Consider the following 72,089-nt stretch of genomic DNA (forward strand, 5'->3'; position numbering starts at 1 on the left):
ATCCAAAAGCAGTCAAACAAAAATTTATGTTATCAACACCAGTATCAATATTAATAACAATTCCAACATAGCAAGTGAAAGATTTTTCTGATTGCCATGCCCTTAATTCTTTTTTTCAATATGTGCACATCATCAACATTAAAATTACCCTTTAAACATGTGTGCACTAATAAAGATTATTTAAAAAAATAACAATAATTGAAGTTACACCCAAATGTATAATGGAAGTTTTAAAATTCATCAAAACTTTTTCTAACCAAATTAATCAACTTACTCAATCTGTCGTTGCAGCCCTAATGTTAAAGTCAGTGACATGATCCCAAACGTTTCAGTGGAGGTGTGTGTATATATATATACAGTGGGGCAAAAAAGTATTTAGTCAGCCACCGATTGTGCAAGTTCTCCCACTTAAAATGATGACAGAGGTCTGTAATTTTCATCATAGGTACACTTCAACTGTGAGAGACAGAATGTGAAAAAAAAATCCCAGGAATTGACATTGTAGGAATTTTAAAGAATTTATTTCTAAATTATGGTGGAAAATAAGTATTTGGTCAACCATTCAAAGCTCTCACTGATGGAAGGAGGTTTTGGCTCAAAATCTCACGATACATGGCCCCATTCATTCTTCCTCCAAACACGACAAGTTGAGTTTATACCAAAATGGATACATGAATGATACAGCAGAGGATTGGGAGAATGTCATGTGGTCAGATGAAACCAAAATAGAACTTTTTGGTATAAACTCAACTCGTCGTGTTTGGACGAAGACGAATACTGAGTTGCATCCCAAGAACACCATACCTACTGTGAAGCATGGGGGTGGAAACATCATGCTTTGGGGATGTTTTTCTGCTAAAGGGACAGGACAATTGATCCGTGTTAAGGAAAGAATGAATGGGGCCATGTATCGTGAGATTTTGAGCCAAAACCTCCTTCCATCAGTGAGAGCTTTGAATGGTTGCCTAAATACTCATTTTCCGCCATAATTTACAAATAAATTCTTTAAAATTCCTACAATGTGAATTCCTGGGATTTTTTTTCACATTCTGTCTCTCACAGTTGAAGTGTACCTATGATGAAAATTACAGACCTCTGTCATCATTTTAAGTGGGGGAACTTGCACAATCGGTGGCTGACTAAATTCTTTTTTGCCCCACTGTTTGTGTGTGTATATATATATATATATATATATATATATATATATATATATATATATATATATATATATATATATATATATCATTACCCCAAATTGATGGTTACTATATTTGGGGACAGTTCTTTGTTTTGAAGAATGTATAAGTCTGTGTTTATTTTTCTATCCATCTGTGCTTTATATGGTAGCAGTGCGGTAGAGGCAAATCTATGGAATAAGAAGAGTACGGTGCACTGAAATACACAGCAAACTATTTTTATAGGGACGTTTGCTTTGCATAGCAAATAGAATGTGTATGATTGTGGGTCATGGTGTTTATGTATTGTACTGAGGTAATACAGTGTGTTTTTATCCATGTTGGGCTTAATAGAATGATAATATTACGGTGCTCACTTGCATTGTAGACTCAACATTATGACAATGTTCACGCACTTGTTGCATTTACGGACTTCCAATTGTTTTTTTGTTGTTGTTTTTTTCCTGCATTCTGTCAAAGCACAAGCATGTGCTCTGTGAAGATATTCTCTAAACTTCTTCTAGCATGAATGCCACACACAGTCATTGCCAAAAAAAAAACATGATACATAACCGTACATTCTAAAAACTGGTGCTATTTCTAAACAGCTGTGGTGCTTTTTTTTTTTTTAATTATTCATTATTTTTTTCACTTTAGACACAATGTAGCGACACATGAACTGTGTGTGGGTGTATGTGGTCTGCTGTTTTTTCAGGGACACGACTAAAATTCAGAGGCAAATATTAAAATACTCTAAATGTTTATTTTCTTTGGAATATACTATTCTTGTTTATTTACATGTCAACACGGTGCTTTATAAGGTGGATGGCAAAATAGCAGGTGATGAAATGTTGGTATTTTCTCGATGCAAACGCCATTGACCTTTGCAGCTCCAAATGTCACCACAAGATGGCGACAGCCTCACGCAAAAGTCAAGCACAGCACTGTCGCTTTATCATTTTATTCAAATAGTCATCATTTCAAAATGAACACGAAATGACAAACTTATGGAATTGCAACAAAAAAAATAAAATATTGTTTTTCCTCTCAAGTTTGTGGCCCCACAGAAAAGGAAAAAAAAAAGTATATATTTTTCAAAGCTCTGTAAAGTTATAAAGTATTATTTTGTCTTTAAAAATGTAAATTTGTCATTTTCTTTACATAAGAGAACAAGATATGTTCTACTGATTTTGATGTGCCAAAACATTTTTTTATTCTTTTTACAATTTACTTATTAAGTTCTCATTTTCTCGCACAGCACCTACCACAACTGAGTTCAATACACTCCTCACATTTATGCAAATATTTACTGTAATTTGTATGTTTTGTTTCATGGGCTAAAACTGAAAAATGACACTTTGATCAAAATGCAAAGTAGTCAGTGTACAGCTTGTGTATATCTATTATTATGTAAAACTACACTATACATATTTTATGGCTGTCAAAGTTATTAATGCATACTACAAACCTCAAAAATGACAGCAATAATTATATATAAATAATTATTTATAAAGGCAAATTACTTACGCAATATATTTTAATATATTATATATTATATTATAATATATAATATATTATTATATTATTACAATATATTATAAATAAAGTACTATCTATCTATCTATTTCTTATTTATTTGGACATAGACATGCTCCTTTATCAGGAAGTGCAAAGATAAGTGAGGAGACTGCTTTGCTCGGCTTTAAATGTCACTTCAAAATACACTCCGTCAAGATTTAAGATAAAACTATTTTATGGTTTAACCAAATAAATTACGTGCATTCAAGTAGAACATTTAGAAAATATTCCAGTATGACATTCTTGCATGAAAATTGCATTTCTGTAATATTGAGGGTTTTTTTTTTTTTAAGTTAATTGAAATGACGCAGGTAAGCAACTGTGATTCATCAAAATTCAAAAGTCTGAATAATCTAAATTCAACAATTCAAAAAAGCACTAATTAACTGTGGTTAATCAAAGTTAATCAGAATTTAAAAGTTTGATTAATATAATTTTAACACATTGTCAAAAAGGCACAAGTGGTAGAAATGGATGGATTTTTAAAAATGTTTAAATGTAAAATTGAGCAAGGACATAATCATGGTGATTAATCCATCCATCCATCCATTTTCTACCGCTTATTCCCTTTCGGGGTCGCGGGGGGCGCTGGCGCCTATCTCAGCTACAATCGGGCGGAAGGCGGGGTACACCCTGGACAAGTCGCCACCTCATCACAGGGCCAACACAGATAGACAGACAACATTCACACTCACATTCACACACTAGGGCCAATTTAGTGTTGCCAATCAACCTATCCCCAGGTGCATGTCTTTGGAAGTGGGAGGAAGCCGGAGTACCCGGAGGGAACCCACGCATTCACGGGGAGAACATGCAAACTCCACACAGAAAGATCCCGAGCCTGGATTTGAACCCAGGACTGCAGGAACTTCGTATTGTGAGGCAGACGCACTAACCCCTCTGCCACCGTGAAGCCTTGGTGATTAATCACAATCAGTCAAAATTCCAAAATGTGATAATCTGATTTTCCTAAATTTGTTGTTTACAAAAAAGATTGTAGACCATTTCAATTATGCAGGCAAGTAATCAACTGTGATTTATCAAAATTCAAAAGTGTAAATAATATCTAACAAATGTTATGTTTGTAAAACAAATTTAAAGGTAGTTTAAATTATTTTACGCAAGTAAATAACAGTGATTAATCGCGAACAAGAAAAATTCAAAAGTGCATTGGAAAAAATGCATTTCTTAATAATAATAATAATGATAATAATAATAATAATAAAGACGTATTACAAAAAAAATCTGCAAATGGAACAACAGTAAAGTCAAAATTGTCTTGGTAAGATTGTTTGAAATAAGACATTACATTTTAGATTTAAAAACTTTAAAAAGTTATATTGAAAATAGCAATTACAACTTATTATTAGCTATAATCACTTGTGTTATGAAGTTTTGAATCTTATAACAAACTTGTGATGCTGAAAAGTAGTGCTTTTTTCCCCCTCTGCCTAGAAATAAGTTATTATGTCTCATTGACAAATTACTATTCCCAGGATATTTTGACTTGAAATTAAAAAAAGAAAATATTTGGTCAGATTGTGAGTTTTTCTGTTATGTCCAAATTTTAAAAAATGAATCGTTCGACAGCACTTAATTTACTTATAACTATTAGTTATTCGTATTTTCACTGAGTGGTTGATAGTATGGTAATATGGACTCGGGACGCAATGATTGTAGGAATATGATAGTCTTTTCTTTCGATTTTTAACCATTTACTGTATGTCAAGGTATTCGTGTGACCCTAAAATGTGTTACTTAAAATTGCTACAATGACGTTTAAATTCACGATATCGGATGTGTAGTCACTTGTAGACGCTAATGGTTGATTTTTATTTTGAAAGTACTGTTACACAAGCGTTACACTGACTACTTTACATAATACCCAAAGGTCATTTCTTCAGTATTGTCCCGTGAAAAGATACACTATAATGAAATATTTGCAGTAATGCTAGGGATGTGCATACTTTTGTGAAGTACTGTAACGTTACTACAACATTCTTGTCATGTTTCAACATTTCAGTGTGGCCCAAAGCCGCTGCTCATGTTCTCAATTCACAGAGCTCACATGCTGGATGAAATCTACTTTTTCATGTTGTTGAAAAAACATTTTTACAAGACCTCAAATTTGGAAGAAGTCCCTAATGTTGAGATTTTTACGTTTGATGAACATGATTTTTTTTTGTTCCATAACCAAATGCAATAAGTGGAAGAAGAACAACCATCGTTTGGTCTTCTTTTTTTTTTTTTCCTCCAATGTTTTGTCAGTTACAGTCATCAACAACTCAGTACCTCAAAATGTCACTCTAAGCAAACTACATCATTCAGTACTTCAAATATTATGTACTCATTGTTACTACTCCTGGAAAAGTTGTTACACTTTTTGGTCATGCTTTTTGTATGAATTTCTTTCAACATTGTATTTTTTTTTGTATTTCCAAATGTTTGTAGAACTGTCCGATCGTAATGCTGTATATTACATCAGTTTTGGTTTATTATTAATGTTTCCATTTTCTAAGACAGTATGTTATTAAAGGGGTCTTCAGAATGTGAAAGAGTGTACAGTATTTATTTACTCCATTTAATCAGCTGTTTTTGATGGCCTGCAGTGCATTCCAAAAATACACTTAATAGCTATGTATACTTTATTGATAGGAATTAGTATAACTCAAAAAGTAATAACTATGCCGTGTTTTGATTTGGAGGCAAAGAAAACTTTTTACTTCATTCTTCAACAACGTACAGTACTCTCTTCTTTCCCCTTAATGGTTCCTCTGTGCCCAAAGATAGTGTGACGCATAACATCAACCCGTTCAACCCCAGGTGCTAACATTGCACCGCATCCCCCTTTACAGTTCGAAAATATCTATAGCGGAAACATCCTTACAATTATTTTCAACTTCTATTAATCCTTAAGAATGACTGCACCATGAATTGTTCCTTCTCATCAAATAATGTCCTACAATTCACATTCAGAATCTTTTATAACGTGAACTATTTTCTCTACCAAGTTGTATTCCAATGTTCGAAAATCATTTTTCCAAAATCACATCTCTCCCTTAAAATGACCCTTTCTTTCTTTTTACAGGTCTAGTCTCTTTGATTTTGTTTTTTTTATTTCTCTGCCCGACCTCGTCCTCACACCACAGGGTGTGTTCAGAGAAGGTTTTGGTGGGGGGGCAGAGTCATACTTGCCAACCTTGAACCTTTTGAATTTGGGAAATGGGGGCGGGGGTTCTTGGTGGTAGCGGGGGATTATATATTGTAGTTCCCGGAAGAGTTAGTGCTGCAAGGGGTTCTGGGTATTTGTTATGTTGTGATTATGTTGTGTTACGGTGCAGATCTCCGGTCCGAAGGTAAAACCCAGTAACTCAATTTTGGTCAAAACTGAGCTGATAATAATTTTGGAGTTCCTAGGTGATATGCTTTACATTAGTGTATGCGACATTGTAATTTGTTCCGTAAGTAAGCTGTTACGCACATGGCAGGACCTAGCAACTACCACATAACCGCGTAGATACAACAGAAAAACCTAGTATCTCAAGGGACCAATCGGAGCTTCTTTGTCGGTCGCCTTATTGTCTTTAATGAGACATTTGCACGAATGGGGGCCGACGGTCAACCTGATTATGTGATATTATGGCATGAGGGGATATTTGGAAGATTGGCCCAGGAAATTGCAAGCACCTTCATTTAATGTATTGTTCTTGATTCTTCCCCTTGCATACTCTTTTGGGCAGATAACTGTGAAGGTCAAAATAAAAACTGGACGCTGTACACGGCTCTTGCCCAATGTGCAAACGCAGAATGGGGCCCACCCGAGATTGGGATAAAATATCTGGAGAAAGGGCACACGTTCATGAGAGCAGATTCAATCCACGGCTCAATCGGCAAGAAAATGAAAGCTCAAGAAAACATCTATACGTTTGATGACTTTGTAGATCTTTGTAAGACAGCATCAAGATAGATTGGAAAAAGCCGCATATAATATGCGACTGGGCCGGCACGCTGTTTGTATGGAGGAAAAGCGGACCTGACTAAGTTGTAAAGGACGTTAAAAGCAGTGGCTTTAAGGCATGCCCCCAATAAAGTTAAAGTTGGTGTGGCGAAATTATTCTCTGCATTTGACCCATCACCCTTGATCACCCCCTGGGAGGTGAGGGAATAATTTTTGGTGATTTAACCGCCAATTCCAACCCTTGATGCTGAGTGCCAAGCAGGGAAGTAATGAGTCCCATTGTTATAGTTTTTGTTATGACTCGGCCGGGGTTTAAACTCACAACCTACCGAACTCAGGGCGGACACTCTAACCACTAGGCCACTGAGTAGACAATATTGTTGTCCGGGAGAAATTTGGGAGAATGGTTGCCACGGGAGATTTGTGGGAGGGGCACTGAAATTCGGGAGTCTACCGGGAAAATCATGAGGGTTGGCAAGTATGGGCAGAGTTCCTGAGCCTCTGCATGGGGGATTGTCCCCCTGCTCTGGTGGGTTTTCATCCTGAGGCTGCGGCATAGGCACAAGGTGTTAACGATCTCTTCTCAAGGTCCCTTGCAGCCCATACACCAGATAGGAAAGTGGGCTGGGGTGCGCAGAAGCCACTGACCCTTGTGCCTCTGTGTCAGTATTAAAAACCTTGATCTATCGCATTTCTAAGCGTATTTCTGCACAAAAGGAAGCGGTGGAAGGCTAAGGCAAGCATGGATTGCTGCAATCAACCGAGATGTGACGTGCTATGAGGACTCTGTGTTTGTTCGAATCATTTCATATCAGGTAATTAAGAACATTTTGTAAGTAAAAATGAATCGAAAATAAATGACAGTCCTAGCTGATTTGCATTTATTTGATGTGCTTGGTACGAGAACTTTGATAGTAGTTGTAGTCATGACGTGGAGTTGGGTGTGGATTGTTTTTCCGTGGTGCAAAGCGATTGGACCGGACACGACGTGAAGGAAATTACATCTTTAATTATTATTCAAAAAAAGGAACAAACGAAAAGCGCTCACAGAGGAGGTATAGAAACTTGACTATGAAAACAAAAACTAGCACTATGGCATGATAACAAAAACTTACTTTGAACAAGATACAGGCTTGGATCATCAGCATAGAGCAGGGGTAGGGAACCTATGGCTCTAGAGCCAGATGTGGCTCTTTTGATGACTGCACCTGGCTCTCAGATAAATCTTAGCTGACATTGCTTAACACGATAAATAATGAATAATTCAGCTGGTAATCACGGTGTCAAAAATAATGTTCCAAATACAAACCATTCTCATGCATTTTCATCCATCTATCCATTTTCTACCGCACCTGTTCAAGAAGTCGGATTAATGGTAAGAAGTATTTCATTTATTTTTGGTTAGCCTCAGAATAACAATGTTATTAAAAAGAATAAGAGACATATTATACTCGAAAAATGTTGATCTTTCTTAAAATGCACGCATGTAGTTGTATTAAGTGTTAAAAAAAAAAATATATATATGGCTCTCACGGAAATACTTTTATAAATATTTGGCTTGTATGGCTCTCTCAGCCAAAAAGGTTCCCGACCCCTGGCATAGAGCAAGGGTGCGTAGAGGGTGATGTCGCCAGGCTGACTACCTGGAAACTGTGGCTTAAATAATACTGTGGTGATTGAACAGGTGCGTGAGTCAAAACCAATCAGGTGCGTGACATTACAGGTGAAACTAATTGGTAAACATGGAAACAAGACAAGGGAGTGAAAAAGCAGGAACTAAAAAGAGTCCAAAAACCAAACAGGACATAACTTAAACAAAACATGATCCCAGACATGACAGTTGTGTTGATTAAAAATAATACTCACTTCTTCATCCGGACTGTAGTCTCCACAAAAAACAAAAATGAAGCGACATGAGACCTCTTTCTGACCTCAGTGTTGCCCTGAGTTAGGGGTTTGATGTATTACCTTTATCTGAGATCCTGACTTCCTACATATGGAATATTGCTAGTTTGGAGGCCACCTTGTTGTCCATTTATTTAGGTTGGCCACTAAGCAACTATTGAGGATACAACTTAATGTTAACTGACAACACTTTAAAAACATGTGCCATCACATGGCAACTGTTAACAGAAAACTAAAAAGAAACGAAAACTATTATCAAAATAGTTAGAAAAAAAAAATAGTTTGCCTTTTTATTTCGTATTTACATTTTGTTGTGTTATACATACCAGTAAATAGCGGAGATTGCCAGAAGTGTCAATGCTGTTAGGTAAAATTGTGGAGTAAGCTCAATATTCATCACCCCTCCTTGTTTCACCGGTGAGTCTGGTTCCTGTGAACAGTTAGTTTTTTGACCAGCAGCCTGCTTTCTATTCCTCTGACAAAGAAGTGAAGGGAATTATATTTATATAGCGCTTTTTCTCTAGTGACTCAAAGCGCTTTACATAGTGAAACCCAATATCTAAGTTACATTTAAACCAGTGCGGGTGAGTAAAGTGTCTTGCCCAAGGACACAACGGCAGTGACTAGGATGGTGGAAACGGGGATCGAACCTGGAACCCTCAAGTTGCTGGCACGGCCAGTCTACCAATAGAGCTATACCGCCCCAAGGCTAAAATAGCTTTTATCATTATCAATCAATCAATCAATGTTTATTTATATAGCCTTAAATCACAAGTGTCTCAAAGGGCTGCACAAACCACGACGACATCCTGCATAAGGGCAAAGAAAAACTCACCCCAGTGGGACGTCGGTGACAGTGGCTATGATGACTATGAGAAACCTTGGAGAAGACCGCATATGTGGTCAGGTCCAGAACAGTCCGCATTAACAGACTATTGTCAGGTTCAAACATCGATGACATCTACAGTTTGTATATAAACAAGACAAGAAGCAAGGAAATAAAGAGAGACATAATTCAATTTTGCTCAATTTGAGGAGAAACATGTCGACTTGTAACCTCTTACAGTGTCACCCTCGCTCCGGCGAAAGATTGTACGCCTCCTCCTTTATTTGGACTTTTTCTGACCACATGGCAACAGCTGCTTCGAAGGGACGAGGATTGTAAAAAGTTCACAGAAAAGGTCGTAAAACAGTTCAAAGAAGCGGTGCCCGGAGAGGAGTACGGTCCTGCTTCCTCCCCGCTTTAGTAGTTCTTGGGTCAGGCAATACCTTTCTGTTGATTACAATACATGAAAGAAATAGAACACATTCATGTTGCTTCCCCCCTACACAGTGGAGTTTTACAAGCCTTCTTCTTGGTAGGTTTAAAGACAGCTTTTGGTCTTCTCACCGGGAACTCATTTCAACACAAAGTTTTTGTGATAATTTAGATAAAATTATTTTTAACAACTATATTTTTTAGCATGGGGTTCCTGGTGTGGACTCCGCTGAGGTCAGGTTGTGGTGGGGGGGAATATGTTAGATAACTACACAATCAGATGGACAGTGGCTATACGGTATTATACAAGTCTAAATTTAGTCTAGCTTTTCAACCCAATGTTGTGTCGAATACAAACATTGTTGGGTAAGACAGAATTTGGTTTAATTCTGAATCCAGTGAAACAGATTGGTAGATTCAGCTGATATAAAGACTTTCAGGTGTTTATATATGTTTATGTTTAAATATTTGGCAGACACTTTTATCCAAAGCGACATATATAAAAAATGCATATAAAACAATCACTGTAAACATGATAAATTAAGGGAAGAATGTAATACAAAATATCAATACAAAGTGTCAAGACAGAATAAACTCTCTGCTGCAGCAACAGAGATACAGTCCATCGGTCCCTAAGGTATAGATATCTAATGTATTCATACATTGTTTATATAGTTTATAAGCATGTATATATAACCTAATCATATTGATTCTTGAACTTAAAAATAGCTGACCTTTTTTTCCCCCTTCTCTGAGATTATATAATAAAACACGCCAAAACATGTTTCCTTTATCATAGCTACACGTATGACAAAAAAGCGCGTGAATATCAGTGCAATTTAGTGAGGTAAGATTGATTAAATGCGCTGACAGTTCATTGCTCCTGCCATATGAATTGCACTGAGTGGAGCGGATCACCACTCCAAGATGGCGGCCCCGCGTCTTGTGACGTCTATGTCTACAACGTAGCCAACTTCCGTATTGGTGACGTCAAGTAAAAACCGCCCACTCCTGGTGTTCAAGTACCCATTGATTAACACGTCTACGGATACATGTTAAATACTACAACTTATATGATTTATTCATGTGATGAACTACTAACATGTCAACAACAATAGAAAATGTCATGCTTCACTTTGATGGGTATCTCACGCTCTTTCGTAGTGAAGCCATATTTTTAGCGTGACGTCAGAAGAAACGTAGCCGTACATCGAACGTGTTCTCGCGAGGTTAGACGTTGCCTAGCAACCATTGCAAACCCTGGTCAAATTACAGCGGTCTAACATTATGGACTTTTTATGTAGTTTTTGATCCACTGCGGTAAGTTCCCCATAATTTAAAAACGGTGTACTTGATATTATGAAATGTAATATGAAGTCCTGTTGAATGTGAGGCGTTATTTGAAAATATACACGTTTTTAGTGCATACTTGAACGTGATATTCAGAAATTGCTGTGAAAACTTGTCAAAGAAGTTGCACCTTAGTATTAATGTTGATTATTTAAGGTTCTTGCTGTGTGATATATGATGGCCGTGTATTGACAGGGAAAGGGAAACGCAGGGGAAGACATGGCCGAGTCACTGGAAGAGTTCCAGGCGGTTCTCAGTGGGCTCACTGAGGACCAAGAGGACCCAAACATGGACAAGTTTCGTGAAGAGTATGAAAAGCTCCTCAATGTCCTGACCAAGTCCTACGGAAATGAGAAAAGGCTCATGACCAAGTGCAAGGAACTCAGTGCAGAGATTGCTTCAGCCTCCACCAAGTTTGAAGCTGCTGTGAAGATGACCCAGGATGATGAGACAACGATATCGTCTCTTAAAACGGTAAAGTAGTTATTTATTGTTGTTTGTTTGTATATTATATTTACTTTATACAGTCGGGAAAACGAGTACTGATTTTATCAGTCGACCATTGGCGGATCACACGCCCTGTTTTTCGTGAATAAGAGCATTATAAATGAATGACAAGGCAAATACCGTCTTTCCTTGAATTGCCGCAGGGCATATAGTATGCGCCTGCCTTAAATTACTGCCGGGTCAAACTCGCTTTGCAAAATAATTAGCGCATGCTTAGTATTACCGCCTGGTCAAACTCGTGACGTCACGAGTGACACTTCACCTGTCATCATTTTCAAAATGGAGGAGGCTGATTTCAATACCGGTAATTTGAAATCGCATAAAGGGAAGAACATTAAGAGCTATTCAGTAGGATTTAAGGTCCAAGCTTACATCACACTAAATTTTTTACTGCATGCCTTTGGTAAGTGCCGGATTGAGAAGAGGTTCTAAAATAATTAGCGCACGCTTACTTTTACCGCATGCCTTTGGTGAGCGCAGGAGTGAGAAGAGGTTTTAAAATAATTAGCGCCCCGGCGGTAATTCAAGGAAATACGGTACTTGCAAATTTCCCAAGCATTCCTCACTGTCCCCATTGGCACACTTTGTTAGTGCTGGGCTTGTATATAGTCGTACTGGGAATCCAATCTCAGCCGCTAAAGTGCCAGGAACATATGCAAGTATGTTAAATGTGTTATTTTGCATACACAGAAAAATATACAAAAAAGGGATTTTTTTAATGTTAAAAACATTCATAAAATTAAATTCAAGTTGGATGAAAAAAAAGACTATAAGAATAAGAATCAATAAAAATCAGAAATTATTTTAGTAACATGACTGAAAGTAACAGGAGTGAGTTAAATACTAGTAGTTAAATCCATCCATCCATTTTCTACCGCTTATTCCCTTTTGGGGTCGCGGAGGGCGCTGGTGCCCATCTCAGCTACAATCGGGCGGAGGGCGGCGTACACCCTGGACAAGTCGCCATCTCATCGCAGGGCCAACACAGATAGACAGACAACATTCACACTCACATTCACACACTAGGGCCAATTTAGTGTTGCCAATCAACCTATCCCCAGGTGTATGTCTTTGGAAGTGAGAGGAAGCCGGAGTACCCGAAAGAAACCCACGCATTCACGGGGAGGACATGCAAACTCCACACAGAAAGATTCCGAGCCCGGGATTGAACCCTGACTATTTCGTATTGTGAGGCAGACGCACTAACCCCTCTTCCACCGTGAAGCCCTACTTAGTTAAAGTTAAAGTACCAATGATTGTCACACACACACTAGGTGTGGTGAAATTTGTCCTCTACATTTGACCCATCCCCTTGATTATCCCCTGGGAGGTGAGGGGAGCAGTGGGCAGCAGCTGTGCCGCGGCCGGGAATCATTTTTGGTGATTTAACCCCCAATTCCAACCCTTGATGCTGAGTGCCAAGCAGGGATCTTGGATTTTTAAGCAGGGATACTTGTGAATATAGCCACGCTTTTAGAATAAAAGAAAAGATAATTCAGTAAACATGACTTGTGGAATTTTCCAGAGGAGTAATGTGTTCGGGTTAAAGCAGGGGTGTCAAACGTCCGGCCGGATCAGGCCAACGAACAGGTTTTATCCGGCCTGCGGGATGAGTTTGCTAAATATAAAAATTAACCTGAAATTTTTTAATGAAAGATACAGCTGTTCTAAATGTGTTTACTTAATGTCACAATAGCAATTCTTTGTATTTTTGTAGATGACATAAAACCATATGATGTTAGTACATCAGTCGAGTAAAATGATCAAACTAAATAAATAACATCCTGTAATTTGATTTTGAAATATTTTTTTTATCTTGATAGATTGAAAATGAACACCAAAGAGTTCACTGGTTAACATTATCACATAATTTATTCAGAAATTTTATATATAACCACAATTAAAGTTTGTGTAAGTCTAAAAATGAATTATGTAAGTAAGCGTAAAAAAACTAAACATGATTTGTACATTTGTACTTGTTCTATTTTCAAACAAAAACCTATCTGAAGTTGTCTTTATTCTTAAGTTATTGTGTCGTGATTTTACCAGCCTGGCCCACTTGAGAGTGGATTTTTCTCCATGTGGCCCCCGATCTAAAATGATTTTGACACCCCTGGGTTAAAGGATTCATTCAGGTTCATTTTAAGGGTAACTACTTATTTGAGCCCTTACCAAAATCCTTCCAGAGATGTTTGCAACCCTGCTGACCAACTACAAAAAAAAAAAAGTCACGTTTTGCAATGGGATCAAATACTTACTCAATGTACTGCATCAAATACGCATTCATGTATAACCTCTATTCTCATATGTCTATTTTCCTGACAAATGCTAAATCCTCAATCGGTTAACCTGAAATGTTCTTCCCTAACACTGCAGGAAGTGGAAAAAGCGTGGAAGATGGTGGATGCTGCTTATGTTAAGGAACAGGCCCAGATGGAGATGATCAAGAATCTACAAGAGGAGGTTACCAGCCTAACACAGCTAGCAGAACAACAAAGTATGGCCTCCGCCAACCAAGATCAAAGGTCAATCATTTTTCCATCCATCCATCCATTTTTAACTGCTCGTCCCTCTCGGTGTGATCATTGTGGGTGCTGGAGCCTATCCCAGCTGCACTCGGTACACCCTGGACAAGTCGCCACCTCGTCACAGGGCCAACACAGATAGACAGATAACGATCACACACACACACACACACACACACACACACACACACACACACACACACACACACACACACACACACACACACACACACACACACACACACACACACAATTGGGCCAATTTTAGATTCGTAGACATTTTTAGTAGGTCATATCCTCCAAAAATTAGCTGTTTTGTTTGTGCAAATTCAGTCGATTCCAGACAAATCATGTCCAATCCTCGCAACACATTTTAGTTAATCAGCGTTTTTTTTGCCAATCTAATTTGTCCCGCACCGGGGTTCAAACACACACATCAACTGTCCATTCAAAATGTTTACGTGTGCGTGCGCTATGAACAGCAATATGTAACAATACTTCAGCTTTTTATATTGCTCTAACAGCACAACTCTCATAGTCACTCAGACCTTCATATGTCTACAGCTCTAAGCCTTCTGGGTAATGTAGTAAATAAACATTTAGCAACAAACCCACATCCTCACTTCTTTGATATCATATTTCTTCAGCGTCTTGTATTTAGTCGTATTACTAAACAAGCACAAACGTACGTAGCACATACTTTTGGGAGAATTTTGCGAGTTTTGGACAAGGTGGGGCTGGTTGACATTGCTGGTCAGAAAAAGTATTTTAGAATTACCTAAAAACATTTAAATCACAAATATAGCACAAATAAATGGCAGTTGTATTTTAATATTGCAACGACATGGGAGACTAACTTCACACAGGTTTTTGACTTACCTTAAAAAAAATACCCTAGTAGATCTGACTAGTTCCAAGATCTCCATAAAAAGTGGGTATAAACTACGTGCAATGTGTTGGAACACAAACAAACATTTACTATTGACACACATATAACATACACGGAAGAATGTCTGCAACTTGTGTATGACAGAGCATCGAACAATAAGGCAGCCTTTGGTGGTGTATTTACCGTACAGTAACGTGCTGTTACTCCCCTATAGTGTTAAATTTGTTAACATAACGATTGAAACATCAATATTTGTTTTCGAAACTATGCACATGATAGACGTATTGAAATCCTGTGTCTTTTGGGGTTTAATTTACAAAAAACACTTCAAACATTGATAACAAATTCATAAAATCACCAGCTGATGCAATGTTATTGATTAAAAAAAATCAGCTGTAAACTGTTATTATGGTTGTACATGGCAAATCCAGAATGCAGAGAAGGCGATGTGTCATGTGACCTCTTGACAACAATAGCAATATGTGCCGCAACTTTGTGAAGATGATGCCACGAAATCAGACATTTTGAGCTGAGAAATCCTGGAGGTATCCGTAATTGTTTAAATAAATACATGAGAACCAAATTGTGCTTGCAGTGAATTGCTGAAAATGATTGAAGATTTAACAAATGAGCGCGATCGCCTGCTGACAACAGTCGAGAGTCTCAGGGAACAGTTGAGCATCGCCAGTACGAGCAAGCAGAAGGCAGAGAACCAAAGGGAGGCTGCCTTAAACAACATTTCCCAGGTGTGTGAGACATTATTGACATTAAACATTTTTCATTGTGATGACTGAATTCAGCGTCCGTTCCAAACTATTGCTCTTTCTCTGTGCAGCTTCAACATGAGATTCAGTTGCAGCAGAACGACATTTCCCGTGAGCAGAGGTTGAAGGAAAAACTGGAGAAGGAGTTGAATGAGCTCAGCATCAACATGGAAACCAAGATCAGAGAGATACTAATACTGAAAAAAGACGCCCAAACATTCAAAGAGGAACAGATGAGATCAATGCAACAACTGAAATCAATGAAGGTAGTAAATGAATCAATATGGTATTAGTTATTGATCCTATGATAGGATAAATGACTATTGTTTGACCAAACTCAATCAATCAATCAATGAAAGTTTATTTATATAGCCCTTAATCATAAGTGTCTCAAAGGGCTGCACAAGCCACAACGACATCCTTGGCTCAGATCCCACAGCAGGGCAAGAAAAAAACTCAACATTATGGGAACAACGAGAAACCTTGGAGGGGACCGCATATGTGGGGGACACCCCCTCTCCGGGCAACCAGTGCAATGGATGTTCAAGTGGAACTCCCAAGCACTGTTCCATAAATTTCCCTATTGTTGGGAATCAGCAATTTTGGAGCTGTTCTACATTACGTATCAAGGTCTGTGTTTACTCTAAGTCCCCCACTAAAACATGAACAGCTCATGCTTAAGGTACCAAAGGTTGTTGTTGTTGTTGGTAGTGCCTGATCAGTATTGCCTTACAGTCCACTCAAGTTGGGGTCTCAGAAGAGGAGAGAGATAGTCACAAGAGGGAAGATCCCATATTAAAGAGGCAAATTCCATTGGGTTCTCCTGGAGGTCCGCAGGAGGGAGAAGTATGGGGTGTGCTGGGCAGTCAAACATTTGTGTTCTCTCTTTAGCCTGCTAATGGAGCTGCTCCTGTGGAATGAGGTCTATAAGGGCCTGCAGGGTTTTGCCTTTTAAAGTAAGTGTTGCTTGGACCGCTGTTTCTTCTGGTCACCAGTTGCTAAATCGCGCTTCTATTCGCACCTGGATGTGGTGGCTTTTGAATACAACGAGACATTTAATACAACTTTGATAAAAAGGAAGAGTTTCGTGTGTACAAGCAAGTCATTTTTTTTCCAAAACCAAACAAAAAATACCAGAGGATCATTTCTGCAGTAAGGAGTCATGGTTCCATCAACCAATGACATGTTATAAGACCGTCACTGAGTAGAGTCCAGGTTGTTTAGCCAACCAACTGTGCATTCTGTCAAAGAGAGGAATTCAATTCATAAATCAAAATGTACTCATATAGCCCTGAATCACAAATGTCTCAAAGGGCTGCACAAGTCGCAATGACATCCTTGGCTCACATCCACATCAGAAAAGAAAAAACTGAACCCAATGGGGACAACAAGAAACCTTGGAATGGACCACGGATATGGGTCTGGAGCGCCATGCACGGAGGGTCTGACAGGGGTATTCATATATATATATATATTAAAATTCTGTATTATAATTATATTATCTGCGTGCATCACTAGATCAGCAACAAACTCAGAAAATTTACTGACAAAGTTCGAATAGGGTCCTGAGATAGTTAACAGCCAGATGTAGAGGTAGTGGGGTGACAGACCTCATAGTGAGCACCTCAAATGATTTATATTTATTACTTAAGTTAGGGCTAAGGTCAAGAGTTTCATTAGATATTAGAGTAAGCTCTCCACTTGTTTTAAGGGGACGGGCAATATGTGCACTCGTTTAATTAAGAGGACATGCCTCCTTAAGTGGCAAAAAATTAATCCGGTTTTCCCCAGAGAGAGGGTCAATTATCAACAGACGTTAGTACCTTTTCTTGACAAAAACAAGCCAGCCACTTGTTAAGCGAAACGAATCTGCTATACATTTCATCATTGCCTCTCGCAGTACTCAATGCTGAGACATCTTTCTAGCAAGATCACAAGTCGTAGCTTTATTCCTCTTTGTAATCTCTGACCGTCTCATTCTAGTGTCATTGGAGCCGACGTGTACAACTATGTTCGCGTAACTAGTGGTGCGATTAGCCTTTCGTAAGTGTTTACTAAGCCTATTGCGTGTCAGCTCCCTAAGATTTGCTTCAATGCTCGGGCCCCTTGAATACACTTAGTTGTGGCTGGTTTACTAAGCTGTATGTCCCGGGTGATGGAGTATCCTATGATTAAGGTGTAGTGTCCGGTAGACTGAGATGTAGGACTAGTTAAAGGGCTAAATCTATTATGTGTCTCATCCGGTTCACCGTGGCTTGTTAGCCGCTTAGAGCTGCTACAAACTGGGCTAGTCAGCTCGCTACAGACAACGCTAACACACATGTCTGCAGCGCATAAAGTTACGAAATTACTCATCCCTAACTTGCGGACACAGAGTTCACCGATCCCTCTAGAAAAACATCCCATATGGCAATCATTTACAGAATGGGCCATAGTCTGGTCTGGGTGACTACAGTCTAAATGAGGATTTATCTGGAACTCTTAGTCTTAAACTGTTAATTCCAGGCCAAGGTTCATGAGCTCCATAAACAAAGCCAGCTGATCCCTTCTTCTCAGTTAAATGTTGCTCTGGCCCAACTCCCTACGTAGAATGTAGAGGAATGCCAAATTCCAAATTTTTTCTCTCATGCGGTTGCAATCAAAGGCATCCCACTTCTGACGCAATTGTGACAAACTCAAGTTTAAGCAGCCGATGATAAGAGGAAGAAGTTTGATTGTTCAAGGAATTGCCACAGTCTGGACTGAGTGACTACAGTCATTGAGGATTGCTTTAGAAATTCCAGAAGTAAAGGTAGTGTACAGTTCTTGCATGAATGATGCAGATCCTGTTGTTGTGCACCATTGTCTCCTGATGAGTGGGAGATCTTTCTTTATGGCGGATGCCTTGCCACGCTGACTCCACATCAAAGCCCATTTTGTCCAGTGACGTGTACATCCAAAAGGATTTCCGGGACTCATGGATTTTAATGTTGGCGTTGTCTGGGATGCAAACAACTTTCTGGATTTGCGGTGAATTCCAGGTAGAGTAAGGTTGGAAGACACAAGGAGCAACTATAGATTCGTCGCATCAAGGAGTTCAGGATGGTGTCAACGTGTCTGGTGCGCCAACTTGCTGCTCACACTGGAGGGCAATGCTGCTGAGTATGTAAGGGCAAGGCTGGTTTTCCAGAAGGTGGAGGCAATTGAGCCCCTGTTGATACTTGCCAATTCTGCTGAAGGTTAACTCTAAAAAGAATCTTTCCAGCAGTTTTTTTCAGGTGTTCACTGTAAGTGAGGATTCCGGTCCACGGTGACCCCAATGTACTTTGAATGTTTTTCATTCCTGACTGGTTGGTTCTCCACAGAAAGTCAGCGATGACTGAGATGGAAGTCTACTATCCTACACTGGCATCAAGAAAATGAATTCTCACAATAACATAAGGCAATTAAATGGATACTATACTTGTATAGCACTTTTCTATCTTTCAAGGTGCTCAAAGCGCTTTGACATTATTTTTCACATTCACCCATTTATACTTACTTTCACAAACTGATGGCGGGAGCTACTATGCAAGGCACTAACAACGACCCATCAGGGTGAAATATCTTGCCCAAGGACACAGCGGACATGACTCGGATGGCGGAAGCTGAGATCGAAACTGGAACCCTCAAGTTGTGTGCACTGCCGCTCTACTGCCCAAGCCACGCTGTCCCATTAAATTATTTACAACTGAACAAACACAAGCATACTGGCAACATGCCAACATGCTAACCAGCGTATTATTACTTAAGCAATGAAATAATTATATCAGTTTGCTTCTTTCACAACAGAATGCCATTGAGAAAGTCACTAAAGAACTGGAACAGTTGCAACACAAAACCAACAAGTTGCAACGGGACCGGGATCAGCTCGTATCCGTTAGAGAACGCATCTTTTTGGAAAATCAGAAGAACTTAACCGAACTTAAGGTGAATGGCACACAACAAAATAATTGCACTGTATGCTCCTCACTCTTTTTTGATATTTTTACAACACAATAGTTTGACAACATTTGAAAGTCAAAATGTAAAATATAATTGGAAAAGATCCTGAAAATATCCCGAGGGTGAAAAAGAGCTATGGTCGACCGAATAATGAAGTTCTGTACCTAATAAGGTACCTTCAGGATTGGTCATAATGTAAATCATTCTAATCTGTTACAGCAATCCGGGTTTTATGCTGCCGATTCCAATACCAATCATCCATGAGTGAGATCGGCCGATACATGTATTACCTGTAATTTTTAAAATGTCTTTAAATTGGGTGCTATTAACAATGTAAAAATATCAACACAATATTTAAACTTGTTCCTTGTAGTATTTTATTACACACAGTTATTTGAGCAAACAAAGTCAATGGTACACAGTAACTGAACAAAATTAAAGACTACTATGCTTTTAAATAGTTTCTCCTCAAAGGGCTCCTGCGTATAGGGACTTATTCAAAATAATCATTTTGCATCTGGATTTTGATACTCACCTTGGTATCGACACTACTGATTTATAGATGGATCCAGCCTCTTACGTATACGCCTGGCTGATACACACCAACAGAGCACAACAGTTGTTATATTATCCTCACTCTAGACTCTTATTAATCTACTTGTTAATTTCCTGTTAATAGCTGCTTACTTTCGACTGTAACACGATTCCATCCACAATTACCAATCAGCATGTATTTCTTTTGTTGTTTCAAGCTAGCTTAGCGATTAGCATGCCTACGTCTTCTTGTACTTACACAATGTGTACCATGTTTAGCCTGGTCCTCAAGTGATAATGGTACCTAATAATGATATTTAAGATACACAGAAAAGCAGTTTAATTGTCGCAATGGAAGTGATGATCATTACCGTGTATAGACATACAAAATTAGCTGCCAGCCGTCTGTCAGCAGAGGGCCCAAAAATAAAACACATTATCAGCCAGAGGGGATATTGTGATAGGCTTTGAAACGCACTAATCGGCATTGGCAGATTACATACTTTTTCACGAAAATCAGCTGATTGATGGGTGTTGGAGATTGGACCGTATGATAACCGAAAGGTTAAACATATAATTTGGGCGAGAATTTTACAATCATACAAAAAGGAGTAAATAACACATTTTTAGATCAATTTAGCGTAACTGGATGTACATGATGACCTCTCAACTACACTAATATGTCATGGCACAGAGGTTGTCAATCCCTATATTAGGTGATGCAGGCGTTCATTATGTATAATATAGTATGTATTAAATAGTAAGATTGACATTAGGGATAACCAAAATTTGAGTTAAGCCCTTTCCTCTTTCCTCCCAACTGTCAGTTGAAAGAAGACGTGATCAATCAGATTCGCCAGGAGATTTCCAAAGAAAGACTAATGAAAGAGGCCATCCAGAAGAAGTTCCGCGTCATGGAGGATCAGAAATCGGATGTGGAAGTACAGAGAGAGATCTTGAAAGCTCGTATCGCTGGTGTGGAGAAAGGTATGCAAGCTTTCCTCATTAACACTAACCATTTCCTGCCATCATTTCAACCAGTTTCTGTAAATTATGCAAGGCTTGCAACTTTGTCATGGCACATTTTTGCCAATCAGTGTCATTTTTGCCAATTGGATTGATCTTCAACTGTCTAATTAAAAACGTATGTTTTTTTCTTGTGTAGATGAAGCAGGAATAACAACAAGTAATATTATATCAACTCAATATCGCTCAAACAACACAGTTGTCGTCCTTGATGTCGCTCAGATTTACTTCCGGTTCCTGTCTACAGCACTAAGCTTTCTGCGTAATGGAGTATAGAAACATTTAGCAACAGACCAATGTCCTCACTCCCTGGTTCAACTGTGTTTATATATTTATTTAACCTTTATTTATCCAGGGTAAGACAGTTAAGAACATATATTCATTTGCAATGCCAACCTCGCAAAGAGGCAGCATTTACATGTTAGAGATGATAGATAATGTCTCATCATCTCTAATTCATCAACAAAACTTTGCACAATAGATTGCTCTCAACAGTTCACAAATGATCTTAACATGCCAGGGTAATTGTGTTAAATGTTTGAGATTGACAAACACTTTTCAAGCGTAAAGCATACACACAGAATGTGGATGACAGTAGACAGTGAACAATAAGGAAATCTTTGGGAGTGTTTATTTCTGTGATTATAATTAATTGTTAATATTATTAGTTATAATCAATTAAAACAGTACTGTAAGTTGACTTTGACTCTTGAGCATGGGCTTTTACTGCCATCTAGTGTCAACTTTCAAGTCGAGTAAAACATATAGAGTATTTGTTTTCCTGTATTTGTTGAAATCCTGTGCTTTTTGAAGTTAAGGTACAAGGATCACTTAAAACATTAATAAAAAAGTAGACAATTCCTAGTTGAGTCAATATTATTAGGGGAAAAAAGCCTCAAAACATTGCAACTTTTGGCCAACTTTCGGAAAAGGTTACCAAGAGTTCAGGAATTTTAAGCCGCAACAATCACCAATGAATCCTGGATAGTTGATTCGTGCTAGTGTCTGCTGGCTTTTGTGCCTTGGGCACTAATGCACCCCAATAACATCACAGATGCTGGCTTTTGAACTTTGCGTCGATAACAGTCTGGATGGTTCGCTTCTCCTTTGGTCCGGATGACACGATGTCGAATATTTCCAAAAACAATTTGAAATGTGGACTCATCAGAACACAGAACACTTTTCCACTTATCATCGGTCCATCTTAGATGATCTCGGGCCCAGAGAAGCCTGCGGCGTTTTTAGATGTTGTTGATAAATGGCTTTCGCTTTGCATAGTAGAGCTTTAACTTGCACTTACAGATGTAGCGACGAACTGTATTTAGTGAGAGTGGTTTTCCGAAGTGTTCCTGAGCCCATGTGGTGATATCCTTTAGAGATTGATGTCGGTTTTTGATACAGTTCCGTCTGAGGGATCGTAGGTCACGGTCATTCAACGTTGGTTTCCGGCCATTGGTTTAATTTATGTTTATTTTTTTATCGGCGACACATATATTAAGGCTGTCAAAATTAACGAGGTAACTCATTTGATTAATCACAAAAAAGTATTGCATTAATCATTAACACATTTTGATTAATCATGTAATTTATTTTGCCTGTACAAGCATTTTAACCTTAACCTCTATATGATCAGTGATCAGATTTATACATACGTCAGTACAAAAATGAGTGAGGAAACTTTGATTGGTGTGTTCGCTGGCAATTTACTCCAGGCTGAAATAACTGTTTCTAATTTTTGTGCAAATAAATTACATGCATTCAAGTAAAACTGTTAAAAACGTTCCTGGATGACATTCTGACAATTAAATATCATTTATGAACAAATTTGGGGTCTTTCGTAAACAAATTTTAATCACGCAATCACCTGTGATTAATCCTGATTTTAAAGTCAAAGTACCACTGATAGTCACACACACACGAGGTGTGATGAAATTAACCTCTGAATTTGACCCATCTCCATGTGCCACCCCCTGGGAAGTGAGGGGAGCAGTGAGCAGCAGCAGTGGCCGCACTCGGGAATAATTTTGGTGATTTAACCCCCAATTCCAACCTCTTGATGCTGAGTGCCATACAGGGAGGTAATAGGTCCCATTTTTATAGTCTTTGGTATGACTCGGCCGGGGTTTGAACTCACAACCTACCGATCTCGCGAACACTAAGTTGGGAAATTGTGTTAGATGTAAATATAAACGGAATACAATGATTTGCAAATCCTTTTCAACCGATATTCAATTGAATGCACTACAAAGACAAGATATTTGATGTTCAAACTCATAAACTTTATTTTTTTTTGCAAATAATAATTAACTTAGAATTTCATAACTGCAACACGTGCCAACGTAGTTGGGAAAGGGCATGTTCACCACTGGGTTACATCACCTTTTCTTTTAACAATACTCAATAAACGTTTGGGAACTGAGGAAACTAATTGTTGAAGCTTTGAAAGTGGAATTCTTTCCCATTCTTGTTTTATGTAGAGCTTCAGTCGTTCAACAGTCCGGGGTCTTTGCTGTCGTATTTTACGCTTCATAATGCGCCACACATTTTCGATGCGAGACACGTCTGGACTGCAGGCGGGCCGGGAAAGTACCCGCACTCTTTTTTTACGAAGCCACGCTGTTGTAACACTTGCTGAATGTGGCTTGGCATTGTCTTGCTGAAATAAGCAGGGGCGTCCATGAAAAAGACGGCGCTTGGATGGCAGCATATGTTGTTCTAAAACCTGTATGTACCTTTCAGCATTAATGGTGCCTTCACAGATATGTAAGTTATCCATGCCTTGGGCACTAATGCACCCCCATACCATCACAGATGATGGCTTTTGAACTTTGCGCCGATAACAGTCTGGATGGTTCGCTTCTCCTTTGCTCCGGATGACACAATGTCGAATTTTTCCAAAAACAATTTGAAATGTGGACTTGTCAGACCACAGAACACTTTTCCACTTATCATCGGTCCATCTTAGATGATCTCGGCCCAGAGAAGCCGGCGGCGTTTCTAGATGTTGTTGATAAATGGCTTTCGCTTTGCATAGTAGAGCTTTGACTTGCACTTACAGATGTAGCGACGAACTGTATTTAGTGAGAGTGGTTTTCCGAAGTGTTCCTGAGCCCATGTGGTGATATCCTTTAGAGATTGATGTCGGTTTTTGATACAGTTCCGTCTGAGGGATCGTAGGTCACGGTCATTCAACGTTGGTTTCCGGCCATGCCGCTTACGTTGAGTGATTTCTCCAGATTCTCTGAACCTCTTGATGATATTATGGACCGCAGATGTTGAAATCCCTAAATTTCTTGCAATTGCACTTTGCGGAACGTCGTTCTTAAACTGTTTGACTATTTGCTCACGCAGTTGTGGACAATGGGGTGTACCTCGCCCCATCCTTTCTTGTGAAAGACTGAGCCTTTTTTGGGAAGCTGTTTTTATACCCAATCATGGCACCAACTGGTTCCCAATTAGCCTGCACACATGGGGGATGTTCCAAATAAGTGTTTGATGAGCATTCCTCCACTTTATCAGTATGTATTCCCACCTTTCCCAACTTCTTTGTCACGTGTTGCTGGCATCAAATTCTAAAGTTAATAATTATTTGCAAAAAAAAAAAAAAAGTTTATCAGTTTGAACATCAAATATGTTGTCTCTGTAGCATATTCAACTGAATATGGGTTGAAAATGATTTGTAAATCATTGTATTCCGTTTATATTTACATCTAACACAATTTCCCAACTCATGGAAACGGGGTTTGTATATATATATATATATATATATATATATATATATATATATATATATATATATATATATATGTAGGTGTGGGAAAAAAATCACAAGACTACTTCATCTCTACAGATCTGTTTCATGAGGGGTTCCCTCAATCATCAGGAGATTTTAATGGAAGCATTCACATACAATGGTTTATATAGAGCACAGAGTGGGTGGGTACAGGCAGGCGTAGGGTGTGGTGATTGGCTCATGTGTTACCTAGGAGGTGTTTCCGTCTGTGACGACATGTTGAAATGATTTCACTGCGCTTGTTGAGGGATGATAGATCTGGATGATATATAATAAACAGTTTCTCTTTTAAGCATAGGTTGCATCTTTTATTACCACTGTTGTAAGGTGAGCTGGATGCAAGAATTTGCCATGTTATTGAATATTCAACATTATTGTCTTTGAGGTTCCAAATGTGTTTGCTGAGTTCTGTAGAATTCTGCAAAGTCTGGTTTCTAAAGGAGGCGTTGTGATTATTCCATCTTGTTTTGAACGCTCCTTCGGTTAATCCTACGTACGTGTCGGATGTGTTAATGTCCTTGCGTATTACCTTTGCTTGGTAAACGACTGATGTCTGTAAGCACCTTCCGTTGAGAGGGCAATCAGGTTTCTTGCGACAGTTACATTCATTATTGGTTTCAGAGTCGTTTAGTCTGGGGGTAGGCAGTCCTTTTGCAATTGCTTTGTTGTGGTTTGAAATGATTTGTTGCATGTTATTCATACAGCTGTAGCTCAATTTAATGTTGTTCTTGTTGAATATTTTTCTTAGGGTGTTGCCTTTGGGGAAGTGTTTGTCGATCAGAGTGAGGAACTTGCGGCCGATGTTGGTTGAGACGTCTTTGCTGAATGGCGGATTGTACCAGATGATGTTGTTTCGTTTTCTGCTCTTTTTTGGTTGGTTTCCTGGAGTGGGTTCATAGGTGAGGGTGAAGTTGTATCCGCTTTCATCAAGTGCTTTCTGGTACGGGGGGGTTGCTTGGTCGAATTCAGCTTTGCTGGATGACAGCATCGATAGCCTTTTATTAATTCCGGTAGGTATTCTTTTGGTGGTGGTGGGTGGGTGGTTGCTGTCATGGTGCACGTATTGGAGTGTTGTGTTGGGTTTCGTGAATGGTTGGTAGCTGTTATTTCTCAGGTTGAAAGTGACGTCGAGGAAGTTGACGGTTTGCTTGTTGGCTTCGATCGTGATCCGTAGGCCGTTTTCTTTGAAGATTTGGCATATGCGCTTCTTGGTGTTCTCGCTGCTCCTTGGCGAGGCGCGGCACACTGCCAGTCCGTCATCACGGTAAATACCAAGGTTCAGGTTGAGGCTAGCAAGCTGGGAGAGGAGGAAACTCCCAACGAGTTCGCACGTTTCTGCTCCGTCAAAACTCCCCATAGTAACGTCAAATGTTGAATTGTTCTTTTTTTGCCATGGTGTACTGTTGTGGATGAGTATGGAGTTCTTTGCGTGGATGATGATGTTTCTTTCGTTGCCCGTGATTGAGTCGTAGTCCGAGGCGAAGTTTAGTGCTTGGGTCAGTAGGTCTTGCGTGATGGAAGGGTAAAATTCTTCGATGTCGAAGGAGATAAAGTTTGTCTTGGATGTTGTTAAACCATTTGATTACTGCTGCTGTATTTCTCCATTGGTTGAGTGGTGTTTTGTCCTTGATTTTTGCGTTGATTCTGTCCAGGATTATTTTGCTGATTTTTCCTATTTCGGATTTAGTTGGGTTTATTAGTCGGCATGTTGGGTTATTTGCGAAGTTGGGTTTGTGGTCCTTCAATGTGATGAAGGCTTCTTTGTTGGCTGTGGCGTCCACCCTGTCCTCAATGTCCAGTTCGGTTGCGATCCGCTTGTTTTCCAGGTGGATGTTCTGTAAAAATATTCAACAAGAACAACATTAAATTGAGCTACAGCTGTATGAATAACATGCAACAAATCATTTCAAACCACAACAAAGCAATTGCAAAAGGACTGCCTACCCCCAGACTAAACGACTCTGAAACCAATAATGAATGTAACTGTCGCAAGAAACCTGATTGCCCTCTCAACGGAAGGTGCTTACAGACATCAGTCGTTTACCAAGCAAAGGTAATACGCAAGGACATTAACACATCCGACACGTACGTAGGATTAACCGAAGGAGCGTTCAAAACAAGATGGAATAATCACAACGCCTCCTTTAGAAACCAGACTTTGCAGAATTCTACAGAACTCAGCAAACACATTTGGAACCTCAAAGACAATAATGTTGAATATTCAATAACATGGCAAATTCTTGCATCCAGCTCACCTTACAACAGTGGTAATAAAAGATGCAACCTATGCTTAAAAGAGAAACTGTTTATTATATATCATCCAGATCTATCATCCCTCAACAAGCGCAGTGAAATCATTTCAACATGTCGTCACAGACGGAAACACCTCCTAGGTAACACATGAGCCAATCACCACACCCTACGCCTGCCTGTACCCACCCACTCTGTGCTCTATATAAACCATTGTATGTGAATGCTTCCATTAAAATCTCCTGATGATTGAGGGAACCCCTCATGAAACAGATCTGTAGAGATGAAGTAGTCTTGTGATTTTTTTTTTCCCACACCTACATATTGCGCTCTACCACGGTATCGAGCACTATTCTCTGGATAATCCAATCAAGACATATATATATATATATATATATATATATATATATATATATATATATATATATATATATATATATATATATTATATGTATTTAAATATGTATATATGCAAATAAATGTGTATATATGTTTATATGTATTTTTGTATATATATATATATATATGTCATTAATGTACGTGTGTAAATTATATGTATATTAACACACACAAATATATAAATATATATATATATATATATATATATATATATATATACATGTTTATAATTGTATATATATTTTTTTTTTTACTTAATGTGCCGCAGAGTTTGAGGGTTCACGGAAGCAAGTTGAAGCTGACAAAAAAGTAATTAACGAGCTGACCAGAGAGCGAGACCTCTTGAGTAAGGTATCCTTATTGATCTCATCCTACTTACTTTTCAGCCACTTGAATCCTGTTGACATTTAATATTCAGGTCGCACACATCATATTAACTTATGTTGTTTTTGATCCCAACCCTAAGAATGTGGCTAAAGCTACAGAGGAGATAGAGGAAACTCAGATCTCGGTGATGGAGCTTGAGAATGACAAACGAGTGCTTCAACAAGAGATCTCCGGCAACCTCCTGGAGAGCCAGAAGCAGCGTAAGATCATCCAGGATCTGGAAAAGGAACGAGACCGCTACATTAACGAAGCCAACAACCTTTTGAAAAAGGCAAGTCATGTATAAAGACAGTTGATTCACATATTTGGAGGATTATGTGCTGTAGTTAAGGAAATAAGCAAAAGGAAGTAGTCATATTTTTAGTTAAACCCACCTGGATTGTGACAGAGTTTCCTCTACTAAGGTGCAAGAAAAAGCTGATGAAATAGAAACCAGCGAGATGGCAATACATAACTGGAAGAAGAGGGTCGCTGAAGAAGAGTGCAAGCTCAAAAGAAAAGAAGACATCCTGGAGTCCGTGATTTCTGAGAGGAACCACTACAGCAAAAACCTTGTTGAAGCGCAGGTATAAACGTAGTACGCAGTTTGGTTTTGTTTATTTGTTGAAATATTCAGAAGGAATAATGGTACATGTATTTTTTACTGTATCTTTGCTACAGAAGTTCCGATCAGGTACAAAAGTATACTGATTTTCCACATGTTGCACATCAAGGGGCCATAGTCTTACTTGTGCTTGTACGTTAAAACCTGCGCATAAGCACAGATTCTGGCTGCGCAGCATTCTTCCACTCTGGGTGGAGCAACCCTAAAATGTGGACTTTCCCTGTCAAATCTGAGCTTGCACACATGTTCCAATAAACTTAAAGGGGACCTTTAATGCTTTAAATAGACATTTAAAACACTTCATTGTAGTCTAGATCAGGGATTTTAACCTTTTTGACTTCAGGGCCTGACTTTTATAATGCATATTAAATAATTATCTCTCACTTACTTAAAGTTTACAACCTTGTCAAATGAAATGAAATTGTGTGTTAATCAAACAATTATCATTTACTTAACAGATACATCTTAGGCTTGGGTCAGGCTGAATAGAAAAAAAAGGTACTAACCAAATATACTACATAAGAAGTACATTTACATACACATATGTTGTCCCAAGGCTTCACGAGGCTTCACGGTGGCAGAGGGGTTAGTGCGTCTGCCTCACAATACGAAGGTCCTGCAGTCCTGGGTTCAAATCCAGCCTCGGGATCTTCCTGTGTGGAGTTTGCATGTTCTCCCCGCGAATGCGTGGGTTCCCTCCGGGTAATCCGGCTTCCTCCCACTTCCAAACACATGCACCTGGGGATAGGTTGATTGGCAACACTAAATTGGCCCTAGTGTGTGAATGTGAGTGTGAATGTAGTCTGTCTATCTGTGTTGGCCCTGCGATGACATGGCGACTTGTCCAGGGTGTACACCGCCTTCCGCCCGATTGTAGCTGAGATAGGCGCCAGCGCCCCCCGCGACCCCAAAAGGGAATAAGCGATAGGAAATGGATGGATGGATAGATGTTGTGCCAAAATAAACACAATTAATAATGAATATGTTTCTCAACTAAACTGTCAGTAAAATCAAATTTAAAGTGCAACTGAAAATACAGCGTCACCACATTAGTCAAAGTTTTTGTGCTTAAACTTCTTTATGACTCTAGCCCCAGACTTCTTCTGTTTGTTTGAGATTGTCATTACTGCCACAAGTGGTGGAAAAATGTATTACAGCTCGGTGCCGCTGCAGACCATACAGACCACCGCTGAGAAACAGATATTTTTTGGCGTCCCTCTAGGTTGAGAATATGTTTAATAATATGTATTTGTATATGTTTTGGTGTAAATCTTGCGTAAATTTGCTCCACAGTCTCTTTTAAAACCCGTTTTTTGTGTCTGTCTGAAAGATGGGGTTTTTTTTGCATTCTCAGATTGCAAATTAAACCACTCCCCACCCTCTCGAAAAGTATCATGAAATATATTTTGAAAGTGTACATTGTTAAAATATATATCTTTAAGTCATCGCCACAATTTTTTTTCCAGACACGGTCGAAAATAAATTGTAAGACATGGTCGAAAATAAATTATATAAATATTAGAGATTCACCCGGTCACATTATTGGTACACCTGCACACAATACAATTGATACAGACTCTGCATTATAAAAGCTGCTTTTAATCAGCATTTCTGTCACCGCATGTCACATGTCAGTATTACTATGTACATGCCACAATTATATGAAAACAATACTTCAGCCTATCTTTTTTGTGTGTTTTCATCACAGAAGCTGCTGTTGTCTAAATAATTACCTGCATCTCGCGATGACTTCACAATGCAGACAGACTAAAAAAAACGCATGAACAGAGACATCCAAAACTGCGTGCAAGCTCTGCTCTAAATGCATGAGCCTTGGACGCTTTGGCATTGTTTAACATGAGTATACAGCATTGTAAGATTAGTAAAAAAATACAAAAAAAGATCATAGATCCCCTTTAAGTACTTTTGTTCCTACGCGCTTGAACACGGACGTACAGAATGTTTTACAAAAAACACAACTTAGAAAACACACACACACACATTGAGTACGCATTTAAAAATGCTTACATACACAGCTTTGATACCCTGCGAGGAATGCGTCAGGATGGACATCAGGTGTAAGAAGCATGCGAAAAAACATTTATTTGATCAACTTTCTGATGAAAATAGAAACTAGTGTCTTTGAAAGTATTTATTTATTTCATCATTCCACACACATGTCTCTTAGGACAGCATCTCAAAGTTGAAGATCAAGATGAGGTCCATGGCCAACCAGATGACTCAGCTGAAAGATGAGATAACTGCAAAGGAGCTGGTCATTTACAAAGACCAACAGCATCACAAGCGCTTGGAACGGGATAACGAGGTTCTCAAGGTACTGCAGCTTCACCTGTTTCGTCACGTTGAGGCTAAGTAAGGTCCTTTAAGACATGATGTAGATTTGAAGAGGATCATTTTAATTGCATTTATGTTAATTGTCTATAATGTATGTTGAATGTTATGTCACACTATGAATGTAAATATTCCTCTCAGCCAATCAGAGAGGTCTGATGGTACCTATGTATTATTAAGTATGCTCCCAATGTGTCCTTTTGCAGGCTGACCTGAAGTTGATTAAGCAGCAACTGGAGGAGGAAATGCAACGTGTTGAGAATCTAAAAGTCGAAAAGGAAAAACTGGAGAAAATCATTGATGATAACCAAGTTGAACAAACACTAACTAAGAAACAATTAGAGCAGGTAAGGATGAGATACAACATGCAGGTCTAGTTTTAGGAAAATTATTTTGTTTATGGCTTATTTGTTTCGTTGAACAATGTTACAGTGTTTAGTGTGTAGAAACGTGCTATATAAATCTAATCCATTATTATTATTATTATTATTATTATTATTACTACTACAACATCAAGGAACATCACATTATCACACTTGCAACCCAAGTTCGAAAAAGTGTAGGAAGAAGTCTATTTATTCCTAACTATAGTTGCACACATGTGACATACGTAATAAGAGTCCTTGATAAAACAATATTGCAGTCTAAAACGGCACATGTGTCAATACAAACAACAATCAAATAGTAATAGGGGTATATTACATATAGATACACAATTTCAAAGACAGAAGAATATTAGAAAGTATGCAGTAACAAAAGTGTGTGCATCATACAACTTACTGCATCATGAGTCTTACCTAATGGATAATTGTGGCTATTAGGTGTCGCCACAAACAATTACCACTGCACTTCAACTTAAAGACAGCGTAAGTCAATTCTACTCTGTTAAAGGGGAACTGCACTTTTTGGGGGGAATTTTGTCGATAGTTCACAATCCTTTTGTGAGACAAGAAACACATACGTTTTTCTTTTTAAAGCATTCTAACTTGTAAATAATCTCTAGCAAGAGTCAGTTAACAATTTGCTACATTCTACCTATAAAGCTCTCTAAAAAAACATCCAAAAACTTCCATCAACGTTTTATATACAGATGTAAGTATGTATGTAATGTAGTAAGAGGCACATTCATAATAACATGTCATACTTAACATATTTTACTCATTTTAAACATAAGGTGGCCGATTAATTCCCAGACGCATCACAACGTTTGCTATTTCCTTCAACAACTAATAATGATGGCAGACTGAGACAGCCAACAACGACTAGTTTTGGACAACTGAAGATCCAGAATCATATATTTTTGAGCCTGAACATAAGGATGATGAGCTTCAAGTTTTAGAAGCTGAGTGATAGGCAGATCCAGCAAGTAGCAGTATTGCCAAGTCATAAAAAAATAAATACAAACTGCATAACATAATAAAATTATCACTTACTGTACATCGTCTGCTCTCAATGAGATGCTGACTGACAAGATGTTCATATCTTGCCGTTGCGTTGAAGAAATAATCATAATCCTCACACAGATAAAATAAAAGTCACAAACTTTTCATATCTTTCTCGCCATTTATGGGCCCATCTTTCTACTATACAAGTGAGAGTCGTGACTTATTTTGTAGAATAAAATTCTACCAACTCAGAGGTGACGCAGCAGCTCACCGGTTCAATATGTTAATAGCTGCATAAGCAAGTTACTGCTCTGTCATCACAGCGCCACTAAAAATAGTTTCTTGGCGTTACCGCTTATAATAGCAATATCGCTGATACTTGGTCAATACTCAGGTTACAACATATAAATGGAGTATTGGTGGCGGGTTTTGGATGTTTTATTTGGGGCTTCATGGGCGCAATCAGTTGCGTAGAAAGGGTTCACCATGGAGGAGGGGGGCAAACGCGCACGCACACACACACACGCACGCACGCACGCACGCACGCACACACGCACACACACACACACACACACACACACACACACACACACACACACACACACACACACACACACACACACACACACACAATTTCCCCAGACAGTGGCTGTTGTCTGCTGGTTGATATGCCAGATGTGCCAAAGCACTGGACTTGTGTGCATTTACAGGATTACTTTGACCGAGACCGCATGCTGATGGGTATGACTATGTTTGTGTGCTCTAACATTTTTGATAGCTTTTCTCCAATTTTTAAACTTAGAAGTGATAGAGGTGAGCTCTGATTTGACAAAAAATAGTGTGAGTTTTTCCTGGCTAATTGCTTTGAAATAAACCACAAACATCCTTCTGTCCTGCATCATAATGAAGCCAAGGAAAACCTTGTAACACTTTTCTTGAAAACTCCCAAGTATTGTTTGACAGAACTTGAGCGTCCATAAATTCTGGATGTGGCAAAGGTCACAATGACACACAAGGCCACTGAACTACACTTAGTAGAAAGAAAACAGTTTTCCACCTTTTTGTCAACTCTTGTAAAATATCCGCTTTAATCTATTTTACCAGTCAGTTTGCTGCTGTTTCTCCTTCACTTTGACTGTCTGCCTCAAGCTGTGATGTTACTGCATGGCATTCATGTACAATGGGGCAAAAAAGTATTTAGTCAGCAACCGATTGTGCAAGTTCTCCCACTTAAAATGATGACAGAGGTCTGTAATTTTCATCATAAATACACTTCAACTGTGAGAGACAGAATGTGAAAAAAAATCCAGGAATTCACATTGTAGGAATTTTAAATAATTTATTTATAAATTATGGTGGAAAATAAGTATTTGGTCAACCATTCAAAGCTCTCACTGATGGAAGGAGGTTTTGGCTCAAAATCTCACGATACATGGCCCCATTCATTCTTTCCTTAACACGGATCAATCGTCCTGTCCCCTTAGCAGAAAAACAGCCCCAAATCATGATTTATTTCACACCCATGCTTCACAGTAGGTAGGTGTTCTTGGGATGCAACTCAGTATTCTTCTTCCATGACAAGTTGAGTTTATACCAAAAAGTTCTATTTTGGTTTCATCTGACCACATGACATTTTCCCACGTGTTCTCTGGCAAACTTCAGACGGGCCTGGACATGCACTGGCTTAAGCAGGGGGACACGTCTGGCACTCCAGGATTTGATTCCCTGTCGGCATAGTGTGGTACTTTGGTCCCAGCTCTCTGCAGGTCATTCACCAGGTCCCCCCGTGTGGTTCTGGGATTTTTGCTCACCGTTCTCATGATAATTTTGACCCCACGGGATGAGATCTTGCGCGGAGCCCCAGATCAAGGGAGATTATCAGTGGTCTTCCATTTTCTCATAATTGGTCCCACAGTTGATTTTTTCACACCAAGCTGCTTGCCTATTGTAGATTCACTCTTCCCAGTCTGGTGCAGGTCTACAATTCTTTTCCTGGTGTCCTTTGACAGCTCTTTGGTCTTGGCCATAGTGGAGTTTGGAGTCTGACTGTTTGAGGCTGTGGACAGGTGTCTTTTATACAGATAAGGAATTCAAACAGGTTCCATTAATACAGGTAACGAGTGGAGGACAAAAGAGCTTCTTAAAGAAGAAGTTACAGGTCTGTGAGAGCCAGAGATCTTCCTTGTTTGAAGTGACCAAATACTTATTTTCCACCATAATTTAGAAATACATTTTTTAAAATTCCTACAATGGGAATTCCTGGATTTTTTTTTCACATTCTGTCTCTCACAGTTGAAGTGTACCTAGGATGAACATTACAGACATCAGTCATCATTTTAAGTGGGAGAACTTGCACAATCGGTGACTGACTAAATACTTTTTTGCCCCACTGTATTTACAACAGACAATATTTCATATGGCAAAATACTGTATCAGCATTTGACTTTAAAAATAACTAAGACCATAGTGTTGTAGACCTGATTAAATAATTATCATAATAAATTAAATATATCTTTAAAATCATCAGCTGTTCTCCTATCTTATTATAATCAATATTGTTATTTGGAAATCTTTCCTTACACCTTAAAGCCCCACCTGACACTCCCTTCTCAACCATGACTTTATTAGTTATTCTCATGGAAAATAAAAGTGTTTGTTTAAAAAGTAATACCAGGCTAATATATACTTAGACGTCGACTTAGACAAACTTTATTCATCCACAAGGGAAATTGTTCCACACTGTAGCTCAGTTATAAAGATGGAAAGGATAATGCACACAAGAGGGCAAAAACAAAAAGGTATAAAGTAGACAAAAAATGTACCTGAGTAGCAATATACTGTAAAATATAACACATATGTGATATGTACATATTATATATTCACTGTATATGATATATACTGATATATCTATAGGATATCATTCATGACCTCACCTGAGCTTTCTCAGTCCACCTTTCATTAATCTTCGACTGCCTAACGAGTCTATGTATATAATTCCACTGAAAGACATAATTGCACATCATATCGAATATAATGTCATAAATGTTGATAAATGGTTTAGTATAATTGTTGTCTTTGTTTTGTAGTGTAAGTGTTACCCTGACCTTACTCTAAAATAACAGGGTAAGTCCTGCTGTTGTATAATTCTTATTTTTTTCCATCCATCCATCCATTCTCTACCGCTTATTCTCTTTGGGGAGGCGGGGGGCGCTTGTGCCTATCTCAGCTACAATCGGGCGGAAGGCGGGGTACACCCTGGACAAGTCGCCACCTCATTGCAGTCCTATTTTTTTGGTGGTGGCATTTTGTTATCTAGGAGGGGATGACGAAATATTTTCGCTCGTGGTGACGTTACTTGGGAACACTGACACAGTTAGCAATTAAATAATGGACAAGGAACCATGCCAGAATTAGGATGACTTAACTCGAAAGACATGGTTTGTAAATAAGAATATTAATAAATGGCGAAACGTTTTAACGAGCAATATTCATAATAACATTCCGAGTGTCATGAATGTCATCCTCTCAGTCTGCACTCTGAGTCTCACTCTATTCCCCCTCCACACTCAAAGCTGGTAATTTAGGTCACATGATGCTGTGTTGCGCTTTCAAAATAAAATCACGTATAATTTTTTGGCTGGGGCATAGCAGCTGACTTAGAACTGGTGCGGACCAGGGGAATTCAACTGTTTAATTAAAACTCGGTTCCTACGCACCTGGGTGCAATAGATTACTCCCATTAGCTGCGTTGTTAGCCACCTCATACTTTCGCTATATTACAAATTAGAATGCATAAAAAAAGAAAGACATATGAGTTCAAACCCCGGCCGAGTCATACCAAAGACTATAAAAATGGTTGACCCATTACCTCCCTGCTTGGCATTCAGTATCAAGGGTTGGAATTAGGAGTTGAATCACCAAAAATGATTCCCGGGCTCGGCCACCGCTGCTGCTCACTGCTCCCCTCACCTCCCAGGGGGTGATCAAGGGTGATGGGTAAAATGTAGAGAATAATCTTGCCACACCTAGTTTGTGTGTGACAATCATTAGCAGGGGCGGTTTTAGGCATGCTTATATGAGGGGGCAGTCAGAAATGTGAAGGGGGCATCATGTGTACACATCATGCTACAGCACTCTTTTTTCTGTGCTTATAGTAACGATCCTTTCTTCATTGAAATGGGTCTTTAGCTATGTGTCCAACCCCAACCTGGAGTAGTGGATTGCACTTTGTCAGGCCTCTACCTTCAGACCTGTCCAACTTGGGTGTCCCACCTGAAGACTAATGTCCTGCTGGTATAGCTCTTACGGTCACTGAGGCACGCAAACCCCCTGACCACAATAAGGTGGCAATCCCTCAGGGGGGGAAACATTAACAGCGCTGCCATATTTCTGACAGGGGAAACAGAAGCAGCCGTCTTGCACCACAGAATACTCTAGCCATGGTCGTGTGCGGTACCAGGCAGGATTGAATGATCTTAATGTTGAACCAAATGCACGCTTTGGGTAGCCACCCAGTATTGGCTGAGATGGTGCGTTGCCATTTAAGTCACTGGGTAGCTGAGCAGGCTGCTATGGGGGAGCGCTTGTTGGGGGGACGGAGGGAGCTGGTGCAGGAGAAACAGTTCTTGCTGGTGCTAAAGGTACAGTATTGCTAGCTGCTGTCCCTGATGTACTAGCAGTAGCATCATTGCTACTACTACATGCAGGAGCAGGACTAGACTTTTTAAATGCTCTGAAAAATGGATGCATTACAGAGCATTAACTTTCTCTTTGTGAGCTGCTGGAAGCTGGAGCAGAAAATAAGTAAGCTTGAACAACAACAGAAAAAACCAGCTGTGATTACATGAAGAAAAACAACAACAGTACAGGACTACAGCCTGGGGGGGGGCTTTACGTAGGGGTCTTTCAGACACAGGTCACTTGTCTTCAGTATGTCACATGCAGTGGACGTGGGCACTCATCTGGGCACAAAACTCATTCACTCCAATGTATGTGTGTTGCCCACTTGCTTGTAAATTGATGAAAACGGCAGTGTTTTTGTTTTTAGGTGTCTTGGTCATATCCAATTAAACTTATAATTAGTTTATTACAAAATGTAGATTGAAACATTAAAGGTTGACTATGTAGAATTACAAGAAAAACAACAGAAAAATAATTCCAGCAGTCGATTGCCAGACCGTTGCTAAGTAAAACGGGCGGTTGCTAGGGACTCCGCTCTGAAGAGGACAGCAGAGGAGGACTGCTAAGCAGGATATATACCTTATGTTTCATTTTTACCGTCATTAACAGCATCATAAATGACTTGTAGCTTGTTACAGGAACAGTGGAGGTTCTCTGCCTTCCAAACCACTGTTGCTCAGAGCCTCCGCTGTCAGTGCTCTCGTCAAGTTGTAAAAAAAAAAAAAAAAAGGAACTCTGTAGCACCGAAAGTCCGCAACGATAAACGTGTTTATGACAGATAAGACTACACAAATACACCCATCCTAACAAGTATATGATAAATGTAGACAACTTTTCCTTTTCTTTTACTTTCATACTGCAACAGTGATTGGATGTTTACTGAGGGCTGAGGGGTGTGTGCGGGTGTGTGTCTGCTGCGCAGCCTGTTAATGGTGAATACACGCACAGCGGAGGGAGGGATGAGAGGGAAGGGAAGGGAATTTTGTGAGTTTATTCAAATTTGCTTTCTCAAATTTTGATTTCAGGGGGCAATACATTTATTTGGTAATTAACATTAACTTTATTGTCTTAACAGGGAATGTGAATGTTAGGCAAAATTCCCATAAAAGGGCAGTTTCTGTTTAAAAAAAATAGGTTTATTTTTTTCATGCTGTCAGGTTCAAACACTGATGACATCTATTAAACAAGACAAAAAGGCAAAGAATCAAACAGAGACAGAATTAAATTAGGACTCGGATCCGAGGAGAGATGGCCACTGTATACTCTTTGCACAGTCTGCACCAAGCTCTGCCCCAAAACCGTACTCATTCTTTTTTATTTGATTTCCACCCCCCCTCCTTCTCACAGCTGCTTCCTCAGGGAAGTGAGTCGTGACCAGCGTTGTCTTTGGTTCCCGAACAGTTCAAAGAAAGTTCCATAAAATTGTCAAAGAGGGTCCCATAAAAAAAATTCAAAGAAAGAGTTCGTAAAAATACTTCAAAAAGAGTTCCTGTGGAAGTTGGGCATATTCTGCCATCCGTCCGCCTGGAAGTCCTGTGTCGTTTTACGAGCATTCATCTTGGAAGGTTTCAGCCTTTTGTCTTCTTGCCCGGAACACAATGTAATACAAAGTTTTATTGGATAATTTACACACAATTTTTCTGACACATGCCTAACATTGTTTGCTCAAATTTCACTTGATTGAACTTTTTGGAACATTAACCACAATAAAATAATACAAGTATGTATGATTTTTGCTAATATAATAACGGATCAATATTGTATCGGCCAATACTCAAGGCTCCAATATCGGAGTCATATCTCAGCCTGCACCTCCAATCCTAACCTCTTCTTCATGGCTATTGCTGATATTTCATTCACATCATTTGTTTAATGTGATGACACTTATAATAATACATAAGTTTGATCTGTGGATTATTATATTCAATGATAAATGAAATTAAAATATGAAAAATTAAACATCAATGAATAAATAAAAAGGGAAATAGTGGTAAAAACAAAAACTGTTACAGAATTTGATTTCGTAAAAAGCGAAAGGGAAATAAAAACAAGATGTTACAAATAAAGATTAAAAGTAAATAAAATAATAAATATTACAGTTGATAAAAAAAGAAAATTAAATTCAAAGGTGAATAAATACTTAAGTAACAAGTCTTACAGAAACATTGCTCGGTGACAGATTACATAATGATACCATAGATACTTACAGTATCAAGGAATTTTTGTGCATTTTATTGTAGTTTTTATTTTTGTAACTTATCTAATATTATTGTCAATTGTCGGTGCATATTAGAGGATATACAGGTGTTGTTCATATTATTAGAATATCATGAAAAAGTTGATTTATTTCAGTAATTATATTCAGAACGTGAAACTTACATATTATATCAATTCATTACACACATAGTGATATATTTGAAATGTTTATTTCTTTAAATTTTGATGATTAGTACTGACAATTACTGAAAATCCCAAATTTAGTATCTCAGAAAATTAGAATATTAGTTACGACTAGTACCAAAAAATATTTTTTAGAAATGTGGGCCAACTGAAAAGTATGAACATGGAAAGTTTCAGCATGTACGGCAATCAATACTTAGTTGCAGCTCCTTTTGCCTGAATTGCTGCAGCAATACGTCGTGGCATGGAGTCCACCAGTCTGTTGCACTCCTCAGGTGTTATGAGAGCCCAGGTTGCTTTAATAGTGGCCTTCAGCTCTTCAGCATTGTTGGGTCTGGCATCTCGCATCTTTCGCTTCACAATACCTCATAGGTTTTCGATGGGGTTAAGGTCAGGTAAGTTTGCAGGCCAATCAAGAACAGGGATACCATGGGCCTTAAACCAGGTACTGGTAGATTTGGCACTGTGTGCAGGTGCCAAGTCATGTTGGAAAATGAAATCTTCACCTCCATAAAATTGGTCCGCGGCAGGCAGCATAAAGTGTTCTAAAACTTCCTGGTAGACTGCTGCATTGACCCTAGACCTCAGGATGACATGGCACCCCAGACCATTATCGATTGTGGAAACTTGGCACTGGACTTCAGGCAACGTGGATTCTGTGCCTCTCCTGTCTTCCTCTAGACTCTGGGACCTTGATTTCCAAAGGAGATTCAAAATTTACTTTCATCTGAAAACCGAACTTTGGACCACTCAGCAGCAGTCCAGTCCTTTTTGTCTTGAGCCCAGGCGAGACCCTTTTGACGTTGTCTCTTATTCAAGAGTGGCTTTACACAAGGAATGCGACAGCTGAAGCCCATATCTTGCATACGTCGGTGCGTGGTGGTTCTTGAAGCACTGTCTCCAGCTGCAGTCCACTCTTTGTGGATCTCCCCCACATTTTTGAATCGGTTTCGTTTGACAATCCTCTCCAGGGCGCGGTTATCCTTCGTGCTTTTACACTTTTTTCTACCACATCTTTGTCTTCCCGTCGCCTCTCTATTAATGTGCTTGGACACAGAGCTCTGGGAACATCCACCCTCTTTGGCAATGACCTTTTGTGTCTGGCCCTCCTTCTTTAAAGTATCAATGGTCATCTTTTGGACAGTTGTCAAGTCAGCAGTCTTCCCCATGATTGTGTGTCATACAGAATCAAAACAAGAGCCCATTTAAAGGCTTTTCCAGGTGTTTTGTGCTAGTTAGCTAATTAGAGTGTGGCACCAGGTGTCTTCAATATCTGACCTTTTCACCATATTCCAATTTTCTGAGATGTTGAATTTAGGGTTTTCATTGGTTGTCAGCTATAATCATCTCCTTTTTGGCAAAAAAAACACTTGAAATGTATCAGTCTGTTTGGAATGAATGTATACATTCTACAAGTTTGACTTTCTAAATGGAATTAATGAAATAAATCAACTTTTTCATGATATTCTAATAATATGACCAGCACCTGTATAGTCTTGGCTATTATCCTAAGCATTTCATTAGCTGATGAACAAGCCTGCTCAAGTTTATATGCCATTTTCAAAGAATTGCCGATTCATTTTCCAATGGTGCAAAATGCAAATCTTGGTCATTTTACTCAGAATTTCACAATACGTCTCGAATTTCAGTATACATATTTCCAAGTAAGTAAATTGATCTTGGATAAAAATGCCTGTAGCCAAAAACATATTTGTCGTCACAAATGAGCGCTTTCAACCTGGATCAGGGTCAGAGTTCCACTTTTTATAGTTAACTCCTTAAAGAGTAAATTGTAATGTAATGTCGTCGGAAGGTTACTGGATGTAATTTTGCTAACCATTTCAAAATAAATGAAAACTTTACCAATTCAAATAATAATGATATAAGTTCCAACAGACATTTTGAATGGGTGTGTTACCTGTCGCTAACCTGTGGCCTGGAGCCTGTGACTGACATTTTGAAAACTACTTTAATGAATTAAGTGAATGAAAATACTAACTATTTTAACATTGGCTGTATGCCAACGAAACATACGCTAATATTACTAGCAGCTACCATGCTAGCAACATGAATGTGATGTGTTGGGGTTCTTTTTTGTCCCGAATTAACCATGCCAAAATTAGGTATTAAAGAAAAATAAGTATGAGTAACAATCCAATGTGAAGGTTAGGCAGTGTAATATTATTAATAATAACATGTGCTTGCCTATTTTTGTTGCATTCTTTAAAGCACAACTTATGTTCTGGTTGTCAGGAGGGATGAAATTGAAATTAGGATGAAAAATGACATAAAGTCAATAATATGTTATTTGTTGATTTCTAGGTGATCAGAGAACGAGACAATTTGGGTAAGCAGCTGCTGCAGCGCAACGAAGAGCGTACGCTCTTGTATGAGAAAATCAAGATCCAGATATCGATAATAAGCAAGAGGGACTTCCACCACAATCAGCGGATGGAAGACATCCGCCTTCTCAAGCTGGAAATCAAAAGGCTGAGACGTGAGAAAAATATCCTGGACAAGACGGTGCCCAACACAGACGAACTGAGGTGAGAGAATTAAAAAAAACTGGCAAGGATAGGATAGTTTTTATTTGTCCCTCCATGGGGAATTTTTGTGGTTGCAGTGTGGCTACAAAAACTCCACAAAAATAAGGTAAAATCCCCGCTTTCCGCCCGGGTGCACCCAGGATTGGCTGCAGCACTCACTGCGGCCCAGAGAGGGACAAGCGGTAGAATATGGATAATTGGACAAAAAAAGAGGGAAACAGCAAGACTTAGACTTCCTTTTTATTGTCATTCAAATTTGAACTTTACAGTACAGATAAGAACGAAATTATGTTTCATTAGCTCATGGTATTGCAGGATAAAAGAGCAATAAGGTCCATATATAAAACATAAATAGAATACTGTACAGATAAATATTTAGCACTTTTTTATTTATTGTTTTTTTTATTTTTTATTAAGGTTTATTTGAAATAGGGACAGATACAAAAATCATAGACATCTGAAACAGTTATCCAATGTATGCATCATAGTGTTTGTAGCCAAAGCTAATTTACAAACTTGTCCCCAACAACAACAACACAGATCCAACATCATTAAAACAGGAAAATAAAAATAATAAGGCAAAAATGAGTCGATAATAATGATAATAGAAATAATATAGACAAAGTGAAAACTACATAAAAGCCAATAATAATAATAACAACACAAAGTGCAGACAAGATTAAAAATTTTTTTTAAAAATTAGTAAAAACTAAACATGGGAACACGATTGCTGCTCAACTAGCCATCATTTTGTTTGTTTTTTGAAAGTGACAAGTGCAGGTACACTTTTCAAAGTGTCAGGTAAAGACTTCCATAGTTGTGGTCCTTTTATTGAAAAGGCAGTCCGGGCAGAAGATGTTCTACGGAATAGAACGCAACAGTTACCTTTCGACATTGCTCTGGTGGTAGATCTGGTACCACTTTGCAGTCTTGTAATTGCCTTGCAGAGCAATTGGGGAGCAGAGTTATCCAAGCATTTAAAAAACAGTTTGACTGTATGTAACATAATAAAATTGGTAAAACTTAAAATATTGTATTTGGTTCAAATTTGGCACTGATGATATCGTATACTCTTCTTGTCTAGGACTTTCAAGACGCGGTTTTAAAGACACTCAATGGTCTTGACTGATGACTGGTGTGCCTGGGACCATGTAGTTAAGCCATAAGATATGTGTGAAAGAATCATTGAATTCATAAATTGAATTCAACTCTACATGCTTCTAAAGCTGACCAACACGCCGGATTGTAGTCAGCTGGAGGCGTGTCTTAATGAAATTATTGGATGTCCGCTAACTTTTTGCAACTCAACGCCAAAAAAACGGAAATGCTGATTATCGGTCCTGCTAGACACCAACCTCTATTTAATAATACAACTCTAACATTTGACAACCAAACAATTAAACAAGGCGACTCGGTAAAGAATCTGGGTGTTATCTTTGACCCAACACTCTCCTTTGAGTCACACATTAAAAGCGTTACTAAAACGGCCTTCTTTCATCTCCGTAATATCGCTAAAATTCGTTCCATTCTGTCCACTAAAGACGCTGAAATCATTATCCATGCGTTTGTTACGTCTCGCCTCGACTACTGTAACGTATTATTTTTGGGTCTCCCCATGTCTAGCATTAAAAGATTACAGTTGGTACAAAATGCGGCTGCTAGACTTTTGACAAGAACAAGAAAGTTTGATCACATTACGCCTGTACTGGCTCACCTGCACTGGCTTCCTGTGCACTTAAGATGTGACTTTAAGATTTTACTACTTACGTATAAAATACTACACGGTCTAGCTCCATCCTATCTTGCTGATTGTATTGTACCATATGTCCCGGCAAGAAATCTGCGTTCAAAGGACTCCGGCTTATTAGTGATTCCCAAAGCCCCAAAAAGTCTGCGGGCTATAGAGCGTTTTCATTTCGGGCTCCAGTACTCTGGAATGCCCTCCCGGTAAAAGTTCGAGATGCCACCTCAGTAGAAGCCTTTAAGTCTCACCTTAAAACTCATTTGTATACTCTAGCCTTTAAATAGACTCCCTTTTTAGACAAGTTGATCTGCCGTTTCTTTTCTTTTCTCCTATGTCCCACTCTCCCTTGTGGAGGGGGTCCGGTCCGATCCGGTGGCCATGTACTGCTCGCCTGTGTATCGGCTGGGGACATCTCTGCGCTGCTGATCCGCCTCCGCTTGGGATATTTTCCTGCTGGCTCCGCTGTGAACGGGACTCTCACTGCTGTGTTGGATCAGCTTTGGACTGGACTCTTGCGACTGTGTTGGATCCATTATGGATTGAACTTTCACAGTATCATGTTAGACCCGCTCGACATCCATTGCTTTCGTCCTCTCCAAGGTTCTCATAGTCATCAGTGTCACCGACGTCCCACTGGGTGTGAGTTTTCCTTGCCCTTATGTGGGCCTACCGAGGATGTCGTAGTGGTTTGTGTTGTGGTTTGTGCAGCCCTTTGAGACACTAGTGATTTAGGGCTATATAAGTAAACATTGATTGATTGATTGATTGATAAAAGTAAAAGCACAGCTGAGAGTTAAGCAGTTTCTTATAATCTTAAAACAGCCTAGGTTGGCCTTCAGGGTTTTACACATTTTCTTAATGTGACTTTTAAAATTCAGCTGATAGTCTATGATTATGCCCAAATATTTTACTTCAGGTACTTCTTCAATTACCTCATCATTAATTTTTATATTCAGGTTTGTTTGAGGTTGCTTTTCTATGGAGAAGCAGACAGAGTTAGTATTTTTAGTGTTCAGGGTTAAACAGGATGATACCACGCATATGCTTCCACGTATATGGATGTATGTTATATTGTCTTTATATTACAGCCAGTTAATCCATTTTTGGGGGGAATTGGGGGGATTATTATGATGCGTTCAAGAGTCTTACGGCCTGAGGGAAGAAGCTGTTACAGAACCTGGAGGCTCTGCTTCGGAGGCTGCGGAACCTCTTTCTAGACCCCAGCAGTGAAAACAGTCCTTAGTGGGGGTTGGAGGAGTCTTTGCAGATTTTTTGAGCCCTGGTCAGGCAGCAGTGTTTTGCGATCTCCTGGATGGGAGGAACAGATCAGGGAGATCAGAGATCATCTCTGCCCCCTCTCGCCCCGACTGTTACATGTTTTCTGTGCACCAGTTGGAAGTTTCCAGCTTGTAGGCTGAAATGTGAACATTTCTACTGACACAGATGACAGTGTGTCATACAGCTGTTCTTTTTCCTAATTGGTAAGGTAAACATAAGTGATCGTCAAAGCTGCTCGTCATACAGTTTTGGGGCCGCCAAAGTGCGGCCACGTGACTGCCGGGCTCCGCCTGATTGGTGAAATGGAGTCAAACATCACTAGTGCTTACATTGGATTGGTGAAACAAAGTCATGTGACAGTGCCAGCTGGATGAAGTCTCTCAAACGAGCCAAATTAATGTGTCTTTGCAAGAAGTAATCAATAGATTATAAATACATATAATGATACTGTAGCAACGGAATAAAACTCAATGTAACAAAGTAAAAGTAGTGTTTCTTTTTCAGAAAAATACTCAAAAGTATGTCACATTAAAACTATTCCAACAAGTACAATGTATCCAAAGAGAAAAAAAAGAAAAACAACGAACATGTAGCTTGTTACAACCCACCTCTGCAAATGTTACTGTTCATGGCTAAAGCTAAATTAGTCTTTTTTTTACATTTTTTTATCAGCACTTTGTTTGTCCTTGCTTAAAAAATGGACAAACTTTTAATAGCCTAATGAGAAGCACAGTTAAAGGCCTACTGTAATGAGATTTTCTTATTTAAACGGGGATAGCAGGTCCATTCTATGTGTCATACTTGATCATTTCGCGATATTGCCATATTTTTGCTGAAAGTATTTAGTAGAGAACATCGACGATAAATTTCGCAACTGGAGAAAAGCCCTGCCTCTACCGGAAGTCGCAGACGATGACGTCACATGTTGATGGCTCCTCATATATTCACATTGTTTTTAATGGGAGCCTCCAACAAAAACAGCTATTCAGACCGAGAAAACGACAATTTCCCCATTAATTTGAGCGAGGATGAAAGATTTGTGTTTGAGGATATTGATAGCGACGGACTAGAAAAAAAAAAAACGCGATTGCAATCACGTTGCATTGAGACGGATTCAGATGTTTTTACAGACATTTGCTAGGATAATTCTGGGAAATCCCTTATCTTTCTATTGTGTTGCTAGTGTTTTAGTGAGTTTAACTGTACCTGATAGTTGGAAGTGTACGTCCACGGCCGGGTGTTGACGCGTAGTGTCTTGGGGAAGTCGACGGCAGCTGTATGGACGGCACAAGCTCAGCTGATATCCGGTAAGTGGCGACTTTTTAACCACAATTTTCTCACCGAAACCTGCTGGTTGACATTTGGTTGGGATCCGTGTTCGCTGTGATCCATACTAAAGTTTCACCTCCGTGAATTTTAAACAAGGAATCACCGTGTGTTTGTGTGGCTAAAGGCTAAAGCTTCCCAACTCCGTCTTTCTACTTTGACTTCTCCAATATTAATTGAACAAAATGCAAAATATTCAGCAGCACAGATGTCCAAAATACTGTGTAATTATGCCGTTAAAACAGACGACTTTTAGCTGTGTGTGTGCGCAGCGCTCATATTCATAACAGCCCCTGACATCACGCGTACACCTCATCATTACGCGACGTTTTCAAGAAAAAAGTCCCGGGAAATATAAAATTGCAATTTAGTAAACTAAAAAGGCCGTATTGGCATGTGTTGCAATGTTAATATTTCATCATTGATATATAAACTATCAGACTGCGTGGTCGGTAGTAGTGGGTTTCAGTAGGCCTTTAAAGAATAAATGCATAGTTCTAAATCTTAATTGTCTTAATTGTTTTTTTAGTACATGCCTTAACATATCTGAAGCTGAATTTAAAATCCGGTGGCTAAAATAGAGACACTGAATAAGTGTACGCATCATTATCCGATTACTTGAGGAATAGTCAAAAGTCGATGTGTCGTCGACAATCAAAATAACTGTTGGTAGTAGCCCTAATTAAGAGTCCTTTCTTAAAGGGACAGGACCAACGTTCCCTCTAAGTTACGCGTCTGTGCAATTGCACACTGCTCACGCGTCCTCTGCGCACGGCAAATCTAGGCCAAGCACAAAATCGAATAAAAAGATTAGCGCATAACGTGTGCACGTCTGTCGTCGCTCACATGTGCGCCACTGAATGCTCAAGGAGTTTTGGCGTTTGCTCACACATATGAAAAATTGGAGGGAAAATTGGACAGGAATCATTTGTGGTATTAATGCGTAAGGGACTTATTTCCTTCAATCAAATGCAAAATAATTGATAACTTTTAATATTTTAACTTTTAAGGGCTTTTTTGTCTTTTTCCTGGTCATGTCACATGTTTGCATAGCACATTTCCTTATCGGGCAAAGGAAAATAAAATGAAGCAGTTTTGTCCTCCAGGAAGTTTGAATAAAATATATGGTGTGACAATAATTCCATTTTTTAAATCAATTCATGCATCTGTATTTTTTTTGTGTGTGTGTGTGTGTATGTAGTGAGTCTGTATTGTTTAACTACACATCTTGGGCCTCAAATATTAATAAGTGTGTGTATGCACAAAAACCTGACATATGCCCTTTTTTAGTACAAACGTAGGATATTCACACAATTCTTAATACATGAGGCCCCTGGTGTGTTACAGGCGAGAAATGTTTACACTGCAGAGGGAGCTGGCCAAAGAAAGGATTCGGAACGGCGTCCTTGAAGAGCAACTCAACCCCATAAATATTCACCGATGGAGGCGACTGGAGGTGAGGCGCTTTTTTGGATTGATTCTTTCTTCAACTGGCAATGTTGGATTTATGTTTACAAAAAGGTAAATGTCAAATGATACAGGAACGAAAACTGTCTGGGTGACAAATGATTGCACCTGGAAAGGTACTACGACATACAGTAGACACCGAAACCTTTGTTTGAATTTGTAATTATTTTTTTTTCTTTTACAGTTGAATGTAAAGATGATTACAGTTGTTTGTTGACTCAATCCAAAAAATGAATGTCTGTGACAGGGCAGTGATCCCTGCAAGTATGAACTGATCCAGAAGGTTCATACGTTACAGAGAAGACTCATCAGTAAGACGGAAGAGTTTGAGGAGGTGGAATTCTTATTACAGGTAACATTCTTGCCATTCCTCTTTTTTCTTAATGGGCTGCTTTTGGCTTTTGCAGAGTCTTTTGTAACATTTGGTTTATGGACCACTTTATGCAAAACACTAACCTATTTATTATTAACCATCTGGAATGGACTTATACCATTTTTAATTTGAAGTGGAGTGGCAATTGTTTTTGGTGAAACCTAGTTTCCACAAATATTCATTAAACCTCTAAAGGCCTTAGTGGCCACATGTGTGGACAGCACCTTTTAGCTCTCATTTCTAAAATTGTGTACACTACTGAATTGGGGTCTTATGCCGACATATGGACACTTATACTGCTATCTGGTGGTGTCGGAGCGTATAACATACAATGGAATTGTAAAAAAGAAAAGTGGTAAAAATAAACATTTGCTTGTCACTACACATGGCGTACACGTTTGTGTACTTATGGACTAATTACATCATATTAAAAGGTGAGTCTTAGTTTTTATTCTAATTAGGGTCCAATAAACCCAAATAGCAAAGAGAAATAAAAACAAAGCATGAAAACAAACAGCGTGGGCCTTAAGAGGTTAAATTAAGCTAGTGATGCATTAAATTGAAAGATGCGGACACATTTGTTACTGGATACTTTCTAATATTCTTCTTCTACCTTGGAGATTCTGTATGTGTAAGTAATAGGCATTTACAATTAAATACCTGTTTATATTAAACATGTGTTTTTTTAAACTGAAATATTGTTCAATTATGGACACTTTTTTGTATGATTGTGTGCTATTGTGTGCTTAGCTGTTGTGTAGCTGCTACCTCCTAGTAGCCTATAGCCTACCATGTTTACCGTTTGTAAATTACGGGACTATAATAAAAAAAAGACCAACTTATTGGAGGATATTTAGATGTTAACTGGCTGTCCAGAGATTTTAGATGTAAACCGACATAATCCCATACTTGTTTTTTGCTAATATTACTATCAGATCAGGTCATCCCTGTCAGAATAGTTGTATCAAAGTTATCACAAACATTTGTGTTGCATTGCGTTCCCGGCAAGAGGACAAAAGTTGTCTTTGATCCTACCAAGCAAAATGCTTGTAAAACTCCATGAAAGTGTCGGTTTCTTTGATGTATTGTAATCCACAGGAAGATTTTATCTTGACCCAAGATCTACAAAGCGTAGAGCAAGCATGATCTGACTCCCCTCCAGGCACCTTTTTTTTTTAACTGTTTTGTGACCAAAGGCAGCGGATGTTTACGACCCCCTTCTTTTGGAAACAGCTGTTGCCATGTAATCAGGGAAAATCCAAATAAAACAGGAGGCGTACAATCTAAACAGCACAGATGTTTCTCCTCAATTGAGCCAAATTTAAATCTGTCTCTGATTCCTTGCTTCCTTTGTCTGTTTAATAGATGTCATATTTGTTTGAACCTGACAATCCCTAAGTAAGTGTATTGCTACAAAGAGGCAGAAAGAATGTCAACATAACTCCAGAATGAATACTTTGTATTTGATTGAGAGTATTTAATCCCGATGCAAAACATGATTTATGTGTTTGTACAATAAAACCTCCTTGTTGGCAAACACACAGAATGAAGTGGTATGGATTTTCTTCACTTGTTACGCTTTTTGCTGAATGTTTTAAGCACATCAATTTTTTTTTTCTTCAATTTGGTTTACCTAGGAAAAGGAGAAGCTATATGTGGAGCTGCAGCAACTTTTGGCTCGGCAGCCTGGCCCAGAGACACTTGAACAGCTTCAGCATTGCCAGTGGACATTGAGGGAAAGGACCAAAAAACTTATGGTATTCACCAATTTCTTGAATGAAATTCTCAAGTCTGTCATAATCTGTGTTCAAATAGAAATATTTAAGGCCACAAAGACACTTTAAATGAGTTGTACATCTAGTAACTATTGTCGGTTAAGCTATGTTTGCATTTAAAACACCACGGACACAAATGGCTAAAACATTTTCTTGTACATCGCCTAAGGAGAAGTGGGGTACCCTTATAACATTTCATAATAATGGACATCATATGTTCTGATTGATAGTTGTCTGTCTTCATTTGTCTTTGTTGAGACTTTAAATGCTGCCAAAATGCTAAATCTAGTACCCAGATTATATTAGAACTGTAGTACAGAATACAGTTCATGTTTATTTAGTAATACGCTAAAGTTTAGCGTATTACTAGGAATGGTATATACATATATATATATATATACATATATGCACCTTATTGCCCTGTTATCCTGCACTACAACAAGCTAGTGCAACAAAATGTTGTTCTTATCTGCACTGTAAAGTTCAAATTTGAATGACAAAAAAAGGAAGTCTAAGTGTAAGTCTAAGAAGCTGTGTGAAGCCAGTGCAGGAACAACACAAACAGAACAGAAAGTGGAAACAAAATAAGAGCACAAGAAAGGAAGAGAACCAAAAACACAGGAAAAAACATCCCAAAACTAAACAAAGAATGGCCTGGCCTAACAGATTGTGACACTCTAAATATGAATGCAAACAAAAGGACGCATGTAGAACAAAAGTAACATCATTTTATAATCAATGGTGCGTTATCTTTCTATACTTTTATGGTCTCGGTATGCTCATGTTGGCCAAAATGTATTTTATTATTTGTTACTGGGACAGTACATACTAATAATAAACATTTAGGTCAATATGTCTGTCTATCCTGCGATGAGGTGGCGACTTGTCCAGGGTGTACCCCGCCTTCCGCCCGATTGTAGCTGAGATAGGCGCCAGCGCCCCCCTTAACCCCAAAAGGGAATAAGCGGTAGAAATGGATGGATGGATGCCAGAGTTAGCCAAACAACAATTTATTTTGCCCGTAGTCCCTAAGTGACACATGATGGCAAATAATAATGAATGTGCGACTGAAATCCACTTTAAAAAGCTAGGGATGTAACGATTTCAAAAACTCACAGTATGATATTACCACGATATAAAGGCCATGGCACAAATGTATTACGGTTTTATTGATGCTTGGTCTCACTGGCATCAAATACCGTATTTTTCGGATTATAAATCGCACCGGCCGAAAGTGCATAATAAAGAAGGGAAAAAAACATATATACATAATATATATATAATTTAAAATAAATAAAGAATAGTGAACAACAGGCTGAATAAGTGTACGTCATATGACGCATAAATAACCAACTGAGAAGGTGCCTGGTATGTTAACGTAACATATTATGGTAAGAGTCATTCAAATAACTATAACATACAGAACATGCTATACGTTAACCAAACAATCTGTCACTCCTAATCGATAAATTGGATGTAATCTTCTTCCTCGATGTCGCTTCTAAACAACTCTGCCAACTCCAAAGGTATGCGCCGCTTCCTCTTGTCGTTTTCTGCTGCATATTTCACTACGTCCAGCTTGTAATCTGCAGTACATGATTTCCCTTTCGGTGCCATTTTTGTTCAGCCCTTGTCAGTTTTTATAAGTTACCGCCAACGATGAAATGACCCATTTTAATAGCTACGGCAGTAGCATATAGCAGTTAGCATTCCATGACCCACAATGCACTTCTGCCATGACCCTCCCCCGCCGAATTCTTATTGGTTGACGTGTATGTGACGATTGTTGACGTGTGTGTGACGATTGCTGACATATTTTTCGTCTCTTCAGCGAATGAGATGAATAATATTATTTGATATTTTACGGTAATGTGTTAATAAGTCGCTCCGGAGTATATGTCGCACCCCCGGCCAAACTATGAAAAAAAATTTCACTTATAGTCCGAAAAATACGGTATATTTTCTGGGAAATAGGTTATCAAATACCTTGTTATATTACTTATGTTCCCTGCAGTACAGTGTCACCAAACTTTTTTTGCATTTCCTACTTAAAACTTGGATAACAAATCCATTCAAACTACAAGTTGATTCAATATGACTGAAAAATAAATCTGGATCAAAACATCACAAATTTTAACCAGCTTTATGTGTCGTCTTGTAAATGCTCCTGATGCCTTGCAGTACGCAGACTAAAGAGGTTGTGTTTTGGTAAAGGTGTGTTTGTCTGTTTGTTAGCAACATAACTCGAAATGCTATCGACAAAATTTTATTAATATTTTAGGAAAAAAACAATCCCTTCTCTCCGCTATAAGACCTCCCACACACAGACCTTGCAGTTATGCAGGGAATTGTAGAAAATGTCATTTACTTTTCAGACCGTCCAATTCAAAAGTGCAAAAAAAAGACTCTACACTGACCAATTTTTCATTTTATACCGTCACCTATGTCACGGCGTTATTGTGAGGACTTGGATACCACAATACCACAGTGTTTACAATACCGTTACATCCCTATAAATAACACTAACTGACTTGGTGGTCATTATTGAAGTTGCAGTGGTACGATTTGTTTTTGTCTGTAATCTGTTGTAAAATGTCAGAAAAAAATTGACTTGTAAAAAAAAAACAAGGTAATTTTTACCAACATAAATCATGTAAATTTAATTAATCTGTTTCCAGACACCCCAAAATATTAACACAGAACACATTTTTTGAGTTGAATTATTGCATTCCACACAAAAAAACAATACTATATACCGGAAATGTCTTAGACTAATCTAATGTGTTAGATAGATTGTGCCATTGTCAATGATCAGTCTACAATGGAGGTATTTTTAATAGAGAAATAAACCCTTTACTCCAAAAATTTACAATAATTATTTCCAACAAAGGAAGAGAACTATAACCTTTGAGAAATATCAAATTTAAAAAATGTGTGTGCACGTACAAAACTTAAGACTCGGACATGTTGTAATTAGAACATGATGGATCCAATTGTTACTGTATGCACGTTCGAAATAAACTTAAACAGCAACAACAACACATTGTGGTGAAATGCAGGTCTGTATACTGACTGGTCAGTAGGTGTCAGTAACATCAAATGGATGTATACTGTAGATCTAGCCACAAAATAAATATAAAAGGAATACAGTCTTTAGTTGAAGAGAAAACAGATTGTTATTAGCAGCTTTGTCCACCCCAAACCAAATAGCTAAACCACTCTGATAAACAAATAAACACGGTAGAGATTGCACAGTTTATTGAGGTCCTTGGATCCGGTGCAGTGCCGAGAAGACATCAAACTTGACTAAATATAGGAAGAAGTAAAAGTCCGAACAAACGTTCCATATGTCAGCTTGTGTACCTGTGTTGAAACCACACCACTGGGCAAGGTGGTGCATCCTGACTGACACTTAAATGTGAATTTTGAATTATTTGTTTGGGTTTTGTTTTGTTTGAATTCTTAATGACAGTGGCATTTTATTTTATTTCAGTATGTAATGATCTTATTGTTTTGAATTAGAGGGATATTTTATTTGGAATGTAACTTTGTTAAAGCTTATGCTTTGACTGACCTTAAAAATAGTCTATTCACCAATTGAAAATTAATTTAAGATTTGTATTTGAACACAACAGCAGTAGTAAAGCATGGTTATTAGGGGTGTAACAGTACATATATTTGTAATCTGAGTTTTCAGTACGGAACTGTGGGTTTGGTACAGACGCGTAGAAGTTAGAGGTTCATGTCATCTCATGTCGACTCTGTAAACAAATGCAGTGCAACCCAGCCTTTTGAGTTTGATTCGTTTTAAAAACCATTTACGCAAATACCTAAGCTGTTTAATATTTTGCTCCTTTACTGTACCCAAAAAGGAACCAAACCGTGACCTTAAAACCGAGGTACGTACCATACTCTGATGATGGCTTACTGTTCCACCCCTTATAACTATAGTCTGAATTGATACTACTTTATTTTGCAAGTCTTTGTTATAACTTGACAGGCGTTGACTGCAGAGGTGAGAGTGCTGGATGCAAAGATGATTGACTACAAAAGTGAAAATCAAAGCCTGAACACTGAGATTACAGAACTCAAGAAGAAGTACTTCAGTCAGAAAAAGCAACAAAGGTAAGCTGTCATTGAAGAAATCACTTCGTACATTTTTTCAAGGTATTTCTTAAGTTGTATTTTTGTCGTGCAGTTCCCATAAAGTCATAATGAGGAATAGTTGCAAGTTGCAGCCAGCAGAGCACAGACACTAATATCACCAAGACATAATCTCTGAACTTCTGGCTGGGGTGAACTTAAAAGTACAAACAACACATCCTTTGAACTGGCTCACTCATGTCAGCATTAGTCAAGAAATCTGATTGAAATCAAAACTAGTCTTTGCTTGCACATTTATTTCTGACTTTGTCCTGAAAGAGAATAGTCGATAAGAAGGTATCATTGAACCCACAGAAGGTTATTGCAACTGGATAAGAGTATCACATGAGAATATTCTCATTCATCCAAGTCATTGTGGTCATAAGACATTGAATCCATTGAAACTGGATTGTTCAGGTTGTTTGAGAATAATGTTTTCCTCTTACTCCAAACAGTGTTCATCAGTTCATGCTCAGAGACTAGATAGGACATTTCTATTTGTCGGACTAGAACTGAAGTCTGAGTAGTACTAGTGTAACAGATATTATGCTTCAAATACTGTAGCTTCGCTACATCGCAGATTTTTTAAAAGCATATTTCAAGCTTAAAGGGGAACTGCACTTTTTTTTTTTGGAATAATAAAATGCCCGTCATTATGAGAGGCAAGAACACACATGTTTTTAGGAGTCTAAAATTAAAATATTAAAAAAACGCCTGCAAAATGGGAGTCACCATTGTAGCCTTGAAAGCCCTTAAAACAACTTCACAACTGTCAGGTTGTGTTGGTGACGAACCCCAAGATGCAGAGATGGTGGCGGGCCTTGAGCAGGAAAACATGATTTAATCTTAAAAATAAAGAAAAAAACACAAACCAGGAACTAGGAGACAGGATACCAGGAAACAGGAACTCGGACGAAAAGATAGCACGCTGCCAACAGCTACAAGTACAAACGACAATCAACCGGTAGGAGCTACAATAATCCGGCACTGACTAGAGGAAAAAGCAGGTCTAATTAGCACCTGGCTGATTGACACCAGGTGTGGCCCGGTGCCAATCAGCCACAGCTGAGGGGAAAAAGCATCCAGGGATACAAACAGGAAATAAAGACAAAATAAGAGTGCTGACAGAAAATAAAGACAGACAGAAGAAAAACTAAAACATGACCAAACTGTTAGGGACAAGCCTGAAAACAACCTTCCATATATTATATACACACTGCAAGTGTGTATATATATATATATATATATATATATATATATATATATATATACATAAAATGCAGTAACATTCATAATAATATGTAATATGTACAATATTTATCTAATTTTGGTCATTTTAAGCTTTACCATTACAAACGCAAGTGAGTTCTAATCGTGGCAGACCTGGTAACAGACAACGAAGACGACTATTTTTGGACAAACTTGGATTCAAAACCTTATCTTTTGGAAGCTGAATATAAGGAGGATGAACTGCTGCTTATAGAAGCGGGCGTGGAAAAGAAGGTGAAATGCAGATAGAAACCGAGAGAGTGAGGTCGGCGTGGCTTCACATTGTAAATGTGGAACTTGGAACCAAGATACGTTGACATAAATGAAGTGCTTATCAAAGGTAATTTTAAAAAAAGTCCCTGGCCAGCTGGACTTAAGGTACAACTGTCCATTGAGTGAGTCATTTTAATATTGATACATGCAGCACGTTATGCTTGTTATTACAAGTACAGTATCTACGCTGTCGTACCTATCTTATGGCTAATGCCGTAGCACGGCATCACAAGGCAATGTGTTGTACGCTAAAAAACAGTTCCCTTAGTGTTCGCTCTTAAAATAACAACTACAGCTTGCTTGATTTATACACAGGTTACGGAACATAAATAAAGTATTGCTGGCGGTTTTTGGTTGCATTTTCAAAGTGATTTAGAGGCAGGATGTTTTGATCCCATTAGCTGCATTGCTAGCCACTTAGAACGGGATTAATACTACAAATAAAATGCAAAAAAAACAAAAAAAACTTGTCTTCTTGTCTCTCAGACAAATTGTGAACGAAAAGTTAAGTTCCCCTTTAAACTAAGTGTTCACTTAAGCCTTTTATGTACAACTGTGCATTATTTTCTATTGTTACGTTGATGTGATCGATAAAAATAGTCACCAAGCAGAACTTCTGTTTCCGGGTTAAAAGTGACAATAACAACACAACGAAATATTGGCACTTTTTGTACCGCAACAGTCAAGTTGATTAAAAGCTTTTTCAATTAATTGGATCAAAAGCAGCATTTCAAAAGGCACGTAAAAGACTTCATTAGATTGTCTTTGACTTCTTGAGGGTAAGATTAACACATAAAGACTACTGTGTGTGAAACCAGATTGTTGCATGTATAAATGTTGATGTATTGATCATCAGATCATCATCTTATGCATTTTTAACTATTTTCACGGTAATGTCCCCTTTTAGTCTCAATACATATTTTTGTTTGTACGTTAAGATTGATCACGAGAGGTCAGGAGCGCAGTGCAATGGAAACAGAAATAATTACGCTGAGGAAATAAGTTCTAATAATGCATAACATTACCAAGATACGGCAAATATTGAATATGTTGCATATTCCTATGAACGTGTCTGGTACTACATTGTCAACGTGTCTGATACTACATTGACAGTCGTGGTCAAAATTTTGCATACACTTGTAAATAACATTATCTCATGGCTGTCTTGAGTTTCCAATAACTTCTACAACTTATTTTTTGTAAAAGAGTGATTGAAGCACATACTTGCCCGTCAAATTCTTCTATGAATTTATTATGGGTCTTCTGAAAATCCCAAATCTGCTGGGTCAAAAGTATACATACATCAATGTTAATATTTGGTTACATGTCCCTTGGCAGGTTTCACCGCAATAAGGTGCTTTTGGTTGCCATCCACAAGCTTCTAGTTGAATTTTTGACCACTCCTCTTGACAAAATTGGTGCAGTTCTGCTAAATTTGTTGGTTTTCTGACATGTACTTGTTTCTTCAGCATTGTCCACACGTTTAAGTCAGGACTTTGGAGAGGACATTCTAAAACCTTAATTCTAGAATGATTTAGCCATTCCTTTACAGCTTTTTATGTGTGTTTGGGGTCATTGTCCTGTGGGAACACCCAATTGTGCCTAAAACCCAACCTCCGGGCTGATGATTTTAGGTTGTCCTGAAGAATTTGGAGGTAATTCTCCTTTTTCATTGTCCCATTTACTCTCTGTAAAGTATCAGTTCCATTGGCAGCAAAAGAGAGCCAGCGCATATAATACTACCACCACCATGCTTGACAGTAGGTTTGGTGTTCCTTGGATTAAAGGTCTCACCTTTTCTCTTCCAAACATATTGCTTGGTATTGTGGCCAATCAGCTCAATTTTTGTTTCATCTGACCACAGAACTTTCTTCCAGAAGGTCTTATCTTTGTCCATGTGATGTCAGATGAAACAAAAATGGAGCTGTATATATTTGCAGTGTGTATAGAAAACCTCAATTGAGTGTTTTGAAGGGCACAATGGTGACTCTCATTAGCCGCATCTTGCAAGCCTTTTATATAATTTTTAAAATCCTTATACAAAAGACACGTGTGTTTTTTGTTATTGTGAGATAGTCAATATTTCAAAAGAGTGCAGTTCCCCTTTAATTGGATGTCCAGCTTTGCAGTATTGATTTGTATCGGAGCTTATGTCGAAGATTCTAGTTGCAAGACAATATCATCCGATACTTGTTTTTTTTGCTGATATAGGACCAATAGTCAATATTAATATCAGATCAGGACGCCTGTACTATCTACTAGTAACAGACTGTTACTAGCTTATAGTACAGTAGCATCCTTGTTGGTGAGAACGCCACACAGCGGAACAAGTTGAAACGAGCAATTTCGTCACCTGGTGTTTGGCTAACAATGGAATTGTAGGTGCTGGAGTTAACTAAGACTTCACATAGAAAAATGGAAAGAGAAAATAATTTTGGTAATTGGGTTTAAGTGCTTGCAAATGTAGTTGTTGAGGTGTATGTCATTCTTGATTTTTTTTTCTTTGATTTATTTAGTCAGGGATTTAGTAATGTCCAAAACATATTTAGAAAATTAGTTTGATGTCCGTACCATTTGTGTTTTTCATCACAGCGAGAAGGCCAAAAGCAAAGCGGAACACTTGGTGCTACCTCAGCTGATCAACAAGCCACAATTCACCGGAGGAGGCTTCAAGTTTGACGAACTTTTCAGATGATAATTATATTTTTATATTTTGTATATAGGTGAATATCACTGCAATAATCAATATTGTGTCGTGAGACTTGTCAAGTAAATGTGACACAATCTCCAACCCTTCAAAATCAGGCTTTGTCTCAAAAGGAATATTTCCTGATAATGAATTGCATCCACTTGAGTTACAGTAGTTCCTAAATTTACTATTGACAAATATGTACTGTACATGTCAACATAATATTAGAAGGGGGTGTTCAAAGAATTAATAAATTATCATTTATGTGGGTTGATCCTCAGCTGCCATTAATTCAAGTCTACATAGATGTTGTTGGCACAAAAATAATAAGAACACATTGAGCACATCTATTTGACACTGGGTAAGTAAAACAGTCGGGGTATCAGACTTTAGACTTCAAATCCTCTTATAAATATGCTGTGGCAGTCTAAAAGTCAAGAAATTATAAAACAATGTTATTATCACCTGTGCAAAGTTGGTTGCTAATAAAATAAAGTGCAATGTTTTCAAACTTTCAGTAGAAGCTGTACAGGCCACAGACATTTGTAAATAATGCATTGGCCTGAATTAACTTTTGGACCCAAATAACATGTGTAACATATCTGAACATGCATGAGGAATATTTCAATCAGTCAATCAAAGTATACTTATTTAGTCTTTAATCACAAATGTCTCAAAGGGCTGCATAAGCCACAACTGCATCTGATTATTCGACATCTGATCCACACATACTTGACATTAAATAACAGACTTTGGCATAAAAGATGCATGATGACAAGTGATATTTGTAATTCTGAATTGATCATATCTATCATATAGCCCTACTTTGAATAAGTGACATAAATACCTTAACACTGGCCGATGCATTAATCAGAAAACTAGTGTCTGACACAGGAAATGCATCACCAAACAACGGACTGACATAAAAAGTGGTTCTAACCAAGGTATGAAGAAAAAACTGCAAAGGTAAGGCGATTGTCAACGTAAATCCTCATTTTGCACTGTTTTGTATTCATGTCCAGTCATTTTTTTAGTGCTTTGAGAAACATTCCCACAGGTGAGAGAGGCTAACTCGGAATGTTTTTAGTTGGAATTTCACTAAAACTGGTCTTGCAGAGCTTTTAGCAGACATTTGTTGCATTATTTACTTATTTAGCATGGATATGGTGTTGATGAATACAGTATGGGGCGTTCTTAAAATAAGAGCCATGTTGCCTTTTGTACTGTAGTATTTCAAGCACAAGAGGTTAGAGAATGTGAAATAATAAATCAAGCAACACAGTTTAGTTGTACTCTATTGTTATGTTCACTGCTATGTTGCCAGATAGGAAATGGCAAACTCTTGTACCAGAAGTTTAGAATGATGATACATACCTCATCTGAAGTTTCTTGGAGTCATCTGCTTCAGTAAAACATTACCATAGAGCAGGGGTCACCAACCTTTTTGAAACCAAGAGCTACTTCTTGGGTACTGATTAATGCAAAGGGCTACCAGTTTGATACACACTTAAATAAATTGCCAGAAATGGCCAATTTGCTCAATTTACCTTTAATAAATAAATCTATATATATAAAAAAAAAATGGGTATTTCTGTCTGTCATACCGTTGTACATTTTTTTTTCCCTTTTACAGAAGGTTTTTTGTAGAGAATAAATTATGAAAAAAACACTTAATTGAACGGTTTAAAAGAAGAGAAAACACGAAAAACATTTAAATTAAATTTTGAAACATAGTTTATCTTCATTTTCGACTCTTTAAAATTCAAAATTCAACCGAAAAAAATGAAGAGAAAAACTAGCTAATTCGAGTTTGTTTAAAAAAAATTAAAAAAAATTTATGGAACATCATTAGTAATTTTTCCTGATTAGGATTAATTTTCGAATTTTAAATAGGTTAAAATCCAATCTGCACTTTGTTAGAATACATAACAAGTTGGACCAAGCTATATTTCTAACAAAGACAAATCATCTAGATTTTCCAGAACAAAAATTTTAAAAGAAATTCAAAAGACTTGGAAATAAGCTCTATATTTGATTTTACAGATTTTCTAGATTTGCCAGAATAATTGTTTTGAATTGTAATCATAATAAGTTAAAATAAGTCTGAGTCCTCATTCTCGCCAAGGGTTTACAGGTTATCAAACATTCGGAAGAATTACCGCGCTTTATCGGTAATAACCTGCTCTATTAACTGCTCGGTGTTCGCTCTGAGAATGAAAGGTCGTGTCATACCAAAGACTATAAAAATGGGACCCGTTACCTCCCTGCTTGGCACTCAGCATCAAGGGTTGGAATTGGGGTTTAATCACCAAAATGATTCCCGAGCGTGGCCACCGCTGCTGCTCCCTGCTCCCCTCACCTCCCACTAGTCATACACACCTGGTGTGTGTATGACTATCCTTGGTAACCTTAACTGTAATCTTTAGCCTAAGCCACTTTTTCTTTTAGCATCAAATACTTATTTCACTCAATCAGATCCATTTATAACAGGGGTGTCAAACTCAAATACAGAGTGGGCCAAAATGTAAAACTGAAAAAAGCCGCGGGCCAAGGTTGAACAAATGAACCTTTTAATAGGGACCCAAACAAGTTTTGCATTGAATATTGAACAAGCAAGGCTTATATAACTTTATAGTGACATGCAAAATCGAGTTTCAAATAATAATAATAATAATTAAAAAATATCAATGGCATATCAAATAAAATTTAAACAAAAATTGAGTGCCTCTTTTCTATTTGCAGCCTTCTGAGGTAAATATCAAAATAAACTTTGTCCACAGGCTGATAATAAATTAGAAAATTAAATAACAATAATGAATCAAACATTCAAACCTTGAAGTAACAAGAGAAAGTGCATTAATAAATTGTTAATTATTGCTCAGTTTGCTACTCTGACTTGCTTGAACAATGAATATGGAACAAGCAATAAATGTATAACTTAATAGTGCAAAATCAACATTCAAAAAACAAACAAAAAAAAATAAATGGTCAAATAAATACAATTGAAATAAAACATTTAATGCCTCTTTTCTATTTGCAGCCTTCTGAGGTAAATATCAACATTACATTTTTCCACAGGCTAATAAATCCTAAAATAAAATAATAATGAGATGGGTGGGGTTGGTGGTGGGGGGCGGGTTTTGGTGGTAGTCAGTGCTGCAAGGGGTTCTGGGTATTTGTTCTGTTGTGTTTATGTTGTGTTACGGTCCGGATGTTCTCCCGAAATTTGTTAGTCATTCTTGTATGTTGTGGGTTCACAGTGCGGCGCATATTTGTAACTGTGTTAAAGTTTTTTATACGGCCACCCTCAGTCTGACCTGTATGGCTGTTGAGCAAGTATGCGTGGCATTCACTTAAGTGTGTGTACAAGTCGCATATATCATGTGACTTGGCCGGCACGCTGTTTGTATGGAGGAAAAGCGGACGTGACAACATATTGTAGACAACGCTAAAGGCAGTGCCTTTATAGTACCGGCGGGCCAGCTGTAATATTAATTTGATATTGCCTCAAGGGCCAAATGAAATTTTACGGCGGGCCATCTTTGGCCCGCGGGCCAGAGTTTGACACCCATGATTTATAACCTTTATTTCATGTCTTTTTACATTATTTTCCCTTCGTTAAAATAAAGCCACAATAGTTGATAACGTAAAACTGATGCCATCAGCAGGGGATGAAGTAGTTGCTATGAGCGTAGGGAAGTGTAGTTTGAGTATGGTAGAAGTATAAAGCACACACAGGATGCCATACCAATATCAATGCAAGTTGGGAGGTTTATTCATGTCTTAGCAGCAGGTTTGAATGTCGGTGAAACAAAAACATACACTCTTCAGGGATGAAAGAAACAATGTCTGCACATTATTATTATTTTCCTCGGTCACAGTTTGTGCTGTCTCTCCAACTTTTGTTCTCATGGCGGAAGAGAACAAAAAGTCTCTCGCACGTCGCGTGGAAGCGACGGAGAGCGACCATGTGGGACTGAGGCGTGATCGCTTCCGGGGGAGAAGGCGCCGTCGGTTCGAGCCACGTCTTGCAATGGCAGCCTCGCTCCGGCTTCTCCCCCGTCAACAACTACTTCCACCGCTCTTTTTTCATGGCACTTATTTTCAAAGAGTGACAGGGAAATAGACATTCACATCACAAAATACGCTCGTTGCGCTCATTTGAAGGCGAGCACAATCGTTACATTCCTGGTGGAACACAGTACCCCTGCATCGGAACGTACCTTTTGGTGTTTTTTCCGAAAGAAAGTTAGACTCTCTGAATTTGGATGTACAATACTTCCAAGGTGCAATGGGACCAAAGAGAAGACTTTGGATGAAGAAGTATGTTCAACCCACAAGAAGCCAACACTTTCAATGTGTTCTGTACAACTTTGTGCTTGACTTGAACTCATCGAGGCAATGAGTGACGTACAGTCGGAACGAGGGATTCATATGGCTCCGTTTGTCGCGTTTTACCCGACACATGAAACGTGACGTATTGAGGGAGCGCACTATCCACTTTAGCCGCCAGATGGCAGTAGAGTGTTGAATATGTTCAAATTTGTTTTGCGGCAATTCCAACGTGGCCATTTCCATCATTTTCAACTGACCGCATTGCAAAATGATTAACCCCGGACTTTCCTCTCGCGCGAGATCCACTGGGAAACGTGGCCATATGAATCCCTTCCGTACCGTAGAAGAAACAAAATAACAAATTAGCTTATCTCCTCACTTAAAATCTTTTTAAAACCATTTTAACATTTGTAATTAAGGGCAGGGGAAAATGACAGATCATTTGATTAATTATGATTGAGACGAGGGTAAATTGATGGAGAAATGACCAAATATCGATTACTTAAAAGGGGCTGTTTGGAATATTTATGTGGCTTCCTACAGGGCGCTAACGCTCCAATGAGTTTTAAGCGTTATATCCCGCCCTTTACTGCTTCACATACATACTGTAGCTAATGACGTACACTACGTAGATTTGTATTTTGTTAAGTAAGGATAGCAGGCGGGCAAGTTATGATTGTTTGTATAGTCTGTTGCAAAAACTGCAAATTGTTTAGTTACCAAACAAATTCCTCGGGCCAACGATCTATTTCTAATCATTATAATTAGCAGTTGTAAAAAATATAGACACTGTGAAATTCTTTACTGCATATTCCTGTAAACCAATAAAGGTAACATAAAGGGGGTGTTGTAGTTTTCGGTTTCAAAAAATGTAACTTTGAGCAAGTTGCAAAAAAGCTCGTTTCAATATGTGAAATAAAGTATTATAAAGATGGTTCTAAAATGTGGAATTAGCACGCAGAGAACAAATACAGGCAGTAGTAGAGAAAAAATCATCATTTATAATACTAATAATACAACTATCCCTCGTTTGTTGCTGTTAATTAGCTCCGGGCCTGACAGTAGTTAATTTCCATGAATTAGAAATTATTATTTATAAATCGAATACAGCTGGTAGGGTTGTCCCAATACCAAAATGTATTTCGATACTTTTCTAAATAAAGAAATTCCATTATTGGCTTTATGTTAACCAAAAATCTTATGGTACATTAAACATGTTTATTATTGCAATCCAAGAACATCTTTGTCCTTAAATAAAATAGTGAACATACAAGACAATCTTGTCTTTTAGTAGTAAACAAAAAAAGGCTCCTAATTTAGTCTGCTGACATATGCAGTAACATATTGTGTCATTTATCATTCTATTATTGTGTCAAAATTATGAAGGACAAGCTGTAAAAATGGATTATTAATCTAATTCTGTTGTTTGATACTTTACATTAGTTTTGGATGATACCACAAATTTAGATATCGATCCGATACCAAGTAGGGACAGGATCATACATTGGTCATAAAGTCCTTGTGTGTCCAGGGACATATATCCTGAGTTTATAAACATAATATGAATTTTTAAAAAAGGAAAAAAAATTTTGTAGTTACAAAACATACTGATGTAATCATTGTATTATTGAAATGATACGCTCTTGTACTTGGTATCATTACAGTGGATATCAGGTTTAGATTTCCCAGTAACGTTTGTTTACATTGTGAAGCGCCAGCTCGTTAGCGGTGACGCCGGTGAGTTATCGTATCCTCCTACGATGTGTAGTGAAGCATGTTTAGCTATTCCTCATCATGCAGGGATGATACTTGTAAGAAACTTACTTTATTTGTCGCCATGGAGACAAGGATTAGTAATTTTAGAAGTAACTAAAACACTGCAGACTGCGGATGGACTTTAGCCCCTAGCTTGCAAGCCATGTCTTAAAGCACCTCTTCCTGAGGACATTTCAGTGTTATAACTTCACCTTTATCTTTAGTTTTAAACCCAAAATGTGTCCATTCTTCCTTTTCTGTCTACACACTGTGTCTGCTTGTAAGTACTCTGTGATTGTGTGCTGCCAAACATGCTCCTCTGCTCGTAAAACCAGCAAGGTCACGACGTCACGATGGCGCGCCGTTATGGCCATAAAAAAAAAAAAGAGAGAACTGGTGCTTTTTATTATTCATTAGTATCGTGGTACGTTACTACAAACCCGTTTCCATATGAGTTGGGAAATTGTGTTAGATGTAAACATAAACGGAATACAATGATTTGCAAATCATTTTCAACCCATATTCAGTTGAATATGCTACAAAGACAACATATTTGATGTTCAAACTGATAAACATTTTTTTTTTGTGCAAATAATCATTAACTTTAGAATTTGATGCCAACAACACGTGACAAAGTTGGGAAAGGTGGCAATAAATACTGATAAAGTTGAGGAATGCTCATCAAACACTTATTTGGAACATTACACAGGTGTGCAGGCTAATTGGGAACAGGTGGGTGCCATGATTGGGTATAAAAGTAGCTTCCATGAAATGTTAAGTAATTCACAAACAAGGATGGGGTGAGGGTCACCAATTTGCAAGCAAATTGTCGAACAGTTTTAGAACATTTCTCAACAAGCTATTGCAAGTAATTTTTGGATTTTACCATCTACGGTCTGTAAAGTCATCAAAAAGTTCAGAGAATTTGGAGAAATCACTGCACGTAAGCGATGATATTACCGACTTTTGATCCCTCAGGCGGTACTGCAACAAAAAACGACGTCAGTGTGTAAAGGATATCACCACATGGGCTCAGGAACACTTCATAAAACCACTATCAGTAACTACAGTTGGTCGCTACATCTGTAAGTGCAAGTTAAAACTCTACTATGCAAAGCGAAAGCAATTGATCAACAATATCCTGAAACGCCGACGGCTTGGCTGGGTCCGAGATCATCTAAGATGGACTGATGCAAAGTGGAAAGGTGCTTTGTGGTCTGACGAGTCCACATTTCAAGCTATATTTGGAAACAGAGGACATGCTGTCCTCCAGAACAAAGAGGAAAATAACCATTCGGATTGTTAAAGGCGCAAAGTTCAAAAGCCAGCATCTGTGATGGTATGGGGGTGTATTAGTGCCCAAGGCATGGGTAACTTACACATCTGTGAAGGCACCATTAATGCTGAAAGGTCCATACAGGTTTTGGAGCAACATATGTTGTCATCCAAGCAACGTTATCATAGACGCCCCTGCTTATTTCAGCAAGACAAGTGTAACAACGGCGTGGCTTCGTAAAAAAGATTGCGGGTACTTTTGTGGCCCGCCTGCAGTCCAGACCTGTCTCCCATCAAAAATGTGTGGCGCATTATGAAGCGTGAAATACGACAGCAGAGACCCCGGACTGTTGAACGACTGAAGCTCTACATAAAACAAGAATGGGAAAGAATTCCACTCTCAAAGCTTCAACAATTAGTTTCTTCAGTTCCCAAACGTTTATTGAGTGTTGTTAAAAGAAAAGGTGATGTAACACAGTGGTGAACATGTCCTTTCCCAACTACTTTGGCACGTGTTGCAGTCATGAAATTCTAAGTTAATTTTTATTTGCAAAAAAAATAAAGTTTGAGTTTTAACATCAAATATCTTGTCTTTAAAGTGCATTCAACTGAATATGGGTTGAAAAGGATTTGCAAATCATTTTATTCTGTTTATATTTACATCTAACACAATTTCCCAACTTATATGGAAACGGGGTTTGTAGTACAACTGTACAACCCTAATAGCTATAGCATAAAAACCCTGTGTATATGTTTTTAACATTTAGTCCCTTTTAGACATTAAATAACACCCACATATTCACCTTTACACCCTTTTAATCCAGTATAGTAATGCTTCCTGAGGCTGAGCCAATCAGTGGCCCAGACTCTGAACAAATTGCTCTAATTGGTTTGATTGACTACTTAGATATTGATATTTTTACTTGTGTGCTTTGAAAATGTTTGATTTAGGTCAACAATACATAGAATATGTTTCAATTTAATCTGCGATAGAGTAAAGCCACAAACTCTGAAACATGATGTGGCAATAAACAACATACTAATTCAAGATTCAGCCCCTGGAATCGTAATCAAATCATGAGATGCCCAAATATTTCCACCTCTATTTGTAATTAATATCAAATATGACAGTTCAATATCCATCCATTCATCCATTTTCTACAGCTTGTCCCTCTCGGGATCAAATAAAGAATGTTTACTATATTTCAATTTATACAAAACAAACTACAGTAGTACCTCACTTTTCACAAGGACCACTTTTCCCTGTGATTTGATTTGGTAAAATGTTTGCCCGTTTTTTGTATGCCATCTTGGTTATCGGACGGCCAAACATCGCGCACGCCAAATAATCCGTTTGCCCTTGGAATACAGCGCTCAAACAAAGAATCCCAGTCTTTGTTCTTTTACCACTACAAAACCACCTTTATTCAAGCCAAAAAATATATATATGTGGGTTGTAAGACACAGTACTATTGTGGACTTATCGAGACACGACAGTGTGGCGTGTCGTGCTGAAAAGTTCTGCGTTGCATATATGTGATTGCATCAGTTAATGTAAATAAAGCGATGTAACAAATAATAATGGACATAAAAACGCAAGAAGTCGAGATAGAACTCGTAAAGGTCATTAAAAGTAAATGTTCATTCATCCAATTAATTTCTAATTTATATGTACTTCCTTTTTTTCCTGCAAGTACTGTAAAACTATAATTATTCTCCATAAAATGTGTTTTGTCATATTTGTGCGTCTGATGTAGAGTAGTTATATTTCCATATTTAAACATGTTTTTTTAATTGCTTCAGTTCAGTTTTAGACATACTTTTTGGAGCAGGTTACTGACTAAAAACCAGGCACCACTGAACAATGTAACATTAGCTTGACGTGACTTGGTAATATTTAAAAAAAGAAATGTGTAGCCACCATTGTTTCACTTTCAAAGGCTGTGGCTTCTAATGGGTTAAAAAGACATCTCCATCAGTAACTGCAATTTTTGCCAGAAATCCAAAATCATTATGAAAGACAAGAACACACGTTTTTGCATTTTTAATGCATTCTAACTCGTAAATAAACGCGAATAAAAGTCAGCTTACAACAGAGTCAAAATAACTATCCAAAAGGCGCCAACAATACTCCATTTACATTAGCCAAGTATAAGTGATATTGTTATTAAGCGCCAACGCAGACAAACTATATTTAGTGACGCCGTGATCACAGAGAGCTAAAAAGCTTATGCTGCTGGGTTGGCATCATCAACTGGTGAGCTGCTTCCTTGCCTCGGATCTTGGGGAAAGTTCAAGTTAAAGTACCATCAACGCTAGGTGTGGTGAAAATAGTCCTCTGCATTAGACCCATCCCCTTCTTCATCCCCTGGGAGGTGAGGGGAGCAGTGGGCAGCAGCGGTGGCCGCACCCGAGAATCAGTTTTGGTGATTTAACCCCCAATTCCAACTCTTGATGCTGAGTGCCAAGCAGGAAGTTAAGGGGTCCCATTGTTATAGTCTTTGGTATGACTCGTTTATTCTAGATTAGAAATCCTGTTCCTTCATCTGGATAATAGAAAGATGAGGGACATAATCCGACAGGTTGCTCATCTTTGACAGCCAATTTAGACCCGGAGATGGCGAGAGAGACACAAAAAGACGCTTGGTTCCAGCACCCTTTTTTGCTTTGCAAGGATTACTAGTCATTCTTCTTAACAAGAATATGTGAACATCCTATTAGTCGACATCCTAATGACAGCAGACATTGTACAGTGAGTGATGCTTTATTATATTTGTTGTATCTCATGAAGTCTGCAGTGAGTAATAATCAGTGATGATGTGGAAGGAAAAAGCCAATATGATGTGTTTGTAAAATTATGCTTAAAATGATCAAACTACCTAAATAGTAATTATTTTAAACATGCCTGTTACTACATTACATATATACACTAATAAAGGTGTTTGGATGTTTTTTAAGCATTTTATAGGCAGAATAGAGGCTCTATTGTTTTCAGATTTTTGCTCGCATTTATTAACAATTTAGAATGAATTACAAAAAAGAAAAACATGTGTTCTTGTTTCACATAAAGATGGGCAACATTTCAAAACAAGTGCAGTTCCCCTTTAATTTTCTAATGTCCACAAACATGTAAAACAAAGAACGGGTCAGTTCGTCTCACAGAATTTAATCATTTATTGATGTGCGCGTGTTCCTATTTGGGCATGGGGAAAAGAACATAAGAATATAAAAATACAAGCATATTTAACTGTGTCCGGCTGCTCTCCCCCTGGTAAAAATGGCTCAATACAACTAGATTTCAGTGTACTTATATATGCTATGTTACTCATTAGTGACTTCTAATTTGCGTATTTCCTTTAAATGTCATAAAAATTAATATATCGCAGTGACGGTTGTTTTTAATTGACTTAAAAGTGGATTAATAGTACAAAGGTTTTACTTTTACCCATTTTACGTCAGAGTACTGTTTTATTGGAGCACAGGGTTTCTGGATATACATACAAAGATAAGTATATACAATTCATGACTTGAACCACAGCAGATTTGCATTACAACTCCCTGTTGGTATTTGAGAATCAGGTTGGACTTCAAAATAAAAGACGCAACAGTCGTACAGAACTCTTCAGACGCCATGGTGTGAACATGTACGCGCTTGTAAAATGAATAATAATAAAGATTGATAGGAGAGGTTAGGGGGCGTTTTGCTCATGGTTCATCCGGCAGAGAAAAGGAGGATGGAAGACAATCTTTGTGAGTTGTGGACCATGACTGCAAAATGTCTCCTTTGCACAAAATTATTGCAATTCCCCAAAATGATTTTCAGAACATAAAAAAAAAGGTTCAACAAGTGCACTAATAGACTATTTCATGCAGTGTTCAGCTTTCTGTCGTGTGTACAAAGGCATTGTGTCAAATCGTTTATCTCATCCTTTTCACGGAGAGCTCTCTTTTTTCCATTTCCTTTTTTTTTTTTTTACATGGATCAAAAGAACTTTGAATGACATCCAAAAAGCTAGGTGGGTAACACCAGTGTTCAGGTTCATTAGCCACTTTTCCACCACACAAAATGTTCTAATTCCTTGGAAGAAAAAACAACAACACAAAAACACGTTTCCACCAGAGAAATCACCCCCAGTGATCACCCAAATTTCAGCTAGTAACAGTTATATTTTCCAGAAGTTTCCAAAACTTTGGTAGGTAGGGTTGCCAACTTACTAACCGATAAAAACGGGACACCAGATTGTCTTCACCTCTATTTTTTGTTGTCTTTTTTAGTTTGTGACTCAAACTCAAGTGTCATTAATAATAATGGATTTGATATTTATAGCACTTTTCAAGACACTAAAAGCATGTTTACAGTTACTGAAGACCCATCATTCATTCAGTCAACATTTACACAATGTTGGTGGTAAGCTACATTTGTAGCCACAGCTGTCCTGGGGTACATTGACTACCAATTTGCGCTTACGGCCTCTCTGACCACCACCAAACATTCACTAGTCTACATGGCACCAACAGCAATGTGGGTGAAGTGCCTTGCCCAAGGACACAACGACCGGGACTAGGATGGCGGAAGCTGGAAACGAACAGGGAACCCCCAAGTTGCTGGATGGCCACTCTACCATCTGAGCCACGCTTCCCCTAGATGTTAGATGCGTGCTTTGGAGTAGCACAAATATTTGGTATTTGTTATTATGTTTTTGTTTTTTTTAAATATATTTTTTGTTGAATTATTGCAGTGTGCTTAAGTGGAATCCTGATTCTCCCATGCTCTAGCGTCATGTAGCTGTCTCCCGCCCCTCTGAATCCTCCGGCGGACCTTTACGTGCATCCCCATAAAATACTATTATTAGCAGAAGATAAGCTGATTATGCCGATGAGCGATTTTAAAATGAAAAATCAATACTCCAAACATGAATAATGTAGATTCCGAAATAGATTAAATGTGGTAAATTGCAGTGAAGTTTGTTTGCTGCTAGTCTGATGTCGTAGTGCACAAGCTACAGCTGTTGAGAAAAGCTTTTTCTAAATTAAAACAACATTCTAAACATTGCTAATGTAAATTCTAAAAGTACATTACTTATATAATGTGACTTTAAGGTTTTACTACACGGTTTAGCTCAATCCTATCTTGCCGATTGTATTGTACCATATGTTACGGCAAGAAATCTGCGTTCAAAAGACTTCGGCTTGTTAGTGATTCCTAAAGCCCACAAAAAGGCGGCGGTCTATAGAGCGTTTTCCGTTCGGGCTCCAGTACTACCTCAGTAGAAGCATTTAAGTCTCACCTTAAAACTCATTTGTATACTCTAGCCTTTAAATACACCTCCTTTTTAGACCAGTTGATCTGCTGCTTCTTTTCTTTTTCTCCTCTGTCCCCCCCCTCCCTTGTGGAGGGGGTCCGGTCCGATGACCATGGATTACTGGCTGTCCAGAGTCGGTAACCAGGATGGACCGCTCGTCGGGACCCCAGGATGGACCGCTCGCCTGTGTATCGGTTATGGACATCTCTACGATGCTGATCTGACTCCGCTTGGGATGGTTTCCTGTGGACGGGACTCTCGCTGCTGTCTTGGATCCGCTTTGAACTGAAATCTCACAGCCGTGTTGGATCCACTATGGATTGAACTTTCACAGTATCATGTTAGACCCGCTCGACATCCATTGTTTTCGGTCCCCTAGATCACATTTGAGGTCCTCTCCAAGGTTCTCATAGTCATCATTGTCACTGGCGTCCCACTGGGTGTGAGTTTTCCTTGCCCTTATGTGGATTCTTCCGAGGATGTCGTAGTTGTAGTGGTTTGTACAGTCCTTTGAGACATATGTGATTTAGGGCTATATAAATAAACATTGATTGATTGATTGATTGATAATTATTTATTAACTGTAGTAAATTGTAGTAAAGTCCGATCGCTGTTAGTCTGACATGGTAGTTTGTTGTAGCTACAGCCCGGTTAGCTAGCTCGTATGATAAGCGATCTTGAAAAAAACTCATTCAAAACATAGCCAATGTAGATTCTGAAAGTAGATTAGTCATCTATAAATCATGAAATGTAGTAAACTGAAGCGTAGTACATTTGCTCCTCATCTTACATCGTACTTTATGAGCTACAGCTGTGTTAGCTAACTCGTACAAAGAGATACGTTATTATAGTAGGG

The 72,089-nt window shown here is 38.3% G+C and overlaps 1 protein-coding gene across 1 annotated transcript; it reads left to right on the forward strand.

Annotated features, from left to right (window-relative positions):
* Nucleotides 1-11,430: 11,430 nt before the first annotated feature.
* On the forward strand, nucleotides 11,431-59,847 carry cfap58 (cilia and flagella associated protein 58). The gene is made up of 17 exons (XM_061898091.1): nucleotides 11,431-11,698; nucleotides 14,108-14,256; nucleotides 15,741-15,891; nucleotides 15,981-16,175; nucleotides 19,720-19,857; nucleotides 21,234-21,393; nucleotides 28,143-28,225; nucleotides 28,341-28,532; nucleotides 28,666-28,827; nucleotides 31,054-31,200; nucleotides 31,424-31,564; nucleotides 42,005-42,228; nucleotides 47,924-48,032; nucleotides 48,291-48,395; nucleotides 50,054-50,173; nucleotides 54,192-54,316; nucleotides 58,469-59,847. The coding sequence occupies exons 1-17, from the start codon at nucleotides 11,444-11,446 to the stop codon at nucleotides 58,569-58,571; spliced, it is 2,559 nt and encodes an 852-aa protein (XP_061754075.1). The 5' UTR covers nucleotides 11,431-11,443; the 3' UTR covers nucleotides 58,572-59,847.
* The last annotated feature ends 12,242 nt before the right edge of the window (nucleotides 59,848-72,089 follow it).

The sequence above is a fragment of the Nerophis ophidion genome, linkage group LG04 (assembly GCF_033978795.1).
Source record: "Nerophis ophidion isolate RoL-2023_Sa linkage group LG04, RoL_Noph_v1.0, whole genome shotgun sequence".
NCBI classification, from domain to species: Eukaryota; Metazoa; Chordata; class Actinopteri; order Syngnathiformes; family Syngnathidae; genus Nerophis; species Nerophis ophidion.

Excerpts from the sequence above, each read along its gene's own strand:
- cfap58 (XM_061898091.1), top strand. The coding sequence starts at position 11,444 with ATGGCCGAGTCACTGGAAGAGTTCCAGGCGGTTCTCAGTGGGCTCACT. Across the intron at positions 21,394-28,142 it reads TATCGCTGGTGTGGAGAAAG|AGTTTGAGGGTTCACGGAAG; the intron begins GTATGCAAGCTT and ends AATGTGCCGCAG. Across the intron at positions 31,201-31,423 it reads GGGATAACGAGGTTCTCAAG|GCTGACCTGAAGTTGATTAA; the intron begins GTACTGCAGCTT and ends GTCCTTTTGCAG.